The sequence below is a fragment of the Rhamphochromis longiceps genome, linkage group LG4 (assembly GCF_057381845.1).
Source record: "Rhamphochromis longiceps isolate RC_006_pf linkage group LG4, R_longiceps_female_GT1.1, whole genome shotgun sequence".
Classification (NCBI taxonomy): Eukaryota; Metazoa; Chordata; class Actinopteri; order Cichliformes; family Cichlidae; genus Rhamphochromis; species Rhamphochromis longiceps.
The window spans coordinates 16521374-16593462 of NC_140560.1; the positions used below are offsets into that span (position 1 = coordinate 16521374).

At 40.1% G+C, this 72089-nt stretch overlaps 2 protein-coding genes across 2 annotated transcripts; both read right to left on the minus strand.

Annotated features, from left to right (window-relative positions):
* Positions 1-24173: 24173 nt before the first annotated feature.
* On the minus strand, positions 24174-27853 carry nptx1l (neuronal pentraxin 1 like). Its single transcript, XM_085405153.1, has 5 exons — positions 27328-27853; positions 26841-27048; positions 25962-26206; positions 25671-25850; positions 24174-25339 (listed from the first exon to the last, which is right to left on the minus strand). The coding sequence occupies exons 1-5, from the start codon at positions 27769-27771 to the stop codon at positions 25118-25120; spliced, it is 1299 nt and encodes a 432-aa protein (XP_085261279.1). The 5' UTR covers positions 27772-27853; the 3' UTR covers positions 24174-25117.
* A 22036-nt stretch (positions 27854-49889) lies between these two features.
* On the minus strand, positions 49890-52366 carry LOC146671312 (uncharacterized). Its single transcript, XM_085405154.1, has 3 exons — positions 51572-52366; positions 51294-51462; positions 49890-50782 (listed from the first exon to the last, which is right to left on the minus strand). Exons 1-3 carry the CDS (start codon positions 52260-52262, stop codon positions 50683-50685), a joined length of 960 nt encoding a protein of 319 aa, XP_085261280.1. The 5' UTR covers positions 52263-52366; the 3' UTR covers positions 49890-50682.
* Between the last annotated feature and the right edge of the window lie 19723 nt (positions 52367-72089).

A 72089-nucleotide genomic window follows, 5' to 3' on the forward strand; every position in this document is an offset into this window, starting at 1 on the left:
GACTCACACAAAAGCCAACTTTATTAACATTTCTTGACAAAGCCGCTACTAGCTCTGGCTAGGCAGACCTGGAAAAAGGTTACGGCAGGAAAGGGCAAACCTGAGAATGTGAGTTTTATGAAAGGATACTGTCATTTTTTTAAGGTGCTTAAAGGTTTATCAATTACAGTTTTTTACAGTCGCTAACAAGCGCCTACCCATACTTCAGATACTTTTTCTAAACTCTTAACACAGACCCACACCTACAAAACACAATTGGCCAAATGGATAATATCCTTCCCAAAAATACATTTTGTTAAATATATACTAACTCTTCATTTCAAAATAGAACACATCTTTCTCTGCACACACTAACTGTACAAAAACACTATAAATCTGACTCAAAATGAAATTAGTCTGTCAAAGAATAACACTTGTTTTCACTTCACAAGGTACATGCAGTCAATCAAAGTACACCAGGTTTCAAAATACTGGCTATTATTGACATTACAAAAACTGCATAGACTTTTATGTTTCAGTTTCACAGGTATTTGCATGCGAAACATGCAATCCACCATTTTGACACCAGAAATGTCTTGGTTGGTAACTGTATGTCCACATGTACAGTAATGTTCACATTCAAAAGCATTCCAGTAAAAAGCAAACAAGTTTTTGTTTCTTTACTGTTTACCACAGGAGGTACAGTAGAAACACGGTATGATAGGACAGAGAAAGTTTTACAGTATTGCTTACAGTGAACAAAATATCCATGAAACACACAAGAGCATTCTGAACAAAAAAACAACAGCAAAAAGCCAAGATAAAAAGGGGGGGAGGGGGAGGGGGGCTAAAAAAAAGGCAAAAAATTTGCATCTAATCTCTGCGATCTTCAGGGTTAGGCCACATGTTTTCATCAACATCACATCTGATGTCAGCCAAGTCGATGCACCTGGGATAAAACCGCCTGGTATGTCGGATCCACCCTTGGCAATCGTCAACTGTGATGTCCCTGGAGCCAGCATCCATGGCTTCAAGGAGGGACATCTGGTCATGTGGCTGATGGTCATAAACCTTCCACCTCCATGCAGAAAAAAACTCCTCTATGGGGTTGAGGAAAGGTGAATAGGGTGGAAGGAAGAGACTCACCAGTCTTGGGTGGACTTCAAACCATGTTGTTATTGCTTGCGAGTGATGGAAAGCCACATTGTCCCAGGTAATTACAAAGGTCCTCATGTTTTCACCCTCCTGATCCTGCTCTGGAACCAGGCGCTGGTGGAGATCATTGAGAAAGGCAAGCAAGCGCTCTGTATTATAGGGTCCAACCTGACATTTGTGAAGGAGTAATCCTGCATTTGCAATTGCTGCACACATGGTAATGTTTGCCCCTCTCTGTCCTGGCACATCAACTGTGGCCCTTTTTCCAATTACATTTCGTCCACGTCGACGCCTTTTGGCCAGATTGAATCCTGCCTCATCGATGTATATGAATTCATGAGGGGCTTGGTTGGCCTCCAATTCCATAACTCTCTGAAACAAAGTTTATGTAAGTCATGTTAGTACTGTATACCATACTGTACTGTAACCTAGTATTGTGTAGGTTACCTACTTGCAAAGTGCAAAGCTTATAGAACTGGACATTGGATTGAATATACACTGTACCTGGACATATTGTCGTCGTAGCTCCTTGACCCTCTCACTGTTCCTCTCAAAGGGAACAGTGTAGAGCTGCTTCATCCGCACTCTATGTTTGGACAATGTCCGCGAAATGGTTGTGAGGCTGATTCTATCGATATTGTCGAATATCTCATGGTCCGCCACAATTCTGGTTTGAATTTCACGCAGTTTTATTGCATTATTTGCAGTAACCATTTCTACAATGGCAAGCTCCTGATCATTACTGAGGAGCTTTCCTCTTCCCCCAGAGGGTGGAAGACGTTGCATTCTTTAGAAAGACAGACAATTCAACATATGCATTACTGTATGACCATATTGACATGTCAAGTGAGAATAGAAACAATCCATGTAAAATGCAATACTTACCTGTTGGTTTGTTGAAAGGTGCGTATAATGGAGGCAACCGTTGACCGCCTCAAATTGGGCTGCACTCTTTCACCAGCCTCTCTTAGTGAAAGACCATGGTTGATTACATGGTCAATGATAGTGGCATGAATTTCATCACTGACTACTGTTCTTGCAGCCCTTGGAATGCCACCACCACGCATTCTTACACCTCTACCTTGCCCTCTCCTTGGGCCTGCTCTTCTCCCTGGGCCCCTTGCTCTTACTCTTCCTCGACCAGACATTACAGTATTTGTCTTTTTTTTGTTTCCAAAAACATCACTCCTCAAGGTCTTGCCTTATAAACCCCACTGAGTCTAAGCCAGAATGGAAGAAGCTGTGGTTGGCCCAATTTACCCAACATAAATCAGCTGTGTGTCAATTATTCAATTGTTTGTTTATTATCAGCTGATATATATTTTTGATATTGATATTGTTTTTGTACTGATATCATTGCAGAAGCAGAGGTTTTTATACTGTATCTACGGTTTGGAATATTGTTTTTGCTATTGTGGGATGTTGTGTGTTAACATTCGTAGATACTACAAAAACAGTCCATAATTTTGTTGGGAGGTATAGCTTGTCTGTTAAGAAAATGTAAGCATTGTGGAAATGTGTTCACTGACTGCATATTGGGTGAACACGACATGAAATGTAAGAATGGTATGGCCACAACAGACCGATCCTGTGCTAATTGTGTTTAGAGTTTTGCAAATGTGACAACTGTTTGGACAAACGCTTGTTAGCGACTGGAAAAAACTGTAATGGAGGCAACCGTTGACCTCCTCAAATTGGGCTGCACTCTTTCACCAGCCTCTCTTAGTGAAAGACCATGGTTGATTACATGGTCAATGATAGTGGCATGGATTTCATCACTGACTACTGTTCTTGCAGCCCTTGGAATGCCACCACCACGCATTCTTACACCTCTACCTTGCCCTCTCCTTGGGCCTGCTCTTCTCTCTGGGCCCCTTGCTCTTACTCTTCCTCGACCAGACATTACAGTGTTTGTCTTTTTTTTGTTTCCAAAAACATCACTCCTCAAGGTCTTGCCTTATAAACCCCACTGAGTCTAAGCCAGAATGGAAGAAGCTGTGGTTGGCCCAATTTACCCAACATAAATAAGCTGTGTCTCAATTATTCAGTTGTTTGTTTACAGCTGAGATATATTTTTGATATTGATATTGTTTTTGTACTGATATCATTGCAGGGGCAGAGGTTTTTATACTGTATCTATTGTTTTTGCTATTGTGGGATGTTGTGTGTTAACATTCGTAGATACTACAAGAACAGTCCATAGTTTTGTTGGGAGGTATAACTTGTCTGTTAAGAAAATGTAAGCATTGTGGAAATGTGTTCACTGACTGCATATTGGGTGAACACGACATGAAATGTGTGAATGGTATGGCCACAACAGACCGATCCTGTGCTAATTGTGTTTAGAGTTTTGTAAATGTGACAACTGTTTGGACAAACGCTTGTTAGCGACTGTAAAAAACTGTAATGGTGGCAGGTTACTGTATTATTGTGGGCCAAAAGCACCTGTCTCCTTTCATCTAGAGGGAGTTTGTGGCATCTCTCCCAGTTAGGGCTGTAATTGGATGTTTTTTCACCTTTTCTTTCCAGTACACAAACCTTTTCCCTTGGTTTGGCATATTTTCACACAGAGAAAATTCCATATTAATCAAAATTTACCACTATAAGCCACATTCACCTCCATACTGGGCAGATGTGTCTATTTTGGGAACAACTGAAGTTCATACAAAAAGAAGGTGTTGTGTTCTGGAGACGTGGATCACTTGGAAAATTTCCTCCTGATGTTTGTATTTATTGTTAAAGTTTGCATACTCTAAACATGTACGGCACTCTGATGCATTCCAGAATTCAAAATGTACTTGACTACAGGAAAGCCTCGGTGTAGTCCTTGTAGTTGGGTCAGAAGGTTGGATCACATTCTCACTATAAATGAAATGCCCCGGAGTCTTTTGGAACCAGATCTAAACCTCCTCCTCAAAAGGGTCTTGGCATGCTCGTTTTGGTTCACGTCCAAGTGCGATTGTTGTGTTCACTTGTGTATAAATGAATTACACTAAGTAAATAACATTTAGTTATAAAGCCTTTCACAGACATGTGGTCACAAAGCAGGTCACAAGAAATTAGAGTAAAGAAAAAACATTAAATGCAATAAAAATGCAAAGAAGGTTGAGCTACAGAAGAAATTCAATAAACGTAGCAACATGTAACAGCTTTTTATTTTAGAGTCAGCTAAGTGTAATTGGTAGACTGCTCCAAAGCCTTGGTGCCACCGACTGAAAAGCTTTGTCCACCTGGTCTTCTGTCTCACAGGCGGAACAAGCTGCAGATTCTGAGCTTATAATCAAAGACTGAGCAGCAGTGTGCTCGATAAGAAGCTGGGATAAATAGTCTAGAGCCGGGCTGTTAAGTGCTCCTATGCAAGAACAATGATTTTAAAATGAATTGTAAATACCTAGCCACTGTAAAGAGGACAAAACAGAAATGATGTGAGCTGATTTGCTGGATCGTGTTAATAGTTTGGCTGCAGCATTCTGAATCACTTGGAGGCATGAAGGAGGTAATTTATCTAAGCGGGTAAACAAGGCATTAAAATAGTCTAAATGCAATGACACAAATGCATGAATAATTTCTGCTATAGAGGATATAATTCATAATTTACAAATGTTCTTTAAATGAGAAAAACAGAAATGGATTTTATATGCAAGTCAAAACCCAGAGAGAAATCAAATATTGCTCCAAGATTTTGAACATTGGATTTTGTGGTTGAAAAATAATTAGGTAAGAGACTGATGGGTTTTGGAATACAAAGCAGAAGGAGCTATGATCATTGTCTCAAATTTGGTGGCTTTTAAGACAAAATAATTGTTAGGAAGCTGATCCCGAATCTACTGGACAAGGGTGGACAGCTTATCCAGCTGCTGAGGCTTAAAAGATATATACAGCTTAATGTCATCAGCATAGAAATGATAAGAAATGTTAAAGTGCCAAGGGGAACAGCAAACATATGGTTAAATGAACTACACAGCACAGTTGAGACAATATCGAGGCATTATAGATGTTTCTTTCTTTGCTATTATCACTGGTTAATAATAAATTATACATCTGTTATTGTGATAGCTGTTGCCCATTTGTGTAATTATGAGCCTCCATGTCAACTCCAGTTTCATAATGATCTTTTTCATCTTAATACTAGTATAATACTAGTATTTAAAATTATGTGTTTTTACAACAACTGTTATAAGTCACAGTCATTAGAAATTTCTAATTATATTACGTTTTGGTTATTACAGTTTTTTACAGACGCTAGGACACATTTCTCAATACTTAGGTCACTTTTGCAAAACTCTTCACACAATCCTCCTAACTGACCGTCAGCTTGGCAAAGCAGTTCATTTCACATTCAAAATGCACTACAACTACCAAAACACTTCATTCAGGTCTCAAATAACCTCATTCTTCCAGAACACTAGCAAAGGTTGACAGCCGACAAACACACTTTGTCACCCACAAAACAATGACCTAAAAAACACTAACAACATGTAGCATTACACAGTGTTTTCTTGTGTAAAACAAGGACACATCTCTGTTTATAATTTCAATATATGTTACTGGAATGAATCAGACATCATGCAGAATTCGTTAATATTTGTTTATGTATTTTTTTATTTTTTTGCACTAAGTAATCCCAAAATACAAGAATTTGTATACACACCATCCACTGATACACATACAATAGTAATGCTAATCTACTCGGTCTTCTCCATTTGGCCACAGGTTCTCATCCACATCACATCTCATGTCATCTAGGGCAACACACCTAGGAAATAATCGTCTGGCTGCCAGAATTGAAGGAGTTGAAAAATTGAAGGAGTAACACCTGTGTAGATGTTCATCTACAATGAGAATAAGCTGTGGCTGGTTAAACTGCATTTTTAGATTTAAAATATGTTTCAATAAAATATTGTTGTTGAATTTTGCTGTCTTTTCAAGTTTTGCATTGTGTTATTGTTTTGGCCATAAGTTTAACAGTTTTGAAAACAGTATGTAAGCACATGCAAAATGTCCTGTCCGTACAAAGATTTTTGGCAGTTGTTGTGTCTGAGTGAGAAGATAATTCATGAAATTTGAGAGATGTAGTCATTGAATGCATTTTGTGCCAAAACAATGATAACTGATCCTCAGTTTAGCCCACATAGACTTCTGTTGTGCTCACTGTGTGAGGAGTTTTGCAAACGTGACCTAAGTATTGAGAAATGTGTCCTAGCGTCTGTAAAAAACTGTAAGAATTTAATGTTTGCTGAGGTCGTCATGAATTGGGGAGGCCAGAGAGGGTGAACCCTGTGGAGCCTTTTGGAGCACGACCATCTTCTCTTTGGCATTTTCTGTATAGAGGCCTCAAGACCAGATTGTTATCTAGTTTGGGAGATACAAAAGCTCATGGTTACTTTGGGATTGAAGAATGGACAGGGCAGTGGGTATGAAACGAAGCTCTCTGTGAAAGAATAAACCTCAGAATCGGGGTGATCATAGCTCCTGAAACATGTTTGCTCTCTTCCCCGTGATATCAAGTATTTCCATGATAAAAATATTCATCCTCTTATACCTCACTTTTGAAACCTTGGTCTCACCAATTTGTACTATAATTATACTGCTAAGAGGATGCTCTGACCTTGTTAGGGCAGATAATGTGCTAGAGGTTTGGGTGACTTTTAAGGTCGCAGCCTAACACAACAGTTCGCACATTTGGATGCTGAGCTTAATAAACTTCATTCACTTATTTGAATTTGTGTGTGTGTGTGTGTGTGTGTGTGTGTGTGTGTGTGTGTGTGTGTGTGTGTGTGTGTGTGTGTGTGTGTGTGTGGGTGGGTGGTTTGGAGTCATAGAACGGCTTATTTCTGTGTAGTTTCAAGAAAATCACCTCTCATTTATCCTGACTGACTGCAAGTATTTTCCAAGGCTTTGTAAATGTAATGCTGCGATAACCTAGATACCGTGTTTATTTCTTGCTGAGCCCTTTTTGTGACTTATTCACAGTTTGACCGAGGCTATTGTCAGTGGGTTTCCTTTTTCCTTTTTTGTAATGCTTTATGGAATGGAGGCAGTCTGGGTCATCAGAGCAGAGCTATCAGCTTTTTGATGTGACTGGTTGGATTATATCTCTGCTACTAAAGTCCTCAACTGTGTGCCAGAGAAGAGATTTAGATAATTCTAGTTAACATTCCCTTTGAACTCTAAGGTGAAGGTTACACAGAGGACTGCAGCAGTTAAAAGGAAGAGGCTAATAACGGGCTCAGCTAATACAGCTAGCTGCATTTCTTCTTCTTTCATTTATTTATTTAGAGATTTTAGGCTCCTCTTTTCTTAAGCAGAGTTTTTCGGTCCCCTGCACTTTAGCTTAAAAGTTGTAAGTTTCCCATGACTAAAAGAAGCACACAGATTTGTTACTATATCTATCCTCTTTTGATTACACTTATCAGGGTTGTGTTGGCCTGGAGCCTATCCCAGCTACCACAGGAAGAGAGGCGGGGTCCTGGAGATCGCCAGTCTGTCACAGTACTATATGGCTGTAGCAGTAAAGAACACATATCTGTTTTCAAAAAGATGGAGCTGTATATTCTGTGCAGAGCCTCTGTGTACTTATGCAGACTGTTGGTAGCAGTCCTGAATACATCTCAGTCAGTGCAGTCCAAGCACGACTGAGCATCAGGTGCCTCACTGGCCCACAGCTTTGATGTCCTTGCAGCAGGTTTAGAAAACCTTATTTTTCTGTTGTATGTAGGCATTAGGTGGTCAGTGAGCTAGTGCATCTTTTAAAATAGTCAACAGTGATCCAGTATGTTCACCTCTCTGATCAGGTATTTCCTTAATTGTCATTATTTTTCAGTTCATGGGTGATAACTACTACATAATATAATATCTTTGACATCAGACTATTGTCACTGCTGTTGGAAAAAAACAATTGAATGAACATGGTTAAATTCCAGTCAATTTCTGATACCCATTTTAAGTCCTATTACTGTTTTTATTACTATTAATTTGAAAATTTTTAGTAAGTCTAGAGTAAATTCATAAACAAACTACAATAAAAAGTCATTAAGTTTTAATCTGACTCTCCCTGTCACGTTTTCAAGAGAACAGTTTTTGAGCCGACACGATGACAATGTGGGTTGTGGGAAAGCAGCCAGTAAATATGCAGAAGGGCTGGAAGAGGAGGCGTAAAAAGTTGAAGTTGTCACACACAAAAACATACACACACATACACCTACAATGTGCAGGTTGCTCATTAAGTGTGCCATAGGGACTTGGTATGTGAACCTGCCTAGTGCTGCAGTGCCGTGCTGCAGAATAGAGAAAAGATGGGACAGTCATTGCCAGAGGAATGTTTTCTTCCAGGTGAAAGAGATGACTGTACTATTCTAGTCTACTGTCAAAAAAGACTCACATAACTTTCCAGTCTTATTCTCCTCAGTGTGGCAACTATTGTACAAGCAGCAGCGTAGTTAACAAGCTGGAGGTGGCTCTAGTAATTAAATCATCACAGATTTATGTGAAAACATATGCGCTCCAACAAGTGTTCAAACTCTTAAATGAGGCCTTTTATAACATGTAACATTCTGCAACTAAGTTTCACACAAAGTACTGTCTGTACAAAATACCCACAAGCTGTCAAAGAAATCTGTTTTCTTAAACACATGGTGAACATCATTTGAATTATGCTAATGTATCAAAAATGTGTTATTCCAAATGAATATCCAATCCCCCACAGCCTAATGTGCACCTCCTGACAAAATGTAACTGCAGACCACATGAGCTGTGATTGTGGCCATGCAAACATGTGTGAAAATGTAATCTGTAAAGGGCTGCTGTTGTTTTCGGCTTCTTCATAATGTTAATGCAGTAGCCAACATTCTGCCAATGTAGCCATCTTCCATTTCCTCATTTTCACTGCTCTGCCAATCCATGTTTAAACTCATTGCAATCCAAAATTCTCTTGTTTTAGTACAGCAGTAATTTCAATATTGTTTTTGGGGTTTTTTTTTTACATTCATTACCTTGATCCCTAACATAATATTGTCATGACATTGCTTAATTAAAAGAAGCAGCTAAGAAATGATGATGAAAATATCGGATAAAGTGGGCTATACTGCAGTTCATTTACACCTGGATTTGCTTTGTTCAATGAGCCAGTAACCTGTTGTTTGTGTGAGAGTATAAGCCTAAGGTCCTCTCGTTGTCAGCAGTCAGTGTTTTATTATGAACATTAATTGACACGTCAATTTTAAAAAAGCTGCTTAGAACTGGTTGAAAAAATTGCAGTTCCTACATTTTTTGAAATATAATGTACACATATTCTTACAAGATATAACTCTTGAGTAGAAAACAGTAGTTCGCAAAAATAAATGCACTAATATGCATGTAGAATATAAAGAGAACGGACACCCTCTTTCTGTCTGAGAAGGTTCTCAGTCATCCAGGTCATCGTAGAAACCTTGGCTGATTGTGACCCACACCCGTTTTCACACCTTGACTCATGTGATTAGGTAGAGGATCAATAAGAGACCCATGACCCTCTTGGGGACACTCCCATAGAGCTTAAAATCTGCGACTCTCCACCAATTGCTCTTAGAACTGAAGAAGCTTCTTGGATGAGAGGTGAAACGTCTTTAAGGAAACTTAAAGAAGTCCAGACGCTTTTCTTTTTTACACATTTACACAGGTTTTTAACAGGTTAAATTAGGGAAAACACAATCTAACAGGATCAAAACATCACATATGTAATTTATTTAACAAAAAGTAAGCCAACATTCATAAGCAGTGAGTGAAATCTTAGTACACACTTACTGTTTCCATAGGATATAATGGGGTAAGTAGCAGCCGGGTGCTGCCAATCAAATGCGCTTGATTCTTTGATCATCGGCAAGTGTAAGCACCTCTATAAAAGCAGAAATTGTGTTTATTTGCAGGTCAGATGTGGGCTAACACAACGCCAATGAGGCAAGATATCAGCAGTGACCATAGAGAAGCCATTGTTGCTGCCTGTCGGTCTATTAAAGGTTATAAAGCCATTTCCAAGCAATTTGAACTCCATCTTTTTACACTGAGAAAGTTTATTCATAAATGGAAAGCATTAAAATTCAAGCCTTTGATTTATGCAAAGTACTTAGTTTTTCACACGCTGGTCCTACATTTTGGCTTTTTTAATGATCTGAGATGCTGTATTTACCTAAATGTAAAAGGAAGTGAGGACTTTTTTCATTTGTAAGGCAGACTCAGTATTTTTTATTATGTCCTGATTTGTAAAACCTTAGAACTGAACAAGAATGTACTTTATTTTTTTCCACAACTGTAAATTCTATATCAGAAGTGACCCCAAAGTACTAATTGGGTGCCATTATTTGGAGTGATATATCAATATTTTATTTTATTTTATTTTATTTTATTTTATTTTTTTACTTCAACCATGCATCAGTCTTTGTACCATTTTGTGCATTAACTTGATTGTGCCTAATCTTTCCTTGTTAAATGACGTTTCAGTGGGTCAGCGCTATAGGTAAATATTAGCTTCACCTTGTCATATAAAGGCACTTAATTATAATGTATATTATTTCCATTAATTAATATAGTGAAATATATTATTATATAATATTTCTTTTTCTTGTTGGCAGCTTGTGAAAAAGCAGATTGTCTCACTTATAAACAACCCTGCAAATACCGTAAACAGTAATTGTACACAAAGAGAACCAAAACCGCTGATGACCCTTATCATCAGGTCTGATTACTGAAATTGTTGTGCACACGTGTGTCGCAAAGAGGACAACTTAAAAGTCTGTTTTTTAATTTTAATATTTGTTTGTTTATTTTCTTTTCTTTTTTTTTTACTGATGTTCTTAATTAATCTGCGAGTATTTCAGGCACACCCTCAGTAGTGGCTTGTTCATTGCCGTCTGCACCATGCTGAGGCCAGGGGCATATGATGCAGCAGTGAAAAGGATCTCTGTGTTTGCTGTCTGTTTTTGTAAAGTAAAATCTGTAGGAGTGCTGCTTGAAGTTGCACAAAAGCAAGTAGGCAAGAATTTCAAAAAGTGGCATCATGGAGATGTCTGCTTTTCAATTAAATATGCCAAGGCAAGTACAATTCAGATATGTTGCTGGCTTTCATCACAGTGAAAGAGGACTTCTATCATTTAATCTTCGTGTGTTAGATGGATTCTTAGATTTTCTTCTTTATTGGGGTGTTTTTTCACTCACTTCCTCTGGTAGTATTATATCCACCCTGCATCTAATTAGGAGAAGGATTTTTGTTTCTACTGGCCACACCTTTAAGCATATTATTACAATATGTGCTACTGATGTCTTGTGAAACCAAGACCAATCTCCCTACATCAACTTTAAAACTCTTTTTTAAAAATCTGTCAATTCTGCTGTGTGTAATATCCTTGAGACAGTGCGCTCTTACATTTCCACAGGACTGAAGGTTTGTAGTAGAAACACATCTTCCAACCACTCATCGTCATTCATCCTGTAGCCTTTCTGGTCTTTCTCTGTCCTCCAATCTTCTGGCTTTTCTTCAGTCCATTTCTTTACTGATGTTGCTTAGCACTACATTTTTATATTTGCTGATATGTTTGTGTCTCTTTCTGAGTGAGCAGTAGTGCAGGTACATTCAGTATTGTGAAATCAGAATTATTAATGTGCAATGGGGGCACCACTTTTAGCTTAGGCGAAATTAAATGACCAGTTCATTTTCACAGGTTTCAAATACCTAACAATTAATATTTTAACTTTGAGCATAAGGGAGTCAGAGTGCACCAACTTCATTGTGTATAAAACATCTCTTATATGATAAAGTATGTTATAGGTAAGTCAAACCTTTGGACTGTGATGCTGTTAAGTCTCATAGTTGTCTCATAACAGCTTTGAACCCAACAGCACTCAAAAAACAATGGAGGACAGCAGGATGAGACATAACTTATTTTCTACTGCAACAACACAAAAGCCTGGTTGAAAATGGCTACCCTAACAATAGATGGTATGAAAAATGGATGTAGTTGCCATGAAAAGATGAGGGATGTGATACAACCACTAGTTGCTAGGGAAACCTGTTTTCTCCAACAGGTTGGCAGTGGTTCCTGCAGGTTTCTGGCTCTCACTGAGTAAAAATGGGTTGCAAAGGAATTGCTGCACCAAAAACATCTTAGCGATTGCCACTGTTGCCGATATTGTTCGTGTTTATTTGCAAATATGTGCTAAGTGTTAACTGAATTGTAGTACTTGAAAACTCGAAAAACTATAATACAGGTTCGTCTTCAAAGTAAAAGCCTCAGCACTGCAGCCAGCATCTTTCACATGGTGCAAACTTGTGTCGCACTTTTCAGTTTCATTACAGCTCAGAGAGTATTTGCCAGTGTTTGGGAAAACTTTTCTCTAAAACCTTCCCTAGCAACAGGTCACTGGCCGGCCTGAAGGCTTGTGTAACTGACGCTTTAGCAATCATTTTCCCAGCAAATGCCATCAACCTCCAGCAGCCAATCAGGGAATAGTGGTACTATCACTTGGCTAGCTGTTAGAGAGTTCTAGCTTATTGCGACTGGGGTCTTGTTCATTTTTATCTCACACAGTCACTATTATTGTCATACAGCCAAAATAGCGGACAAGTTAGTTGCAATGTTGGGTGAAATGCATTCCAAAGTAACCTGTTACTGCAATCACATACATTTTTTAGTAACAGTAATGAGATATATATATACTCAGTCACAATTATGTCATTACTTGCAGTACAACGGTTCATAAGTTATCTGCACATCTGTCTTTTTCTTAAATGCGCTTATGCTATAATCACCTGATCTGATTTAGCGTGCAGGGAGTAGGAAAAGGGTGTAGCCTTTGTGTGTTTGTCTGTTAGGGTTTTTTTGCATGAAAGAAAGCATTTGATGGTAAAGTGCAAACTGTGTCCAGGATAGAATCAGCCAATTACAATTGAATCAAGGTGATGATCATTTTGAAGACTAGATTTCTATTTTGCATGTTGTTTTTGGTTTTGTGCTCATACATAAACACTAAAAGAAAGATTACATGTGTGTCCTCATTAACATAAAAATGTGTCAGTGTGGGTGACTGTAGCCTCAGTTTTTTATAGTTAATAATCTTGGATTATGGCTAGTTGTTAGATAATAATGTGACTCTCCATTTACTGAAGACTTTCTCTGACAAGTAATTAAGTAATGCCCTGCATTACTTTAATGAAAATTAATGAGTAATGCGTAATAACACTTAAAAAAAACAGCAACACTGTTTCATGGTCACTTGTCCAGGCATGTTTTTGCAGCCATCTTCTGGTGGCCTTTAAAGAGATTGCAGGCTTAAAGGTTTAAAGATTTGCAGGCTCCACATGGGCTTCGCTTTTCAGTCTGAGAATTTACATCTATTTGTTACACTGTCTATGGTGTAATCATCACCTACAAGTATAAACAAGTTTAACTAGTATGAGCGGTTGACATTACAAGCAAGAGCAGCCCCAAAGTTATCACTTAGTCCCAACAGGGAGAATGAAATTATGGATTTTTACACCTGAAAATACTGCATTCAGTGATCCAACTGTGGAAACACCATCTAATGAAGAAAATCATTAGCTGTAATATGCCTAATTTTTGTTTCTTCTTTTTTTGTGGTATTTTTTTATTTTATTTTTTGCATTCAAACTAACCTTTGGTAACCTGGCAACATTATCCCACACAGGTTATGTTGACTTGGCTTAATTAACAACGACATTATTGAGGAAATTCAAAGCTACCCTCTGACCCTTTTTTATCCCAATCCCTGCATCACGCTCGTAGCCTCAATCCTGGTTAATCTTTACCTTTTGCTTCACCTTTGTGTCTTTCCACCCTTTACCCCCACTCTTATCCTAAAGCAGCATTTCTTTAACCTTATGCTTGTCCATTAAAGTTCAATAACTTTATTTTTTCTTCTAGCATCTAGTAGAGAGTACTCTCCAGCTTGCTGAATTATTCATTGTTATTGTATCAGTGGCAATGGTCAAACATCTGTCTAAAATAGTGGGAGCTGTTTCTGATGTGCTAGCAGTTGAGGCTAGTGTAACACAATCAGTGTGCTTTTAAGCTTTCCAGTCGTCCTTGCGTTTTTGTGCTGAGTGTTAAGTCCTTTGAAATATGTTTTTGCAGCGTCACCTTTCAAAGCTTCACTTGTGCATCCTTGAGCAACTCTGTCCAGTCCATCTCTTTGCAAATTGTCATCATGGTGCTTTAGAAAACGATAATAAAGACAAAAAGGCTTATTCATTTCTTTGTACATTATATGGGAGAAAAACATGACCTTCAGATGTTTTAAAGGATAAGCTGATTGAATACTGCAACAGTCAAGTGTAGACTAAAACCAGATTACCTTGACTAGAAAATCCATCTATTCACTACACTCATATGAAAAACTAATGACACCTTTACTGCTTGCACAGGAATTAATAGGGCAAGTAGCAGCTTGCTAATCAAATGCAGCTGATTAACTGATCATCAGCACACTGCTGGTTGCTCATCTGGAGCATTCAGGTGTGCCACAATCTTACCAGGAGTGGACATCCCAGCAAATTCACCCCAATTCACCCTTTACAGAAAACTGGAGGGGGAAAAAAAGGACTAAAATCAGTAACTACATTGAACTTCTTTTGCACAGGACCTGAGCAGCTGGCAGTCATTGAGTCAGCCATGAACTCCTCCGTATAGGAATCAAATGTGAGGCCATCTGTCTGACAGCTAAAACATGGCCCAAACTGGATCATGCAACAGGATAATCACCCCAAGCATAGCAGCAAATCTCCAACAGAATGGCTGAAAAAGAAAACAACCAATGTGCTGCAATGACCCAATCAAAGTCCAGACCTCAGTCTGACTGAAATGCTTTGATGAGACCTTAAAAGAGCTGTGTGTAACCAAACGTCCACAACAGTCAATGAACTAAAGCAATGCTGTGCAGATAAAGATAAATGGTCCAAAATTCCTCCACAATGATGTAAAAGATTTAGTTTTCACAGGACAGCACCGAGTCCTGTGCAAAACTTTTTGTGTGTCACAATGAAACAAAACCACAAAGAAATCATTGTATACACCTTTATAAGGTAAATCAGTATAAGACTGTTACAAGGGTAGCAATATCCTTCATCACTCTGTTAAATGGCAAATGAACTGGTGCTTATGTTTTTGCTTTTCTACTCAATGTGTCATGGTCGCTGTGTGGCAGGCAGGATGAGGACCCAAAATGCAAACTCACGGACTCAGGGGATAAACTCAAAATGCAGCTTTATTGCTGACAGGTGACAAACGAAAGCAGTGATACCAAAGCAATAAAAAACTAAACTACACTGGGAAAAGCTAATTGTAACATATACCAGAAGACACGGGGAGAACCACACACAGCATGAGGGAGAACGTGACGCCGAACAGAGGGAGACGCAGACAGAAATACACAGAGGGTTAACGAGGAAAGTGGGAACACACGGGGAACACAGCTGACACAGATAACCATAACGAGACAGGGCGGGGTGAACATAACACTGACGGGAGACGGGCAGAGTCAAACAGGAAGTACAGAGGTTCAGACAGGAGGAGAGAGAGCACGGGGAAAACACAGACATAACGGGCTGGGGAAACATGGAATAAAACATAAGGAGAGACGAGGGCTCACAGATACACAGAGGGGCACACAGGGGGTAAAAGCCACGAAGGGAAAACACTTAGGGAACAACACAACAGGGCAACTCAGGAAACATGGCCTAAATAGGGAACAAAATACAAACATACAAGAAAACTAAGAATACTGGGCCAACATGGCCCAGGACCATGACACAATGTGAACACTGAAAGTGTTTTCTTACTATAGGCCTAATTCAGTCATTTACACACACATTCATACAGGTGGGGAGTTTTCTGTGTACTTTACAATAACTTGCTCTAGGATACTTTGTCATGCAGGCCGTAGTATTGAACCACTGACCTTGTGATTGGTAGACAAGCCATTTTACCTCCAGAAAAACAGCTGCCCCGACTTATGTTACAGTTAACTTGACTCTCTGCTAACATCATATTTCAGAACTGCATACTGGGTTCTCCCACACCTCGTCACTTGTGAGTTGAACACATAAGAAGAAATACCCCACCTTTCCTTTTCTATAAGATTTTATTTTTCATATAATTTCTGCTTTGCATGCATAACATTTCTCACTTGACAATTATTGTTAATTTTCTTGTGTTTTGGGTAAAAAAAAAAAAAACAATACAAAATCGACTTTGCTGCTTCATGGTGCATCTTAGGAGAGGACACCTGTGTTGCATCTTTCTCTGCTTGCCTTGGTGCTGAGTACTCACAAACAGAGCAGACCTCCTCAGTCCACTCCACAAGCAGTGTGTGGGGGGTGGATGTAAGGCATGGAGGGCTTTGCAGTGGCTGTTTTTTGATTGACCTGATTATGGAAAACAGCCCCTGGCATAACTCCCAGAGGGTGTAGGGACCGTGGCATCTTCGTGAAATATATTCCTGTTGTGCCAGCTTCTGTCATAAGATGCCTGTAGATAAAGCCAAGGCAGACTGCCAAGAGGGAGAGTGTGAGAGACAAAGATAGCTAGAGAGAGAGAGAGAGAGAGAGAGAGAGAGAGAGAGAGAGAGGGAAGAATTGGGAGGGGCATTTTAAATATGGAAAATGAGAGCAGGAGGCCGATTGATGATGAAGAGGAGATGGAATAATGACATATCAGATTTACAGGCAAGATCACTGATGTTACTAACAATATTTATAACAGTGTGTATTTTTTTTCTTTGTACCATAGAGGTTTAATTCAATTTTCAATTCAGTTTTATTTACATAGCACTAGTTCACAACAAGACCCTATAATATTAGAGAGAAAACCTCAACAGTCAGACAATGACCTATGAGCAGCATTTGGTGACAGTGGGAAGGAAGAACTCTGTTATGATGAAGAGACCTTCATCATAACCAGATTCAGTGAGAAACAGCTCTCCACCTTGACTTTCTGTGGGCTGAGAGGAAAAAGAAAAAGAGAAAAAAGGCATGTCAATAATGACATGTAGTAGTAGCATTAGAAACACACGAAAAGTGAAAAGATGTGAGTGAACAAGAAACTCTGCATCAAGGGAAGTCTCAGCAGCCTGAGCCTATAGCCCTCCTGATCCCAAACTACGAGCATGTTCCACTGGAGTGGAGCCTAAAAGCTGAAGGCTCTGTCTTAAACATGTCAACAAAAAAGGGAAAATTGTCAAAGTTTGGCTGTTTTGTGACGTAGATGGACGGTGGACCCAATTGCAGGACTCAGAGACAAAAACGTAAACTCAAAAAGACAGTTTTATTGCTCAACTCTTATGAAGACACAAAATGGACTCAGAAGCACTGGGAAACATTAATACTGTACTCCTGGGTCTGGGTGCACACCACCTGGGTCTGGGTGCAATTCCCCCCTCCAGGGGCAAGGGTACCTAGACCCGGTTTGTAGAGTACGCTTGGGGAGTGTGATTGTGTGTACAGCGTCTCTTTATGTCTGTCTCCACGTTGGTTGAGTGTGGAGTGAGTGCATATGAGAGCATGAGGGTGGGAATGGATGTTTGTGTCTGTGTGTGCCTGTATGTCTGTGTCTATATGTCAGGTTGGGTATCAGACGCCACCTCTCTGGGGACACCTCAGGCCCTCCAAGGTTTGGAGGCCTATCTCCACCCACCACCACTTCCCCTGCCGGTGGCAGACTCCCTCAGGTGTCGGTGTGTTGGTGGTTCTTTGTGTCTGGGGGTGGGCGTCCGGGTACACACCGGCTCACTCCTTGGCGGCCGCTTGTCGGGGCCTGGGGCCTGGGGCTCGCTCGGGCCCCTTTGGAGGTGGGGTGCCCCCGGCCTCTCGGCCTGGGGCTCGGTCACTCAGGCACAGCTGGGGGCCGGCGGAGCTCACGGGCGCGTCACTGCAACTCCCCCTGACTTCTGCTCCGCGGCTGCTGGGCGAGCCCTCATCTGGGACTCTCCTCAGCTCTTACTGGAACAGTGGCGCGGCTGCCCCTCTGTTGGTCTTCCATGGTCTCTTGTGTTCTGGGGGCCTCTGGATGTCTGGAGTTTTGATCTCCTCCATACCCGCTTCACACCCTGGAGGACGGGGCTGTGGCCCCCCCACACTCCCTAGCAGATCATTACATGGAGAAACCTTTGGAATGCAAGCATGCTGATCCACATAGGTATGCACACATGGGTATTCACAGACGCGGACTAAAGCTTTCTTGGCTGCTGCCTCAAAGCACACTGTGCGCTGTCTATCTTGCGTGCTGCACAATATCGTTTATTATTTAGTAAATATTGATATCTATGACTAGCTAGTTTATTGTGATGGTGCTTTGTTTTCTCTATTATTATGTTGCTCTTTGTTGTTTGCTGTCTCCTCTGTTTGTTTGTTTTGTTTGTTTTTTTTTTTTCTCCATACAGGTGACCCAGGAGTTCTTTTTTTTTTTTTCTCTCTCTTCCCCCCCCTTCTCACCATCTCTTCTCCCCTTTGGTTTTCTCTCTTTCTCTCCCCCTCTTTCTCTCATTCATTCCCCCTGTCCTATTTATTAAAAAAAAAAAAAAAAAAAAAATGACAAAGGATGAACTGAAGCTCTGCCATCACGTAATGTCGCATACTGCTGTTTCTGATGTCATTTAGAAAAAGAAAAAAAAAAAAAAAAAAAAAAAAACAGAATGACTTCTCAACAGCCACCTTTCCACTGAGATCATTTTCTTCTGTTATTTTTTTCTTCCATTATATGTATCCAAAAAGAATTCTGTCCAATAAATCAGTATGAGAATTGTTTCCGTCAAGCTTTAGTTTGTAGCATAGTTATCTTAGCATAAGTCAGCTTGACTCAACTGTAGCCCGTGGAATCACCTGAGGAAACGATCATAATACATTTTCCATCAGTGTTTTGTTTTTAGTATGTGCAGCGGGTTGAATCAAAGCTGGGCAGCTAAAGCTTTGATACTTAAGACAATCAAAAATAATTCTCCCTCTCAGATATCTGGCAAACACTTCAAGAAAGCATTAAAGAAACAGTAGTTTGCGTTTGTGTTTGCCCAGAGGAAGGACATTTTTGTATACATTTGGACAGAGACACATTGGTTGATGATGTGAAACGGAATATCCCATGTTGGGAGAAATCAATTATGCATTGAGGGGCACTACCCTGACTGCTGAAGTAGCTGTGAGATTAAAGACAAGTATAGATGGATGTGTGCCTCATGTATATTCTCTCCAAGTAAGCCAAAATCCTCTTTGACTGTATGCTAAACAACTAATGCTCTGCTAACAGCAGCCTTTAAAACACTTGCACAACAACCTGTTATGGATGAAGAGTTTGTCCACTTCACAGACAGTCAGAGCTTTCAGATGTAACTGTGTAACAACGGGATGTTCTTCGTAGCAACTCTGAGATTAAATTTAAAAATTTGAAATTTGGGAGATGACCACCCCGCTTTAAAATAAAAATAGTATCAGCACTTTTGCAGCAAGTGCTACAAAAACTAATTTCTTTACAGGGATGGAAAAAAATAAAAACTCTCAGTATCACAGTTTTCCTATTTGTGTGATGAATCTTTTTTCCATTAAAAATGCATTCCTCTCAGCAGCATTCATCAACAGATTGCCTGTGTCATCAATATTACTTTTTTTCCCCAGCAAAAACAGCTCTTACTCAGCATCAGTGGGCCAGCTAAATTTCTCTCAGGCCCACATTGGGCTTTTGTTTGTTTTTCAGATCTGTCGTCATGAATTTTTCATTAGCCACTTGATGAGACATTTCTTGTGTTTTCCTTAAAGTATAAAGCACAGTGAGCGGTGTTATGGTGTGGGATTTTTTTCCACTGTGCAACTGCTACAGTGGCTTTGTTTTCATTCTGGCAGTAGTCAGAGTAGTTTGAATAAATTCATCAAAACTTAACCCAAATGGACATTTTTCACATAACAGCAAATACACTAATTTAGCAGTTTAAGGATATAAAATGTTTTTGTACCTGATAGAGATGTTTTATTTTATTTTATTCTTTAAGCTTATTATTTATGTTTAATAGCCTGAAATATGTTCATAACTATGTACTAGATTACAGTGACATTTAGTATCGAGACACTCATGGTCCCCAGAGGACAAACTGGAATGACTCTAATCTACTGACTGTCTTCTATGAACCTTTATGTTCAGTACTTTGATTCAAAACTGCTCAAAGAAAAGTGAAATTCTTACTTGGTTTGAATTGTAACCACTTCTCCCTTCAAGATAACCTCCTTCTGCACCTCCAGATCACTTTCAGCACTTCCAGCTTCCACCTCTGCTATTTTTGCTCTACAATTCCACTGAAAGCTCCTTTCTGGTTTCTAAGTCAGCTCATTTCAGTGAGTGATAATCCTTGAAGTGAAAAGGGTTCTTTGTCCAGGATGGATGGTGCAGAGGATAAAAAATATGGAAGCACTGTGGGTGTCATTACTTTTGCTAAAGGTTATACAGTATGTTCTTTAATTACTCCCCAGATAAAGTAATTCATTACACTGCTTGTTACATTACTTTCACGTCCCTCTTTAACGAGGTCTGAAATGCACTGTTACATAATTACTAGTTAACAATATAAAACTGAGCTACATTGCAACATGCCGACACAAACACGTATTCTAACACAAAGCCAGCAACACAAAGCAAAGTTAATAATCACCCAAATTAGACTTTAAAGCAATTGCCACAGTGATTCTACTGTGGAAATACGTACAGGTGGAAATGGAAGCTACATACAAGCCTGACTGCTCATCAAGGTCTCTGTTACTTGTGGGAGGTCAGGCTCTGGCTGCTGAGCTGGGGTCAGCGTACACTCAGCTTTAACGTCAGTCTGGCTTCTTTGCTAGCTTCGCGTTAACAACTTGTCTCCAGATGCTTGCAAAGAACATGCTGTGACTGAGTATAATGCAAGTTTTTTTTATCTGTCCTTGATGCAATTTGCACTTTAATATCTTACTCTTGTTCTTTCCTTATATAAAAACAAAAGTAATGCTTGTTTCTTCACTCCTTAAAAGTTTGCCATCCTTATTGCACACAAACCAAACTCAGGTGTGCAAGAAGAAGACCCATTTGATTCTTTCTATCCACCTGTTGTCCTGATAACTGAAGAACCTTTGCAACACAAGTAACAGCACAATGGTAACCGGAATATAATTACTGAATTTAGTAAAGAAATGTATTACACTACTGCATTACTGAAAAATGTCCTGTGATTACTGTACTTTTGAATTGCATTATGCCTAACATAGCATTTTGGGTAATTTTGAATAAAAAAATTAAGTCTGTTTTTGTAAATCTTTAGCATACTGTAACATTTAAGTAGATTATCTGTGGTATGAAACCTCATGCTAATCAGCTAAAGACTGGAAAAAACACAAGCTGTTAGCCAATGAACGAGTCAGACACACCCACAACCATTAATATTTCTCTACACACCTTAAGTGTATCGTTGCATTTCTGTGCCACTTTTCACTAGATGAAGATCTAAAACTTAGCTTCTATGCTAGGATTTAAATTGTGAACAGAAATGTTCGTTTATAGTGTGTGAGTGAAATGTATGAAATGAAATGAATTTAATAATTTCACAGAACTGAATGAAGTGCACCCAATACCAGAATGTCCTTGTTGTCTACAATGCCATCACCAAATACTGATTTTCTGTTTGTAAAAATATCGCAGCTCTGTCTGCATCTTCACTGTGCAATTATACAACAAGGACACTAACACATAATTCTTCATGAAAAAGTTTAAATCATCAGTCACATGTGATGGATTTACGAAGGCCAAAACATTGAAGTAAGAGGAGCCAGATATGGTGGAAAGTGAATCGCCTTATATCTGACATTTCCTCTGAGCTAATTTGCAGTGGAGTGCATGCAGACGCAAACCAATTAAGGCTCAGGAAAGCTGGGGAGAGGTCAACAGGCTGGCTATTATCTTGCTGTGCCAAATATATACCTGACGATATCTGGGGCAAGATTTGGGTCAAGAAAAAATGACCTGAATCGGACTGATGTGGTCTGTGGATCAACGGGGCCAGGTGGATGTGGGTAAGAGAGTAGGAGTCGATTTCTAACGAAGACTCCAGGGGCCACGCGGCAAGAGTTTATACTGTGTGAATGCCTGTGTGTGTTTCATTATGTGTCTGGATGTACTGTTCCCGTCCTGTGATTGTGAAGAACCTTTAGCTCGTTATTGAAATCCAATCTCATTTATGTCAGAGTAGCTGTCTGCAAAGCCTGTGTACTTGGTACAAGCTAAAGCTGGTCCCTATCTAAAGGATACAGAATAGAAATCAATTTGTGGGACGCATGACCTGACAGCTGTGGGACTAAATGACCTCAGAAACAACACTCTTAGGACTTAATCTCTGAGCAGTGTCAGCTATAATTCGTTTGGAGAGAAACTGTATAGACAGATGCATAACTTCTGCAACAACCTTTACTTGACAGAAACAGTCACGTGTTTGCACTACATGTGCAAGTATGAGCGTGTCTATATGATACTTTCCACAAGTTATTTCCCTTTAGTCTAGACACTGATGTAAGCAGTCAACAGCAGAGGTTTCCTTGAACTTTACAACCTGGAGATTGATTCTTCAATAAAGCAAGATGGTGTTTTTGAAACTTGGAGGAAGTTCACTTTCTCAATGCTCTCTGTTCAATCCTTCAAGTCCAACAAACAGATGATGTTCTTGTCTTTTCAAGTGATGTTTCATAATATATTTGTCCTCATGATATGTAAATGACAGTGAGATTACTGTATAAGGAATATTTATGATGAGAACAGAATACAGTGCCTGACATTATATCTAACGTAGTTTATCTTCAATTCAATCTTGGTTTAAATGGATTTGTACTGGATTTTATGAACACCACACAAAAAAAGAATCATTTAATGATTTAGATTTTTTAAGGTCCCTTACAAATTTTGTGGGAATCAATTGAAAAATCCAAAGCTTTAATCACTGAACCTTTAATAAATCTGCTTTGTTTGTATTGAGTGATGACAGAAGGATACTTTTTAGAGGCGTAACGGGACCTTTTGGGAGGAGAACCGTTTAATTGTAATCTCTGGTTCACTTTTGAAGATGTTTTTGTTATGTTGACAGTTAAGTGTTTTAAATGAAAAATCAATCCTACGTTTAAGCTGGTCAGCTTTTTGCTCTTGCTAGCATTTTATCTTCGTACTGTTAACATGTCTATAAATTTGTAAAAACAAAAAGATTTTGGCCTGAAATTATTTGTTGCAACTATCTGGATAATCCATTAATATTCATAATTTTTTTTTCACCTTTTAAATTATGAGATTTTTTTGCTTAAACTGTAAACTGAGTATATCTGGCCGCCTGATGGGCCAAAATCAAAAACTAAACTTTTGGATTAAGCTTTTCTCTGTATGTTTTAACTCAGTTGGCCAATTGATAACTAAGCAATGAATAAAATAATGTTCAGAGCTATTTATGTTGTGTAATTACCAGCCCTAAAATCTGTTAACAGTTCTATATTTGCAATCTTTTGCACATAGCTAGGAATATAGCTTTAAAACAAAACATTCAGTTCAAAGTTAATGGGCCATTTGCTAAACGTACATGGCACATACACCATATAGGCAACATTTAATGTCTGTCATGTTTATTAAGTTATATATTTTTAGAAGTTGTAGATCTTAAACATGAAAAATGTTATGCTTTTGTTGTTTGGTGCTCATGGCTGCCCCTCCCTGAGCCTGGTTTTGCTGGAGGTTTCTTCCTCTTAAAAGGGAGTTTTTCCTTTCCACTGTCACCAAGTGCTTCCTCGTAGAGGGTCATTAGATTTCTCTGTATTATTTTAGAGTCTATAGAGTCTATAAAGCACCTCGGGGTGACTGTTGTTGTGACTTTGTAGCATATGTAAATAATAGTTAATTGAATGTTTCAAAATTCACTTTTTATGTCTTTTGTGTAAAAATAATTATATATGTACACCTGTATTTGATTCAAGTATCACAATTTATTACAAAAACTAGAACTTTTTTTCATCTGTCAGTGTTGCCATGCTTTAAGCATATAACAATACAGTATAAAACCTCAACCCAAAGGTAGAATAGTAAAAGCAGAGATCATAGATGCTGACGCAGCATTACAGAAGTTAAGACATGCTGTTACTGTACAGGAAACATTACGACTGAAGTACAAGCATCTGTAAAATGTGCCATTGGCATCAGTGATTTGCATTTTACCATAAGCAATCTGACCCTTCCTCAATTTAAAGTGTCACAGGAAATGCCCCCTTGGAAAATAATTTACACGAAAATAAATACAAACACAGAAACGCTCTGCAAATGATCATGGATGTGCTGAGATATTTTTCAACAGCCCAAGGCACTCAGGCTCAAACATTGGCAATAAATATACATCATTCTTCAGACAAATCACGTCAAGCAGGTGTGGTTAGAGAAAGAAGAGTGACAGAGAAACAATGTTGTCTAGTTCGTAACCTCTTGAAGAGCGCAGTCCTTTCAAAAAAACAAAAGTCCACCTGGCCTTTTTTCACAGTGAAAATCGCTGGCAGTCGAGACAGAAAAAAGACATATGAAGGACTCAGTCATTTTGTTGACTAGTGCGACATCTGTTCTCTAAAAACTACATTAACCTCTTACTGTATTTTTGATGCTGGCCTGTCATTTTGGTCTCTGAGGGCGACCTCTGCTCACTAGAATGGCATCACCTGCTCCTCCCGGATGCGCATTCAAGCACCACAGGGTGTCGGAGCGCTCCCCTTTTATTTTTCAGTGGCCCATCCCACGTGAGAATCTGGTAAAATATCTATCAAACTGCCCACAAGTGATGTTTTCAAATATCTATGACAACCCAGACGCTATTCACTGACACAATCTCCTCAGATTGGCTGACCTTTTGAATGAGTTTACCGAGGCCGTGACAACACTGGTTTTAGCAAAAACCACTGAGCTTCTCTTCCCTGCAGTTCAGTTCAGTTGAGCTGGCGACAGGCTTCGAATGTCCACTTCGAGGCACCTCCATAAATATCGAGGCTGGTCTCCATCCATGCAAAAACGTTGCCCACTTGCGCTTTGCTGCTGCATGTCGCTAGATTGTAAATTTCTCCCACGGACAGTTTACGATCCCAGATGTGAAAATTTGCCAGGTCTCCTACAAAAGCTTGCGTGGCATCGAACCCTCCTCCAAGCGTGTCCTGTGGCAAACACAGTTTGATTTAATAAAGGATGATGAGCCTGCTTCGTGAAGAGAAACCACAGTCTCTTTAACTATTTGGATGTTTATTTGCCAATCCAGTGGGATTTTTTGATGAGCTCTAACCTTATCAAATTTAAAGTATTAAATTTTTAAGGCTCAATGAATACAAATTATCCAGCTGCTTACATTTTGTTGTAATACAACATAAAATACTATAATGTATGATTTGTTGTGTGTTACTAAATCATGAGAAATAACATTTTTTTAAAAGGTGCTTCTTTCGACTGGCAGGTGTGGAGCATTAAAACCAGGCTGTGCTTACTGCTTACCTGCTCCTGGCCAAGGATCAGCAGGCCCTGAGATTTGATGGGATGATACGGAGCCAGGTTTTCTCCACTCCCCCTCTTGACACCATCTTGAAAAGCCTCCCAAACACCATCACGAGTTGTCCAAGTCACGCAGATATGATGCCACTTTCCGTCGTTGATGAGAAATGGCAGCTTTGCTACCTTTAAAAAGTTCAAATGCAGGAATTATCAGACCTACAGTGGAAACGAGAATGTCTTACAGTCTAAAAAAAAATCGAGTGTTATTCGATTTTTCCTGCGTTTTTCTCGTACCTTGTCATTTATTAGAATCTCCATTGGATTGTTCCCCCACTCTATGAGAACCAGCTCGTTGGCTTGTCCAGGAACTGCGTAGGAGAAAGGTGTGCCCACTCCCGGGGAGGCGTTGGACTTGAGCCACATGCACACGGTGAGGGCATACATCTCTGGCAAACTCGTTTTCACTTTTGCGTACATGTAGTTGGTCCTCAGTGGGAACGTGAGCTGAAATTTATCCAGCGGCCTGTTTTCTCTCTGACCTGCCGTAGAAGAAACAGGAAAACAGGCTTGAACTCGTTTTAGAGGACGTGTTCTACCCCACACAGATATATCATTCCTAGTGCTCACATCCTGGGAATATTTCCTGGGAATTATACGTTACACAACAAATCCACAATGGTGACGCGCCAGATTTGTTTTAATCTCGCGTGCTAAATCCATCACAGGAGTGGTAACGCTGTTAACGGCCATCTCTTCTTTTCATATTTGCCCGCACCTCATTGACTATATTTAACAGAAATCGCCGTAGACGGTTCTTCCGGAAAAAAGGAAGAAAGAAAAAGAAAAAAGCGAAAGAGAGCGAGTGAGCGGATGTTGTAAATTCTCGTGTGTCTCTTGGAGCAAATGGCGGTGGCAGGTCACTTAGTGCATGTTTGAAATGGTCTAATCTGGCCAGAGTGGGAGTTGAAAACTGCGGGATATACACTGTCCCACCGGCTTTGTGCTCAACATTAAATCGGATATATAATAATGTAGCCCGCTATCCTAGATTGGACCCCCCCCCCCCCTCTTGACTTTCCATTTTTTAAATCAATTTTCTTATGATTGCTTGATCGTTACAGTCCCCAGCCCATATTGCTTACAACTAATCCACCACCAACTCTTTCCACTTACCTTTCTCCAGGTCGGTGATCCTCTGGTGTAGCGATGTGAGTGTGGACTCCACTCTCCCACGCTGCTCTGTCTCATTGCGGAGTCCGGGTTTGCCCTCTTCGATGCCGTTCACTCGGGACAGCACCTGCTTCTCCAAGTCATCGATTTTACTTTGGAGAAGGTCTTTCAGGCTGTTTGCCTGCACCGAGTTGTTGCTTCTGCTGAATTGCTGTCAGGGGGTAAAAAGTGCGCATTTAGGTGAAAAAGGTTCAGATTCCAGATTATATTTTATTTTGGAGGGTCACTGCCGTAAACTTGAACGAGCAATTTAACCTACACAAAGAATGTTTTTATGTTCATCTTATGTTCACACTGCGAATTAATTTTAAGAATCTAGACTTGTTAACCTATTGTTTTATTATAATTTTTGTATGTTTTCCATCTTATTTGTCGCAAAACGAGCTGTACGCAAAAGTGTTTATATTCTCCCCGGAAACTGCAGCCCTACCTCCAGATTCTCTAATCTCTGCTTCAGCGACTGTAAAGTCTGTGATAGTTGCGTCAAAGTGTCCGCGGGGCCTCTGGACACGTCCCCCATCGTATTTTTGGTCCCCGCTTCTTTCCTCCTGCCCCCGGGCCGCGCGTCCCCGAGGTCTGCGCCGCTCTGGCTCTCACACCGAGCCAACTTCGAGGTGAGCTCTCTGATAGTCTCTTTTTGGTTCATGATCGTCTCCTTCTGCTGTAAAACCGTCTCCCGCAGCTGCATAACCGTGGTCTTCAAGTCCTCTCCCGGCACACTGTTCTGCAAGGTGGCCGAGCATATGTCCATATCCTTGGGTACGGACGTGCAAATGAACTGCGTCTGTCCGCCAAAGTCTTGAGACGAGCTCTCCAAGAAGACGCAGGAAAATAGAAAAAGTTTCCAGCAGATTTCTCTCTTTGCGGCCCGCATGTCGCCGTCTGCGCCGGGCTTCACTTTTTATTTATTATCGTCTTTAATTCTGTGCTTTATGAGCCGCAGTGACTTTCGCCAGTGTCCCCCTTGTTGTTGTACTCCGTCTCTGCAAGTGCGGCAGGTTTTTATACAGCGTGCCCGGTTCTGCGCAGAGCCGCTCTCACTGCATCACAACCGGTGGGAAGGGAGGGGGGGTCGCGCTGCCCCCGTTTAAAAGGCTCCGGAATCCGCGTCACATTCAAGAGATGAAACCCATTTCGCTCGCGGACTCCCACGTGTTAAATCTTTCATGGCTTTGGCTGTTTGTCATTTCTCCCCGTGTGATATTAATCTGGAAAACGCTGATTTGTAGATGGTAGTGGTTTGGGAGTTGGGGGTGTTGCTTTGCATGGCGGGGTGCCAGCAGAGCCAGCTGTGTTTTGTTTTGTTTAGGGTACACCTAAAGACTCTCTCTCACACACATGCACACACTCACACACACATGCTGCGGGTGGATGCAGAGATCAGAAAGTTGCAGCAATTTGTGGCTGAGAGAGAGATAATGTGTGTGTGTGTGTGTGTGTGTGTGTGTGTGTGTGTGTGTGTGTGTGTGTGTGTGTGTGTGTGTGTGTGTGTGTGTGTCCCACAGATTCAGCACCGGGGACAGCTCCCACCACTTTACAGTATCAGCAAGAGCAAAGAGAGCGGCTCGTGTACGCGTTTAGTTCGTTTGAACGTGGAGAGCGTGTTTCATGTTTTCGTTTCAGCCTGTTTCTCCCGCTGTCATCTGGATCATACACGTCTATCTCATGGTGATCTGTGAGAATTCAACGTGAAAAGCGCTCTTCCCCCACAAACTCAGAGGCTATCTCTCTCTCTCTCTCTCTCTCTCTCTCTCTCTCTCACTCACACACACACACACACACACACACACACACACACACACACACACACACACACACACACACACTCCTTATTTATCCCCAATGACCCGCTCTTGCAGTCAGTGGTCTGCTCTGCGCAATAATTATCTCAATAATTCAGTTTCTAAAATGATAATCTGTCCCCCAGCAATTTAGCCCATCTATTATTCAGGAAGGGCATTTTCCCTCCCGTTTCTCACTATCTTTTTATTCGGTTGGTGATTAAAATAAAATGAAAATACTGCAATTCAGTTACGAGAACATATTGTCTTTCAAATCAAATTTGATCTTTGGAAGAAAAAAAAAGAACACAGGCAGGAGAGACAGGACTCCACGTGACAGACGGATGTTTGACAGAGGTGGTTAAATAGGTCATGCCATAATTACTCTCATCTATAGTGGGTCTCTGGGTTGTAGTTGCAGGTGCTTCTTTAGGTCAGGAATTAACACTGGATGATTCATTTGCTATATAACTGTGGTGTTAGTTTTATTATTGGATTACAAGCAAGTAGTCAAATAAAAAGTGTCCTGTTAGAATATTCACTGCTGTGCAAAAGTCATGAACCACACTTCATGACTTTATAATTTGGGAAGTAGGTGCAGTGATTTAATGAAACCTGGGCAACAATACACAAGGGAAAAACAGTTTATACAATTCTAATGAGCTTGAAAGTTAACATTTGGTATGACAGTCTTTATGCTTCAGCACAGTCTGAACTCTCTTAGGGAGCTTTCTTGTCATTTCTTTAAGTAGCTCTCCAAGCTTCTTGAAGGACATTCAAAGCTCTTCTTTGGATGTTGACTGCCTTTCTGTTCTGTTCTCTGTCTGTCTGGGTCCCACACTGCTTCAGTAATGTTGTGACCCAGGCTCCTGGGAGGCCAATCCATGGCTGATAATGCAACCGAGTTCAGACCCCTTCCAGATGGTAAAGCATGATGGATAAAAAAATCTGTTGGTACTTTTCTGAATTCACAATTCCATCAGTTTTGACACAGTCCCCCAAACCCCTGGCTCATTTGCAGCCCCAAACCATGCCAGAGCCTCCACCTTTGTTCAAGCTTATTGCTGACAATTTGAACAAAGAATTTCAAACTTGGATTCGTCACTCTAGAAGACATGTTGTCACGGATTTTCGGTCCAGTTCTTGTGTAATTTGGCATAACTCAGCCTTTTCTCCCCGCTTCCCTTCCTTAAGAATGTCTCCTTGACAAGCACTCTTCCACAGAGATCATTTCTGATGAGGCTTCAGCAAACAGTTGATGGATCCACCGATGGTCCAGCTGAATTTTCGTAGGTCCTGCATCAGGTCTTTGCTGGATTTTTCCCTTTTTCTTCAGGACATGACTTTTTGATATTGGTCATCTACCACCTGCTATGGACATTCTTTTTTTCAGGCATATTCTTTATTTGTTTTTCCAGCACTTGTCCAGTTTCCCTTAAATTTTGTCAAAATAAAAACACTGAAAGACTTTCAGGAAGCCTGGAGAACTACCACTCAAGACAATGTCTGACTTCTTCAAAGTGAAATATAAAGAAATTAATTCCAGCTCAAGACTTTTGCACAGTACTTTATGTCTTTCTTTGCCTCACTTTTCACTTGTCACATCACTGTGCTTCTGTGTCATAATATGTGACATAACTGAGCATTATCAGGATTTACGTATGTATTACGTGTGTATTGCTAACTTAATGTCCCCTGAACTTCTTCTCTCTGTGGATTACAGTCTATTTAAGTAATGCAGCAGAGTCTACTTTAAGTGGAATGAAAGGCCAGAGAGGTTTAGCGATTTTACTTTCCGATGTTAATCACTGATAGACGCTCTTTGATATTATGAAAAATAAAGATGAAACCAGTGAAAATGGTTTCTTTTCAGCATTTTAGTTTGGAATGAAAGTTGTTATAAAAGATGTTAAGGTGATGTAACTGTTCGGGTAGAGTTGCAACTGGAAGGCCGCTTATCTGGAGGTTTTCAGGGACGGGATGAACAAAGTTACAGAGGAAAATCCAGGTCAGTGGTCAAAGCCATTATATTTTGTGAGAGACCAAGCAGAATTCATCAAACCTTTTTGTGGAATTTTCTTGCAGCAACACAACTAGAGCATTCACAATACACCAAGCCGAGAATGTGGAAAGCACGGGGCCTATTACAGAGAAATGGTTCTTGGGTGAAATATAAACAGACAAAAACCCCAAAACTTTGATACATGTTGTGCAACATGAAGCCACGCTCTTTGGCCCTCCCAGGGCATCTTTACTGGCAGCGCCAAAGATGTGAGTAAACAACTTTTTGTCTCTTCAATATCAGCCATCTGGTAAATCTGTGCTGGTTATGTAATTACTGACAATGGACCACAATGCTTTTTTTTGCGTGTGTGTTTTTTACTAAGTCTATTCATTATCAGTATCGTCTTCCAATAAAGTGATTTGCCAGAGCTGTAGCTATTGCCGAAATGTGCTAGTTAATGAGCCGAATAGACAAAGAAGTGAAACTGTGTTTTTATTATTTCGATTGACTTTATTCCACATAATCAGGCAGAAAAACCTAGACATCATCTACCCTGTGGGGAAAAGAGAGCAGTGCAAAACGTCCAAAGTCTAGCTCTCATTATAAATTCATTATTCAGGGCTTCCCACATAAACAAGTCTCGGAGCCATATGCTTAAAGTAGAAAAACTTTCTGTAGCTCCTCAGAAACACGCTGCACCTCTTCCCTTCACCTACTACTCCCGCCACTTCTCCTCCCTCCAGTCATGTGAAACCCGAAGAAGACACTTGAAGCAGACTGTTGTTTTGAAGAATTTCCAGTCTCTCAGGTTAACATTTTCCACTGCGTGTCACAAGTTCAGCCTGTAAACATTTCTGTTTTGCTGTGACTGCTGCATCAGCTATTGAATTAGTAATGTACTTAGCTGTGCTGTGCGTGAAATAATATGATGGTTTGGATAAATGTTTATTTGCTGTTCAAGTCGTTGTGCGAGAGGTGACAATCAGTGACTCTGGAGATGCTAATCTCACGCAAGCAGCTGCCAGTCGCTCTTATCACAACCCTGTTCGGTATCACTGCAGCTCTGTCGGGGATGTGCTGCCAGGCCTCTGTCCACCTGTTCTGGTGAACAGCTTCACCTTCTAATAGATTCAGACACAGAGGAAATGCATTCTCCAGCACTGGGGATCAATACTTGTAATTGCACATGCTGTCAATGTGCAATATGGTTTTTCTCCCTGATCTCTTTCCTACGTTCTGCTAAAGTGCTGCGATAATCTTTTTGGTTTTAATTTGTCCACTGACATTGTATAATGCTAGGGGTCTAAGTTCAGTAAACTGTAACATATCATACTACAAAGTGTGTATATAATGGTTTAAATTACTAATTAACATAGCAGAAAAAGTGTGTTTCTTGCAAGTCTTCTTGCAGTAACTCTTATACTGTGGGTAAACCTGTTTATTTTCTCTTTAAATTGTGCCACACATATTTTTATGCCCAAATTTGAGCACACTGTCCCTCTTTGAGAAGTCAGGAATTAATCAAGCATAACATTTATTCGCTAAAAATTTCAAGGATAACAACCATAATTGTATTTTAGCATTAAAACTGTTATTTCGATTAAAGCAACGTCTGCATCTTCATGCACACATAGTTTGACCGTTCTTGATTTAAATAATATTTTTGGAGGCAAAGGTCTTTTGTGTATTTATGTAAGAATATCTTGCCAATACATTTTCTCATTTCTGCTGTGAGTTAGTAATAACAGTAATAAGGTCAAAAAGATCAACCTTGGCATCTATGAGTAAGAACACTGGGAGAATTTAAAATTTCAAGTGTGGAAACTCAACTTCTGCCCTCAAAACTTTAAATTAGAGTTTAAAATAAAACAAAACAGGCTTGTAATGCAGACATCTGCAAAGTTTGATCCAATAAAAATGCAATTCAGTAACACGAGTGGTAGGTGGCTATATCAGCGAACATGCACACTTTTTGCAAACTTTTGTAATAAACACTTCCTGAAGCCAATGCAGGGGGCCCCGGGGCCAGAGGAGGTGTGTATTTTTATCGACACACACATGCTACAGGTATGTGTGTGTGATTATTATACAGATACACACCCATTAATGTAGCAAAGTAACGCTAACATTGCAGAGCTTTATCACCTCGTCACTCCGCTTCATTAAAGCTGAACCCTTGCTGTTTGAATCACACCAATTAGAGAAACATTTGAACACCTAGAGTGGAAAGATATTTACTGTATGCCTGAAGAAGCTGCAGGTTAGCGCATTCTGCTGTTTTCCCATTTTAGCGTGACCACTACTGCCACTGTGTCTGATAATTACTGGAAGGTATTTCATCATTTCCATGAACAAAAGTCTAATTAAGCCGCCTCTTTGTGCAGCAGGCCACAGCCATCCTCACTACTCCAGAGGAGGAAAACACTCTCCATTTTGGGGTCACAGGAACTTTACTTTTTAGGAAAATATCAGACAGCACAAAGTCCAAAAAAAAAAAAGCCCACAGAGTCTAATTAAAGTAACGACATTTTACTTATAACTTCTCATCACTTTTTTTGGTGATGGTGTTGGTGGGATGGGGATTATTTGCCTTATGGTGGGCAGATGGAGTTTTTTCATACTGTATTGCTTTCCTTATGTTTTATTAAAGGTTGTGATTTAATTGTTCGTTCCTTCTGCATGAGCCGAGCAGCCATCTGAAATTGATACAATGCATCATCTGACATCGGGATCATTATCTGCGCAACGTGGCAGTATTCTGCTTCTGCTTCAAGAAGATGAAGAAAATATATTACAGTGTGTGCGTGGAAGTGTTTTTTTTTTCTTTCTCCTTCCGAGTGCTCGGAGTACGCGGTGATTTGATACAGAATGCCGAAAATTACTGTTATGAATTATCAGTATTTCTTTCTTTTTTTTAAAGATTTTACAAGTATAGTCATTCATCATTTAATTCTTCTGATCTCATCTGCTGTCAAATGCATGCAAACTGTGAAGGCGCTGGAATATGAACAGAAAGCTTTATGAGCCGCTGTTGGTGTATGAAAAAAAAGCAAACCGCCTTTTTTCGTAATGCAATCATACCACCACCGAGTGTCTTTGCTGTCATGGGCATGTTTAGATTTTATAGATTATCAGTTATTATGATGACATTATTGGTTTTTCTTCCTCTACACTGACTGTGTGCTTGCATCTGTGTTTCCTGCAGTGTTTTTTGTTTTTCGTCTCCTTCAACCACAGCCAATGAACTGATCAATATTACCAGCTTAAAAAGAATCAGTTATTTTAACATATATTTTTAAGTAAATTGCTTCTTAATCATGCATCAAACTCTGTTTTACAATACTGTGCAGTTCAATTAACCAATATTATGCTCAAACAGTCGGTCCATTTGATTTTCGTGGACATGGAGGCTATACTGAATGTCAAAAGAGGTGCATTAGGTCATCTCTGGCTCTGTTATGATGTCATAGTGATGTTATCAGTGGTTATTTAAGCCTGGGCCTGAGGATTTGGATACTTTGATGAGCAGAGCTGTTTGTGTGCAGCTTAATGACACATATGCATTAGGTTTGTAGTAGTATTTTGCTCTAAGAATTTCCAACCTTTATTTTCTAAACTGTGGGAGGGTAATCCTAGCCATCATAGAAGAGGACATGGAGTACACCCTGGACAGGTTGCTAGTCTATTGCAGGGCTAACACGGAGAGACAGACAGCAATTCGTGTAGACATTCACAGCTACAGCATGGCCACTTTAGTTTCCACAAGGATGCTTTACTTGAAACCTTTAGAGAATTCCTCTTACCCATCAGTTACTCAAAACACTCTCCCTCTTTGTCTTCTCATTGCCATCTCTATTGAATTTGAATATTGTTTTGGGATGAATGCAAGAGGCACAGTATTCCTTCAGGTCCTGAAGGCATTCTACATTATGAATTAGGCATCACACATTCTTACATCCACATCACAAATGGCCTTGTGGAGTGGATTTCAATCTCACCTCGGATCCCTTCAGTGCAGCTGGAGGCTGACTGCAGACTCCACAGACACTATGTTGCTCACCTTTATTGCTTTACATGAAATGCCTGCTGTTCCATTCCTCCATGAGTGTGATCCTTTTACAGCGATGTGAAAAATGATGCCCGCTAAACCGCAACTGTGAATTATTATTATTACTATTAAATACAGCTTAAATCAAAGTGGGAACCCTCTTCAGAGCCACTTTTCTACTTGTACATCATCCGTAACACAACAGGCAGGTTTCTATTTGGCATCCAAAGTGAGGGTTGTAAGAAAAGATTAGGCATAATGCAGAAATTGCATGCAAGTGTGATATAAAGTCATATCACTCACTGGTGCGGTGCACACTTCTCTGCTCAGCTTTAGTCATTATTTACTTGATTTCCACACGAGTCCATATGTTCACGGCACGTTTCTGTGGCACAGACCAGCCAACCGGGCGGGCACAAGCACTGTGTAGGTGGGAGCCTCATGTTTGTGCACCACTCGGCTGTCAAAGAAGCCGTGGAAGCATGAAGCGCTGTCAGGAGATGCAGTCTAATGAAGGGATGTACTCTCGCCGAGCAACACAAAGGGAGAGTGACTGACTTGTTCAAGGCCTCTGTCTGGCACCTTTTCTCTGCAGGAGGGACTGAAGACATCATGCTGGATCATGCCTAGCCAAAAGGAAAAGAAAAGAAAAAAAAGTTAAGGCGACTCAAGGAAAAGTTGTGCTTCTTCATCTTATTAAGATTCAAGCGCGCCCACGCTGTGTTAGTAGAAGGACGATTGATTCCAGCCTGTTAATCAAGAGAAATGACAAATTACAAAAACTTGCAGATTCTGTGAAATTTTGATGCTGTTTCAAATACAGACTAAATGCTGAAAGTAATAATAGGAGTAACAATAATGATAATTATAAACAAGAAGCACTCAGAGACTGCTTTAGCTATTATTTACTTGCACCGATGCAGCTCACTATCTGGGCAGTGTTTACTTTTAATAGAATTGTATTGTATTTTGTATATATTAATTTTGATTTCCTTGTTCTTTTTAAACTTTGTCAAGTTTGTAGTGCAGTAAAAACTAGTGAAAAGTGCTTTTGCTGTTTGCCCATTTTAATATACTTGACACGATTTAGAGCGTAATTATTTTTTTTATTTAGCTCTAATTCATGTTTAGCGTTCACTTAGCAAGAAATATTAAGTGGAAAAAATTTTTTTGACCATAAGTCAATTTTATTTTCCCAAAAATATTAATACAATCATTCAGGAATTCAAATTGTTATGTATTTAAATGGTTATAATCTGTTACTGGCAGTGATGGGAATAAAGGGGTTACAAGTAACCGCGTTACTAACGGTGTTACTTTTTTCAGCAACAACTAATCTAACTAATTACTATTCCTATCGTTACAACGCCGTTACCGTTACTAACAAGAAAATGCGGTCCGTTACTGTTTTTTAACAAACAGACGGTTGAAGCTGTCTTCAGCTTACGCATCTTATATCAGTTGCACGGAAGTAGCTGACTATGTAAGTAATCTGGGCGCTACAGCTTTAAACAGCTGCAATCACTTTCTGGAACAACACCTGGAGCTAAGGGGGCAAAACAATCGCATGAGTGCTGCTGTTTGACTGAAGAAGAATAAAGTAGTCGTGGTGAGACAATCACATGACCACTTCAAGATTACAAAGCAACAAGGTGATAGATACCAGTTTTTAAATTGTGTTGATAGGCCACGTAAAACCACAGTCATGATAAACAATATATACACGGTGTTTTTTCCTGAATAGTTTCCTCACATTTGCTGTCTAAGGACAGCGCAGCAAGCACTCTCTGCTTATGAGCAAAAAATAAAAAAACAAAACAAAAAACAGCCCGTTTGTGTTGGAGGAAAAATGTACCGTGTCAACCAATCAAAAATGATATGGCAACATGACATTTGGTTGTTTAGAGAGAGAGAGAGAACGGGCTGGAGAAAGATAGACAACAGAGAGAGAGAGGGCGAGTTTTGAGATGTGAGAGATTTGTGATATTTAGCGTGTGTGTAGTTAATATGTTGTCTTGTGTAGTTAGTGTGTAGTGTTGTGGATTGTTTTGTGTTGTGTGTCAGAACAATGAGCTGCTGTCTCCAAGTAGAAAACAGGAGTGATACACCTGCTGCTGTCAGACCTGCAGGTATCAGGCTGTGATGTTTTCCTTTATAGTGGACAGAAATATTTGGAGCAGCACAAATAATTTGTGTGGCCTCTTACTGAATGCAGAACAGCTGATTGTTCTGTAAATAGTTTGAAATGGTTATTTAAAAAAGCGTAAAAGGTAAATGGATGCAAAAAACTTTGTTGTTTGCAAAACTTGTGCATAGTATTTAAAAATTGACAATTTATATTTGAATTACATTTATGAAGTATGATTCAATAAACATGTTTGTGGTTGTTACGGTAAAAATATCACTTTTCTATTCGGATTTTATGGGGGTTTTTTGTCTCTTTTTAGATCTATTGTGTTAATACAGTATATCAAAATAAAAACATAATTGTAAAATCAGACACGTGAGGTTGTGCTGAGAAGGATGATACCAAACAAGGCAAAGTAAATCGTTTTTAAAGGTGAAATGTAGAGGAAACATCAAAAGTAGTGAAAAATGGCCGATTATACCCTGGACCCAGTGGGTTAAACATTTTTTTTCAAGTAATGCAATAGTTACTTTTCAAGTAATTCATTACTTTTTGAATCGTGTAACTCAGTTACTTTTTGAAGAAGTAACTAGTAACTATAATTTATTACTTTTTCAAAGTAACTTGCCCAACACCGGTTACTGGGATGTACATAACAAAGTCATCATAAAATTGATTAACTATTTTCAAAAAGTATCCCATGGCAACAGGTTCTACTCCGCCTGACAAGCTTTGATCTTTTTTAATTGTCCCACATAGCATTTTTATCACTTTGACCTTCAGATTACTTTATTGACCTTGAAGGAGAGGTCAAAGGCCAAATGTGATGTGATAATATGATTTTTTAAATCTTTGTATGATACTTTCTACATGTTCACAATACACACCACACTTATAAGAATCACAGCTTTTTCAGTTACAAGGTCTTTTGTCAATTTTCAACAAATTACAATAAATCTTAGGTTGACCTTGGTGGATGTAAGTCAGATCTTAATGGATTGTTACATCCCTACAATTTTTTTTATCAGAAGAGTATATCAATGCTTTATGAAAATAGCTGATTAGTGTAACTGCTAGTCACCTTATGCATTGCTGACTATAACAACATTTGTAGCATGCAGGAAAAAAAAGATATTTTATCATAGTTTAAAATAGAACACAAATTGAATCCAGGACACAGGGGTGAGCGTGTGCAGCTGTTTATTACAGTAATACAGACATTATAATGTAGGACCACTGAAGTTATATATAGTGGTGGCCAGGCAGCTGACAGTACAATACTCTAAAGCACTAAGAAAGTGTTACAGTATGAATCTGTCACTGCAGATTATAGTAAATAAAGAAGAAAAAGCCTAAAGCATGCAAAACAAGCTGCCACTACTTTTCTGTAACTTAACAAGCCCGTTTTATAATTTGCCTGAGTTGGCAAATGTGGAGCACTGCATGATGTAAAACTACCTTTTGCTACATTTTCCTCTAGAAGAATATTCACTGAGCATGTCTGGATACACACAGTGGGTTTAAAAGAAGCTCGACGTGAACATGACTTCTGTTTGTTTACAAGAAGACTCGGGGGACACTTTTAAATACAAGATGAAGACAGAAGTGTTTAGATTGAAGGACACTGTCAGTGAAAGGCCGAAGCCTTATTGTATTATGTATGTGTAGCAGGTGGAGTCGCTACAAAAATAGATCAAACGTGTCCACGCAGGCAGGACCCGAAGAACCGTCGGTCCTCGAGTGAGCAAGAATCTGTATGTCAGAAACTGAAAGCAGACATACTTCAAAGCTTATTCAGTGCCGTGTGATCCCTTGACAGGTCACATCGAGCTTACGCATGTTTGATTATTCTCCAGGCTTCCACCTGTATGTGAAGTCCACCAGACACGACAGGTATGCAGCTGTGCTTGATCCAGGATGCCGTATAGGAACCGGGATATTACTGTGATGTAATGTGGGAGCAGATAAGGCCAGGAAAGTAAAGATGTATTGATTTTTCTGTACATCAAGGTCGCTTCCTCTCTCCATGTATTTCCCTCTTTGGGAGTGTGTTTGTGTGTGTGTGAGAAACTGAAAGCATGGCACATTGCACACACGAAAGCTTTTTTCCTTGACTAAAGAATGTCTGATCTGAGGAAGTCACACTGTTAGTATCTTTGATGTTTTGTACAGTCACAGAGAGCGATTGAGAAATAATGCAAAAATAAAAACAGTTAAGTCACACCTTAATGCTTTTAAATGAAACTGATCAGCAACTTGGTAATAAATGCTGTCCCAAGTCGATGCATTTTTAACCAGTGCTTTGCAGCGTCACAAACATCTTTGCTTTGAAAATGTAGTCCTGTATCAAGCTTGTTCATAAGTGTGTCTACATCTGTGTGTGTGTGTGTGTGTGTGTGTGTGTGTGTGTGTGTGTGTGTGTGTGTGTGTGTGTGTGTGTGTGTCTTTAGTACATAAAAAAAGAGCAGGATCAGTGCCTCCACATGAAGGCTCCCTCCCAGAACCCCTGCCAGAGAGAAGCCAGCATCACATCTGTGTGGAATACTAAAATCGTGTCAGAAAGTGCAGGCAAATATTTCTGTACACCAGCTCTTCTCTACAGGGAATGAAGTTCACATAACTGCAGCAATCTCTATTTTTTCCCCAACTTCTCAGCCTCCTTCCTTAACGCTTTCAGTGTTTTTAGTGATCTCTCTGTTCAGATTTAAATGTGATATTGGACTGTTTTGCTTCAAAGGACGATTTTGTTCTCTTTTATTGCCCCATTTTTTGTCTTTTTAATGCAATGACCACTCCCCACAGACACACACACACACACACTCTGCCAGCCTTCTCTCAGGCGAGAACCAGAGAGCCCCCACTTGCCCAGCAGCATCAATAATACAACTAGAACACCCCCCAACACCACTTGCTTCTAAAAATAGACCCTCTTTTTTCTTTAATATTTAATTTGCCCCCTTCTGTCTTTCTTTCTCTTTCATTTTAGCCTTTTTCTCTATTCATTGTCTCTAAATAGGTGATGAGAAAAGATGTCAACAGATGAGTGTTTGTTTCCACCTTTCTACTTCCTACTTTCCATCAGTGACTCTGTTTTCCTGCTGTCCAGCTGCAGCGCTCTGCAGGACCCATCCTTTTAATTTGTATGTGAGTAAGGGCCAAAACTTTTAAACTAGTGTTTTTGTTTATTAAAACACTGTAGTTTAAAAGCACTAGATAGATAGATAGATAGATAGATAGATAGATAGATAGATAGATAGATAGATAGATAGATAGATAGATAGATAGATAGATAGATAGATAGATAGATAGATAGATAGATAGATAGATAGATAGATAGATAGATAGATAGATAGAAATTAAAGAGTATTAAGTTGTGTGAAAATTAAAGTTTTCACCTGACTCTCTCCACCCTCACTGCTTCCACAGGGATTAAAAAGATAAATAGCAACCTGGTGCTGCTAATCAGATCGAATGCACTTGATTTACTGATCATCAGCAAGTGGGAGAACCTCTACAAAGCAGCATTCACCTTGCATTGTGCTGGTATTGTGCAGTTAACACACACATTAAGGTGTGTGTTAACACAATGCCAAGGAGGAAACGCATTGATAATGATCTGAGAGAAGCAACTGTTGGTGCCCATCAATCTGGGAATGGTTATAACGCCATTTCCAGACAATCTGAAGTTCATCATTCTAAAGGTGAGAAACATTCAAGACATCCCAGCAAACTCACCCCAAGATCAAACCGTGCAATGCTCAGAGCTACATCAAAGTCTACAGACCTCAGTTAGCATGTTAAATGTTAAGGCAAAGTAAATTAGGAAAAGGCTGAACAGCTGTGGCTTGTTTGAAGGGGTCGCCAGGTTTGAGTGTCCCTCTATAAAGCACATTAAATAAAAAAGGCACAAATGTCTTGGCATGAACATTTGCCCACACATCTGGAACAATGTCCTTTGGACAGACGAGATCAAAGTGGGGACATTTGGACACACTTCCATACTTGACCTCATACCAGCTGTTAAGTACGGCGGTGGTGGCGTGATGATGTAGGCTTATTTTGCAGTTGCAGGTGTTGTAATAATAACCCAGTAAGTCCAGACTTCTGAAGCAACACTGTAAAGACAAATGGACCAAAATTCCTCCCCAATCATGTGAGAGAATGCTAAAGATTATTTCAAGTTATGGCGGCTAAATGTGGGTCTAAACTCTTGAATCATGGGGTGTACTTAATTTTTCACAGGACTGCAGATGACTGCAGTGCAAAATAGATTGTTTTCTTCTCTTTAAAAAAAAACTAAACCATTGCTTATGTGGAATAATGCTGCTGCTAAACTTCAGGCGATAATTATTTAGAGCTTGCATTTGATTAGTCAAGCATTTCCTAAGATGATCCTGATACAGCAGCTCCATAAATACACATTATTAGGTGTTTGTGGTTTAATCTCTACCAGCCAAATTTCCTCACAGCACAGTTTTTGTATCCACCAGAACTAATTTTCTAATCTTATCATCCCTGTTTGTAGCTCATTAATATGCTGCTAATTTGATGAATTCTGTACCGGAGATATTAAGGGTTCCACACAAACAGCACTGCAAAATAACATATTACTGAGTAAACAACCGTGAAGGCTTTTGTTGTTAAATGGCAGATGTATGGGAAATCCTTGTATTTAATTGCTATTCCTGGACTCATCATACTTGTGACTGATCTGCTGCTGTGGTTTAAAATGACTGTTAATCATTTTTAGGTTCATTTCTTTCAGGTTTCAGGTTTCCACTCTAAACTCTGTGTATACCATGTCTTATAGCAGGAAAAGTACACGTAGTAACAGGTAATTATGACTTTGATTTCAGTAAACTATCCCAGCAAAGAGAGCAAGAAATGCAATAGTTGTAAAAACTAAATAATAAGGCAGAGGATTTACATTCAGATAAGTTCATCTTTATTTGAATGATCAATAGATTGAACTTAAATATTCCTATATGAAAAAAGGGATTGAATTTTAAAAAAGAAAGAAAGAATATAAATAAAAGGTGTAGCTCTTACTTCTGTTTGTTAAAAAGTACAAGAAAAAGATTCCTTGCTTTCTCAGAGTACTTCTCAAACAAGATGGGGGAATTTCCTACTGTGACTGTCTGTAAGCTTTAATCTGCCATCACAGCGACAGATCCAAGCAGAAGGGAAATGCTCACAGAGAAAATCTTGTATGTTTTCAAACCAAAAGCAATCGTGATTCATGCATTCTCGGTTTCTCCGAGAACAGTTCATTTCCCATTGAACAAATACGGTTTTCATGTGGGAGGCGATTTCAGGGGTGGCTGAGTGCACCTTACCCAACGCTGGGTGCACACGTGCGTTTTCCTGGGCGGCTTTTAGTTTTGTGCCCTGCGCCCGATGCTGCAGTTCTGCCCATGAGACTCCTTTGACCCCGCCTCAGACCAATGGAGGGGAAAGAAGGGAGGAGAGGAACGCTCTGCTGAGAGTTGACTTACTGTTTGTTATGTAAAGTGTCCTGATGGGGCACAAAGGTGCCAGCTGATGGGCAGAGAGTTGCTGATGGTGGTTTCAGCTCTGCTTACACATCAGTGTCTCCTTTTGTAATTTAGATCTCTAATAAGCAGGTTTTTTAAATTAACACCACCTCTGGAAAAACAAATACAGCAGTTGGATGGATGTGAAAAAATGACTTTAATATAGGATACAGGAACTAGTTTCAGCGGCATATTTAACTTCATTTTCTTCTGTTTTTAAAGTTATTATTCTCAACACAGAATAGCCTTTACCTTCAGCGTGTTGACTAATTTAGTAAAATTACAATTTAGCTTTTCACGGTGCTCATTATTCATCTCTTTCTAGTTTCCACTCTGATACATTAACTTCATACGATAGTAAACAATAGATTAATTCTCATTGTTTTAGCCTCATAAATCATTCCAGATTATTGTCTTAAGATGTTGGCAAACACATTTTCACCGGCATCGTCTAATGAGGTGTGCAAATTGGTTCTGGCAGGCAGGATTATAGGCGCATTTGTAGTAGGCCACTGTGTCAGGATAGAGCTTACCTGAGCAACATCTTAATGTGATGGATGAAGATGGACTAAACTCAAATGGTGTTGCTTGCGATGAAACGCTGCACAGAATTCCAAATCAGGTGTCCAGAGAGTAGAATGCACAACATTGCAGCGTAATGCATCATTACTTCAGCGCTGCATCCTCGTTTTTGATATCAAATAAACTTTGATAGCGAGGAAATGTGAGCTTTTCTAGTCAGTCATTCAAAAGTATAAATAACAGTGATGTGAGAGCAGATTCGTGATACCAGGAGGGACTTTTCTAAGGCACTGGATCCAGCAACCTTCTACCTACTTTAAAATCAATCACAGTATAAAGCTCTCTGTTCTCGGAAGACTGAACCTCTCACACAGGCTTTCTTTCTTCTGCTAACCTCAGAGGGATCTGTCTGTTACCAAGTCAAAAGTTTGAAAACTGTTTTCAAATCTAAATCCGTGGGAGAATATATATTGTCTGGCAAAGAACTCCCTCAGATTCTGAGCAAAACTTTCTGAAAGCCCTTGGCGCGGCAACTGAACTGGCATTAATGAACGTGCTCGCCGTGATGCCATCCTCTGCTGTGTCACCAGTGTGAGAGTGAGTGGAGGGGTGCTTCCCCTCCACCTTCTTATTATTATAATGCATCAGTGGCGTCTTTAATGTTTTTGTTGCGACACTCAGATGTAAATAAGTTATTAATGTACAGTGAATGCGTCAGGGCTCGGAGCAAAAACATCCAAGTAGAACAAGTTGAATCAGATGAGGTTTACACAGTTCAGTAAATAGAGAATGTGAACTGCTTGTTTTATTGTCTTAACTCTATGTACGATAGAGACAAGACTCAATAAAACAAAACGTTGCAGCGTAGTACCAGTGGCATGCATACAGTATAACTTTGACTTTGACCTAAAACTATCAAAAGAAGATTGTTATTTCAGTCTGCAATCATGTTTGGTGGCACTGCTTTGGAACATTTATGAGTATTAGCAACATGTCACAATACATGTCACAATGTCAGGTTACTCGTTCTTCACTTTTGATCCATTTTTTAGAAAAAGGACCCATGGTACTCAGAGGAATGACAAATTCTGACGCATTGGTATGTGTCAATAAAGACGTGCTTTATTGACGTCTTTATTGACCATAAGAATAGCTGCAGAGAACAGGCAAAGACCACCTTCCCTGACATCTGATGCAGATCCTTTCATTTAGGTGTCTAAGCAGGGATGAAATATGACAGAAACTGCTCAGTTCAGAAAACATTTTCAAGGGTTCCTCCCACTAGCCTTTCATGGGGTAAAAAGTTAAGGCAGAAGTACCGAGTTTCCTTCTAACCCCAGCAGTTTGTTTTCAAGTACCTGAAAGCTAACTGCAATCCCATCAGCCACAGCTGTACTTAGAGCTTTGTTTTAATGTTACCATAGCAGCATGGCAAAGTTAAACGGGTCGAAGTTATTGTGAGCATGTTAATAAGCTGCTAGTGAGGGCTGACTGAATGATTTTTCTCCCTGAAAGTGTTTATTCACGGTTACTGTAAGATTGTAAAGTCAGTGCAGATGAAGGCATCAGAAAGAAAGTTCAGTCCTGTGGGCAGAGGGATAAGCAAGATATTCCAGGTTTTCTTCTACCCAGAAACACTTTCCAGTTCCTCCTCAGGGAAGGCAGTCTCTGCGAGAGGAAAATATATAATAAGAGATATAGAATCTCTCTTGTGGGTGTACCCCCAGCTCTCTACCCGATTGGGTAAGCCTTCTTATGTCACAGAGGAGCTGTGGTTCTACTCGAAGCTCCTAACCCTTCCTCTGAGGTTGAGCCCAAACACCCTACAGAGGAAACTCGTTTAGGCCACTTGTATTCACAGCCTTTCTCTTTCAATCATTACCCAGATCTCACTACCACAGGTGAGGATGGGAATGTAGATGTACTGGTAAATCAAAAGCTTCTCACTTTGGCCAAGCTCTGTTTTCACAACCACAGTCCAGTACAATCCCCACATTATCACTGATGCTGCCAGTGATGATTCTTGATTATGTTGGGGTATTGAGGAAAATTTCTCAAGGGGCTTCTCAAACTCATGTCATATCATCTGAATCCAACAACAAAAATAACAATAACAAATGTTAAAGTTCAAAGTAAACAAAAGAAATATTGCGATGCTCATGGAAGTTAAATTATTCAATCGAGTGTCTCTCCCGCACAGCTGAGGCTAGACTAGCAGCATTTGGCTATTTAACATTATATTTAATGGTTATTAGCTGCTCCACTCGCCACTGTGCTGCTTTTCTCTGCTTCCTCTTTGTTTCCACTCACTTCATTTTCTTTGTGTTGTTATCATGTTATCAGTAGGTTTATTTAAACAGAATCCAGTCCGGTGGGACCCCGTTAGGTCTCACTACTCTCATTGCAAACTTTGCACATTGCTTATGCTCTGGCTTATAGTTTGTGAGCCTTCGAGGTGCCCCCACTGGCCTAGGGCCCCAAATAGTCCCTATTTCCACTTAGTCGACTAAGAAGTCCCTAATCTTTACCAAAACAATCTCGAAAAGTTGTAAACTAATACCTTCTGCGTGTCCAAATTTTCCAGAAAAGAATGACAAACAAAAGTTAAAAAGTTAAGTAAGAGCAGCCTTTTGGCTCTTGTGTATTGTCATTTGGGATCAGGACAGACACACTTCCACAGTAACTGATGAAGGAAACAGCAAAGCAATGACGATGAAGAGTGGCCATCGACTGCTGAGGCTGGGGAACGAGCCTATGTTCGTGTTAAATGTAATGTTTCACAGATTTGTGAAGCCCAGCTCATGCTAAGTCAGTTTATTTACCATTCTCTTACTCCCTCCTCCCCTGCTCACTTACTCACTCAGCCAGTTTTCTGGGCTTTTTCTCTCATTTTCCCTTTTTTCCAACTTATGTTAAACCACCTTGGGTCAAGTACTGTTCAAGGTTTCGATCTTCCTGCTTGTAGAGCTTTTGCAGATATTTTCCAGTGTCAGCATATTTTTCTGCAGCATTGAGAGCATGGAAACACGTTAGCTTGTTTCCACTAGCATGCTACCTTCCCAGCACACAATATTTTAGGCTTGCTTTGTACCTTTGCTCAAGAAGGCCTTCAATTACATCAGGAATTCAGAGAGACGCTGCCTTGCGGTTCGTACTTACACAAGTGAAGTCTCATCAGTGAAAATCCTTGGATGTCAGTGCTGAGATGAAAGCTAAAAGCCATCTTCTCCCAGCAGAGGCACTGCTGGTATGAATGCTAGTACTAAATCTGAAGGGGAAAAATGGCTGCAGATGCTCTACATGCATATAACAGTACCTCTATATTTACTTTTTAAAAGCCCTGCTCGTCATGCATGCAGGATGGTTTTGGGCCAGGCATCGCAGCATCTTCTTTAAAGTGGCTAGTCCTCACTCCTCAGCATTTCTTGAAAAAAGTGTACTTTGCCAGTTTGAAATACGTGTGCAACCAAAGGATCTTCTACCTTTTCTTAACAAGACCTTCAATTACATCAGGAATTCAGGGAGATGCTGGCTGGTGGTTTTCAGTTACACAAGTGAAGTTTCATCACTGAAATTTCTTGGATGTTTGTGCTTAGATGAATAATAAGCCTCACTGCGAGTAACTTTTCTAAATCCTGATTTTGCGTCCTGAGAATGGGTTTCTTTTAAACTCAGAGCCCATGTGATTCCTGTAAGAGCTCAATATTTTTATTGTATTTGCCTCAGTAAGGCTAATTTAATATCTCAACACCAAATACTGCCTGTTTACACTGGAGACACCTCTCAGGGCTCAGCAGCTGTCAATTCAAACTCAATGTGCCTCACAGGTGCCAGATCCACTCTGCCTCTTGTAAGCCTTGGTGCATCGATCAAAGCAAACTTCCAGCCAGGGATTCAAAATGCAATACTGTGCATTTCTGCAAAGTCAAACTGACCAGGCTTTCAACTTACTGAAGGTTCAATATTTTCTGAGAGCAACACTAACACCAGAAAATAAATGTGATCATGTGGAGTTTTGGTGTTAAAGTACCCCATATGGAAAGATATATATAAATCTTATAAAGTTTGTATCTGTCTTGTGTGAAACTTGTATGAAAAGCATATAAGAGTGAAAACAGATATAAGATCCCTTGAAAAATTATATAATGAAACTTGTATGTTTTGGATACTTACTAAAACAATATATGAAAGTAATGAGAAAGTGGCCACTTTCATGAGTAATCACATATAAGTTTTTACTATTTCTTTTCCATATGGGACAGTATACATACAAACATTATTGTTTATGGGACTGAAACATGAATGTTCTGTTTACTAGTAACATACAAAGCACTGGTCCGTGCATATTTCTGTCTCAGTTTTACCAGGCTTCCAAGAAAACTCAAAGAAATGTTTCCATATCGTTCAAAGCTAGTCCTCTGTGACGTCAAAAGGAGGCGAAAAAAGTTTAGAAAATAAAACAAAAATAAATATTTGTCAATACTTAACACATGGTTGAAGTATGATTGGTACAAAACCTCTTTGGTTAGTTTTCTGGTTCATAGTTTACGCACTATGAGATGTGAAGTGTTATGTATTAGCTCCATGGTGATAATCATAAATACATGGTACACACAATTAACACAGGTAACTATAAAAAAAAAACATCAGCAATGTTAGAACCAAGAGTTCTTTTTTGGTTTTAAAGATTGATGTTTTGTTGACCCGTCCATCCACTATAACACTTTGCATGTAGACTTTGTGTGCTCTGAAAGGTCATCGCATCAAGTTTATCATCCTCTGATAACCTCGGTTTCTGGAGAAATGTGTTATTTAACATATAGCTTCTTTTAAAGCACTAATGACTGATGAGCCACTGGCATCTAAGAGGTAAGATTAGTCTCAGTGCTGACTTCTTAAATATGGACCCCTGTTATGGGCCCATTTCTCATTATGTTGAGTTTTTTGTGTTATTTTGAAATCTGTGTTTGTATTACACGTCATATCAATCATCTTTGGGTCTTTTTTTCTGTTTCCTGCCCTTGTTGATTCAGAAGTCTTAGTACATATGCATTGTTGGGGAGTAACAGAATGCATGTACCGGCGTTACGTATTTAAAATCCACAATATGAGTAACTGTATTTCATTACAGTTACCGTTTAAATAGGTGATAATGAGAATACAGTTACTTTGTTGAAATAAATCGATTACACGATGGTCATTTCCTGTTTCATATGTTAGGCTGTCCCCTCTCTAATTTTGGTAATTAAACAAATTGCTGGAAACCCAAACAAAACACACAATAAGAGGATCTAATGTAAGCGTCATGTTAATGTTGGTGGCGTCAGTTACACAGTGGACCCCAAGCCAGCACAGCAGAACCAGAAGTGCACGGGCAGGAATGCATTTCTTACTTGGAAATTCCAACACCAGCGAAATCTGACCATGCAATGCAAACTCTGTTTGCCACCAAACAAGCTGCTGTCAGCAGAGCAGCAAAACACTTCAACCTCCAACCTAAAGAAATACAGAAAAGACTTTTCTAACTTGCTTTTCATGCACAGCAAACATCTTTGGTGCCAAAGAACTTTGTATATAGACATTTGTAGTTCCAAAGACTGACCAATACAGACTTTGGAGATCCCCTAACCCAGGGGTGGGCAATCCCAGTCCATGAGGGCCGGTGTCCCTGCAGGTTTTAGATTTCACCTTGGGTCAACACACCTGAATCACATGATTAGTTTGTTACCAGGCCTCTGGAGAACTTCAGGACATGTTGAGGAGCTAATTTAGCCATGTAAATCAGCTGCGTTGGTTCAAGGACACATCTAAAACCTGCAGGGACACCGGCCCTCGTGGACTGAGATTGCCCACCCCTGCCCTAACCTGTATCCTTCCTCTTCTACAGCCATAAGGTGGTTGTTTTGACCTCGATTGTAATTGACACTTATAAATAAATGTCACCCTTATCAGTGCATTAGCTGATATTTATTTAAACTAGATTTTCCAAGACTTAAGTTAAACTGTAAGTTTTAACTGTCCTGCAGAAGGGGTTATATTTTGAAATGATAAATAATCCAGAAGAATTTCTGCACAGCTGCTTTAAATGAAGAACTGCCTGTGGTACTATGTTGAGTTGTCCACCCTTAAAAGTTTCGTTTTTAATGACTCATGTTTGCTACAAATACAAGTGCAACAAATAAGCTGGCAAGAATAAGAAAAATGTGTATATGTGGTCCAAAAAAGTTTAATTTAGAAAGAAAAAAGTATCATCAAATATTTTTTTCCTCCCCACTTTCCAGAGCAGGATTTTGGCTCTGTGCTATAGTGACTCATTGTGTATCTGTGTGAGCAGGCATCAGTGTGAGCTATTTAGGGAGGTATGGTCACAGCGCCTGGCCTGCTGTGTCTGTCTGATCTCTGATGGAAGAGCTAGCTCTGGCTGAGTGGTCATGACCCTCCCACATAGTACTGGAGGTTGGGTGGATAGAAATGCAGACTGAATGGCAGGGAGCACAATACCCGCTCTTTAATATCACCGCCTAATGCATTTGCAGTAGAAACACCTGCTGGTGATTGCTTTCATCTCGTGGCCCGAAGAGATCTGGTGTCATTGTCTGTTTGGGTCTGTTTGATGGCGACTATCAGAAAAAGAGAATCTTTTGAATAGCTGCAAAGTTGTAATGCACACCAATCTTTCGCTAATGGCTTCCCAAACATTTCAGAATTTAAAGAGGAGTTTTTTCCTTTTTCCTTCACTGTAAAAAAAAAAAAAAACGTGCTGTTTTTACAGGAAAACCCTGGCAGCTGGGGTTACCAGGGACTTCCTGTAAAAACGCTTTACAGATGCAACTTGTAAATTGATTTACAGTGAATGAATCTCAGATTAAAACTGTTAAATCTACAGGAAAAAGAAGTTAATTTCACATAGATGTGATATATAAATACACTATTTCCTGTATCTTTTACAAGTAATAAATGCTTTTTGTGGATCCATAAACTGCAAAATTAACAGGGAAATATCGTACAAAGAACTAATTTAAAATGGTAGAACTACGGTGAAACTGTGCATATTAAATGGAGCTGCTCTGTAAATTATACATAAAATCTATGCTGAATATTATATGTTTTAATGTAAAATTTTAACCATAACCCAGCAAATTTCTTACTGCTACGCCTACACCCAAACATGCAAAAATACACATGAGAAAACACAAGAGAGGAAAATATCACTTTTGGGAAATTTATTTTGCAGCCACATTAGCAAAATGACAGCAAATGGATCCATTTTTCCAACTAACACAATATGCAAGGCACACAGCAACTACACAATTCAATCAAAATATAGGCTATAAAAGCTGTGGAACATTCCTGCAAAGCAAGAACCATGTTCATGAAACAAGCATTTGTTAGACCCTCCACCAGAAAAAGTTAAATAACCTGTTAAGACTTTAAAACAAAAAACACATATTGTGCCAAAACTGATCATAATCACCGTGCAACGCAACACGCACCCTGCTGTCACCACAACCATGGCCCTGGTCAGAAAACATCAGCAAAACCACGTGGTGAAACAAACCTACACATGTGGTCTAGAAACACTGCAGTAGCAGCATGTTGTTTTTTTTCTTTTCTTATGTAAATAAAGAACATCTTCATGAATTGGCTTCATGCATTCGACCAGTAAAAGGTTCCAGTACACATTGTGGAACAAAATTAACAAAGTAAAACTAACAGTCCACAGAGAGTCAAGATTTAGGCTTAGCGCCACTCGTGGTCGGCGAGATCCTAAATCAGGGTGAGGACTCGAGGGTTCACACTGAGACGACGCTTTGAGTTTTTGTTCTCTACTTTGGTTCCTTTTTCTGGGTTTATGGAGAAGAAACACCTGTAGAATAACAATCATATAAAAGTTTATTAAGCATTTTTATAATTGATCAGTTAAAATACACATACAAAGTAAGTAAAAATTAAGTATATACATATATATACAGTCATGGCCATGACCACGTTCAAGACAAAGTATAACCAAAATGCTGTGGGGAAGTGAACAATGCATGGTCAAAAGTATTGGCACCCTTCACGAGTGTCTTCTGCAGTGATATGTCACACTTTAGCATTGTTAAAATCCAAAGCAAAGGTTATAGGTAGTCAGACGTCAGTTGACGCTTGGTCTAGCCCTGAGTCTCGGCCAGGCTTGGACCCAGATTCAGACTGTTAATGTATTTAAAAAAACCAAACAAACAAAAAAAACAACAACAAAAAACAGAAAAAACAACTGAAACCGGCTCCAAAGCCGACCGAGACTCAGAGCCAGACCTGGACTCGAACCACATCAAAGCCAGACTCCAGATCCCAGAGTCTCAGTTATAAGAAATAACAAAGCCATATTTGTTCACCTCTGAAGAAACTCTAAAGTGGAAGCCAGCTCAGATGGATAATGGATGTTGAAATTGTAGTAGCTCCCGAACATGAGGCACAGTGCAGAAATGAAGGAGGATATGTTTGTGCTGACGAGGTGCCGATCAACACTCAGCATGTATCTTCTTGAGGAATAGCAGGACTGTCCTGTGAAGAAATTATTTAACAGGTTATATCAATAAACACGGCAGTCACATGACATTCTATAAAAAATGCACTTAAAAAAAAGAGAGAGAGAGCTATGAAACAGACTTACCACACATGATAATAGTGGGTGTCAGAGGCACTTGCTCCAGTTGTACCTCATCTGCCAGACATGTATCTTCAACACAGAGAAGCATGGACTCCTCCTTCTCTTCAAAGTAGCTGAGTAGCTGTTTAAGGTAAAAGAGACACATGTTTCTGAGATAAGAATGACTATCCTTCTCTGGCATATCACTGGCTGAACTAGCAGATGCCATGGTTTCATGTGTGTTTTCTGAATATTCTGTACTGTCATTTGGGGGCTGAGGACGAGATTCCTTGTACATGTCATCAATACCATCTGGGGAACAAGCTTTATGCTTCCTACAAATGTGAGAAGTAAATGATGACTTTTTTGTAAACATATGCTTACAACCACTTACTGGACATGACACAGACCTGCCCCCTGCAATATGATCATTTAAGTGAGACACTAGCTCTTTCACTGTTTGAAAATGGCGGGCACATAATGAAACTGCACATTTTAAATCTGCAACAAGAGCTTTAGGAGTAGCTTGAAGTGCAGGTGCATTGTGCACACGATAAAAATGCCCCTTGAAAGCAGAGTACGTGGTGAATGTTTGGCTGCAATTGGCGCCAACACATTTAAAAATACAACAAGGCTCATTCTTATGCACTCTGCAATGTAGTACATAGCCTCTTAATGTGACCAATACCTTTTTACAAAAGACGCAGATGATCATTTTTAGTATTTCTAAAGTTTGCCTGTGCTTTTCAGCTGAACTAGCATGCTAGCGCTAGGTTATGAGCCTTGGTCTAAATATCAACTGGTGCTTTTATCTCGAAAAAACGTCGCCAAGATATTGAACTTACCGTGCAGACTTTCTGACGAACAAACACAGATCCTCAAAAAACACTTGAAATCGTATGTTTGTAATTTGTCCTAACAACGTAGTTGCTGAAAGTTCGATGTTTTCTTCTCCCGTCTTCTCTCTCCTGCTGGCTCGTTAGCTATAGTCGTGAACTAGGCGCTCTTCTCCTCCCGCCCTCACGTCATTATCCAATCAGAGACGAGCTTCAGATGCACATTCAAAATTAGGCGCGCTCAGTGCAACTGTGAGTGGCCTGAAGTAGCTTACAGCTCTGTGGAGATGAGGCACCATAGAGATCCTATGGGAGGCACTGTAAGTTTGTTTAGCCTTTAATAATGAGACATTGCTGACCTAACCCAAAAAAGTATTCTAGTCTAAGTATCACATTGCAATTAAAAGAAACATAAAGAATACAAGCATTATGACAGAAGCATTACTTAGTCGTTAAATAATAATTTCTTATTGGTTACCCTACAATAGGCTGCAAATGATTTAAGAAAAAAACATGATGTAAACAATTTTAATTGTATATTTTTATATAGCCTATAAATGGAGAGGCAACCTCTCAGGTTCACAATGACATCTTCTGTGAAAACATTTTTATTAGTCCAATCCATGACTTTGCATCATTTCATGAATCATGTTAAAAGTAGGCCCAGTACATCCATGCAGTTGTAAAGTGACTTACATATACGTCATGTGTTTTTAAGAAAAACTGACTAAAACTGTGATTTTTACAGTATTTGCATGTCAAATTAACATGATTGTTTGGTTATGAGTATTACGGTGTTTCACTGTTTTTATTCACAGTATTTGTAGTTTTAACCAATAAATTTGATTATAATCACACATTCATGTTGTAAATATAACAGGAACATTCTGTTTAAAGGTTTACAATAATTCACTGTGATCGAAACAGGAAAGTTGTGTTTTGGGGTTTACTATACATTTCTGTAGGGGTTTTACATGGTTTTTATGTCAATTTCACTGCCCTTTTTTACAGTGTTTCTTTGTTTCCCTCTTTTTTTCAGCTCACATTAAATCTTATGGGCAGATTTCACAGCTACAAAGAGTAACTGGGTGGCCAAAGAGACATGCACTGTTCGATGAACTGCTCTCAGTTCTGACTTAACCTGACTTTTTTCCGTCCCCAGAAACTCTTGGCCTGTCTTGACCTATCGATTTGTGTTCTGTGCCTGGTGCTTTGTTTATCTGACCCAAGCTTGGCTGGAATTTATTAGGAAGACTTCACTCTGCTTTCTGCTTTTGTTTCAAATGGTCGTGGCAGTAGGATTTTCTTGTTTCATCTGAAAACTTGTTTCTACTGGAAAAATGAGAAATGTGTGGGAGCTGTTTCGTAGGGTAGGTTATTTCGATTTTGGAAGGTTCATTTACTCAAACACGGAGCCAACTGTTATTGTTCATTCTCCCCATCATCTGTGTGCATTGCCAGGGGCATGTTTACAGCTTAGACTGTGCCCTGTATGATGGAGTTACAGAGTAAAGCTGTGGCTGATGGAGGGTATCAGGTGTTTAACTGTGACCTTTCGTTTCACTGTCTTTAAAGGTTATCTTCTGATTGGAGGGAATGCATTTCTTACTGGATACAATATGACAAATAATGTAGAGCAAAGTGACTTTGAAACATATGCTGTATTTAAATTAAAGGGGGCTCCAGAAAGGACTAAAATGGACGATGGCATATACCCTTCATTATTAAAAGAAACAGTCCTTATGCTGATGTGTCAGTGTCGGGCTTACTATCCTGACATGTCAGTCATATATTATAGAAACTTATAGTTTACCTCCTTATAATTACACTATACTTGAATTAGAATTAGATGTGGAATAGAAGTTTACATTTATGTGCCTTCACTCTGAGGGAAAAACCTCCACCTCCAACACTTTATCAGTCCCAGTTGCTGAAAATAAAAATGATCTGATCCTTAGCAGCTCTTAAAATTAGGTAAATAAACCTCGTGGCATATTGCACCAAGTAATATTTTTGTAAACAAAAACTAAGCCAAAATTTGGAAGTCATCATGTGTGGAAAAACTAAGCACACCCTTACTGCTTCCATACAAATTAAAAGGGTTAGTAGCAACCAGGTGCTACTAATCAAAATCACTTGATTAATTGATCCTCAGCCAGTGTGAGCGACTCTGTGAAAGCAGAAGTTTGGGCAGGTTGCAGGTCTGGAGTGTTCAGGTTTGCCAAAGAGGAAAGAATTGCGCGGTGATTTCAATGAAGCAATTGCCCATCAGACTGGGAATGTTTACAAGGCCATTTCCAAGTAATTTGAAGTTCATCGTTCAACAGTGAGAAAGATTCAACACAGTTGTCAGTCTTCCCAGGAATGGATGTTCCAGCAAATTCACCCCAAGGTCAAACCATGCAATTCTCAGAGAACCTGCCAAAACCCAAGAGCTGCACCTCTGACTCTACAGGGATCAGGTAGCATGTTAAATGTTTAACTACACGACAGGACAATTAGAAAGACTAGCTGTATAGCCTCTCGTCTGTAAAAAAAGATGTGAAGAAGAGTGTGCAACATATCCTCCACAATGATGTGAGCTTATAAAGTCATACAGAAAATGATTAGTCTGTGTTAAATAAATGATTTGGCATAATATGTGATGATGTTTATTTCTGGTTGTATTTACCTGACTTTAAGATCCATTAAGGACCAGATAATCTTGTCCTGATATTAAAAAGCAGACATTGTGCAAATTTAAATATAATATATTAACGTGCATAACTCTGAGACTTCGAGTCCCTTTCTGTCAGTGTGAAGTCATTTCACTACACATTTTAAATCCCTGAAATATCTTAATGTAAGAAAAAAGTGCAAATTCAACAGTGGGTCTCAGTTTTAAAGAAATGCTGCTGTAGTGTAAAGGAGAGAAATCTGCCAGCATGAAAAAATAAATTGCTAAATTACAAAAGAATTGCCAGGAAGCACTCCTTTTGGAGTCTTTGCCAGGCCAATTCTAGCCCATGGGCCTTATGTTTGACACCCCTGATATATAGAGAGAGGAGGTAGATGAAAAGAGACTGGAGGGAAATAAAATTGTCTTGTAATTTCATGCAGGCCTACTTGGAAATAAAAACATAATCTCCAATTGGTTCAGGTGTTGTCGAAGACGCTTCATTACAGCTCAGTTAAAAGCAAAACTTAAATCCTTTATTTTGAGCTGTCTGATCATTCATTTCCAAACACTGCCATCCAGGGGTTTGCTGCCATTGTTCTTGGATGGATCTGCAGTAAATGTTTTCCTGGAACTGCACTCAAAAGAAAATGTGTGGAAGCTCTGATTGAAACAGCTTAGCACAGAGCGGTGCATCCTAGATGCATGTTAATGTGGATATTTAGTAAATCAGCAAAGTGGGTTGGATCTCTTGTCTCCACTCGTACGCTCCCTGAATTTGACACAACAGTTTTTCCTCAGTGCAGGAATTGTGCACTTTGCTTGTAGCAGAAAGCACAAAGGCATTAACCCCAAAACGCTCCTCTGTTGTCAAGCAGCCCATTTACTTTAACTTCCACGCTTTTTTCGGATAACTGGAAGCAGCAGAAACAAACAACGGGAGACGTGTCCAGCTGTTCCTTTCCTGCTGCTGCATACAGTACTGCTCCAGCAGTGGTGTTACTTTAAAAAACATTTTTCTGGAAGCTGCAGAGAGCCTCCAAGAGACTGCGAGCCTTACCACGCAGAGGTTTAAAGGAATAGCCTTGTAGGCAGAGCCTGTCAATACAAACCACAGAGAGCTGATCCAACCTGATGCCGTGAGCGTGGTGAGCAAAATTTGATACAAGCGAATCCATTAAAAATTGACTGAATGTCATCAATAAAAGCGTAGAGGCCCACTGCAGTCCTTGTAACAAGAAGGCAACGAAACTCTCTCCCAGCAAACCTCTAACTACAACACAAGACAAACCCCAAGGCTGAAATCTTTGGCACTTTTTTCTTTTTTTGTTTGGACCGCCTCCTCAGAGTATCTCCTTAATCCAGTTAAAATCATTTCTGTAGCTGAAGCATCTACATTTATATTAGCTCGAGCCATGTGTTTTCACATTCACATGCGCCATCCTTCTGTTTATTCATGAGTTTGTTTCCATCCAGAGAAGGAGATAAACACACATATTTTCCCAAGAGAAGTGGGGAGAGTTATAAAAAAACTGAATTTCTCATGCAAGTTTATAACATCGACACACTGACTGATTGTCGCTGATTGTCTGCATCACCTCCGGGCTGCGTCCATCCAAATTTTGAGGGCCGTGCCGTATTAGTAAGGGGCTCTCCTCATCAACACAGCTGTGTGTGGGTTGTGCACTGTTGATCCTCGGAGACGCAGCCGAAGCGAACATCTCTCCCACCGCCTTTTATCTGCGCTTCACATACAGCTGGAGGCAGAACTAACAGGCGCAAAAACTTCCATCGAGTGATATCATTATTTGAGAACTTCTGAGAAGCCCCCAGTGAATCACAGTGACATCTGACTTGCCATATATTGATAGTGCAGTTTTTGTTAGCTCATCAGATGACAAATTCCATTTAATCCACCCACGGCTCAAATCATCCGTACAGTATTCAGAGCGCGATGGTGTTTACCCAGAGTCACGACGCAAAGACCCGTTTCATTGTGTTCTGGTTGTTTTGTCATTTAGATGAAACGCGATGCAGTTTTACCTCTTCGGCACTTATCAGATGCCGATCTCTCCCTGTCAGCGAGGCGCTTCTTTTAAAATGGCCACCAAACTTGTAGACACAAGACTGGCAGCTTGGTTTTCTAGCCATATTCAAATCTGTTTGCTAGACGTCCACGCAGGGCCTGCAGGAAAGAACGAGCAATTGTTCTCTGAAGCTACGGTCTCCTTCTGAAAAGCAAACTTTAAAATGGGTAAGAATGGCAAGCAGAAACAAAGACTGCTGATTACTTGACACGATTCCAGCAACTTCTCTTCTCAGTCTTGGCTCCAAGAAACAAACGGCAAACAAAAAGCACACAATGGCAAAAAAAAGCCCTGTAGGTTGTTTCATTATGTCACTACATTTTCTTGAGTTCACTTTTTTCTTCCAGCTTGAGCCTAAATGAACCCACCAAATAAAATTCTACCAGCTTGTGTGTTTCTGTTACACAGAGTGCTTCAGTTTCTGTAAGGTTTTTTTTTTTTCAAGTATTGACATGAATTCCCCCCCCGAAAAACCCCCCAAAAACCTCTTAGATGAAATCAAAAGCAGTTTTTGCAGGAACTGTGTGGAAAATATCCACGACTATTGACCCAGTTCTTTGATCTTGAATGTTTATGTAAGATTATATTTTTTAAGTTACTTGAAGACGTTTCACCTCTCATCCGAGAAGCTTCTTCAGTTCTAAGGTCAAATGGTGGGGAGTCCCAGATATAAACCTAGTGGGAGTATCCCCCCACAGAGGGACAAAAGGACCCCCTGATGATCCTCTAATAAGTTTCGGGTGAGTTCATTGTGAAACCTGGCCCCACCTTATCATGCGAATTCCTGAGATCAGATGGCCCAGGATGTGAAACTCTGGCTGATTGGGACCCACACCCAGTTTCACACCTTGGCCCAGGCGATTAGAGGATCATCAGGGGGTCCTTTTGTCCCTCTGTGGGGGGTCACTCCCACTAGGTTGGGACTCTCCACCATTTGACCTCAGAACTGAAGAAGCTTCTCGGATGAGAGGTGAAACGTCTTCAAGTAACGTAAAGAAGTCCAGACGCTTTTCTTTGCAAGCTCCTTTGACTACGATGACCTGGATGACTGAGAACCTTCACAGACATAAGATTATATTGATTTTCTGCTTTTTATGCAGGTCCAGGTCAGTTTTGGTAATTCAGTAATGCATTATCTGTCTACAGTGTTAAAAATAAAAAATAAAAACAATAAAAATTAATAATAAATAACAACAAACAAAAAGGATCTTTTTTTAAAGATGAAAATGTCCAGGTGTTCTACCAGTATTATAATCCATCTTTTTACAGGCGTTCCTTTTTTTATAAATGACCAAATTCACCATGTAATTAACAAATATAGAAAAAAATATCTGAAAATTATTTCGCTTTATCGTTTACTGTAATAAAATGTCCATATTATTGTTAATCAACTGTGTTTAACAAGCGTGTGTGTGCATGCGTGTGTTTGGTATTTATGATGCAGACGTGAGGTTGGAGGACAGGTGATCTGTGACCTTTGCCTCCGCCCAGATACCAGATGCTGGCATCATGTGGCAACAGCCAGCTGGAGGGATCAATGGCCTACATAGCAGCTTGTCAGATGGGAAGGTTTAACACGGGCAGCAATTAACCTGCAAACGTGGCAGAGATCAGAGGTAGCTCTGTTCAGAGAGCATCTACCGGGCTGGGTGGGTGGGTGGGGGTTGTTGTTGGTTCAGTAACCAGCAATCCCAAATTAAATGTCAAGAGTCAGAGCTCACAGACAAGAGGGTCTAGCTGCTGTAGCTTGACTGGACTCATGATTAAAACAAACAAACAAACAAACAGACAAATGTTTACTATTTATAGAAAATGGGGGGGGGGGGGGGGGGGACTGCAATCTCTCACAATCACATCAAACAGCCTCTTAAAACCTTTATTGCTTTAGCCAACCAACAGAAGCTAATGTTTTTTTCACAGGATCTGTTGGAAAATAAATAAATAAAAACCAATAATAGTTTGATCAGTGTGTTTGGCGAGTGTAGCACTAACCTGGGTCTAGATAATGAGGTCTTCTGACTTTGGATGAGCACATGCAGCTATGCAGAGAGACGTTTGGGTAATGATGGTACCTGTTCTCATTTTTTTGTGAGGAGGAATGAGGAGCAAGCATGTTTCCAACCTGCTGTGTCATTAAGGTGCAGGTGGGTGATTAAAAAGGTCAAAAGTGACAGAGGTGGGCTGTCTTGTTACAGCGCTATGGCACAGCTTTATATAAAGCTCTAACTAGGGCAACAGAAGCTGTCAGAGTGTGACAGGACAGGTGTGCAGTTTAGTCATGATGTGTGTCTGTGCTGGTATATAAGCTCTTCTTCATTCTGTGCCCTATTCTAAGTTTCTAAACAGACAAATCAATCAATACTGTCTGCCATAGCTGGCCCACTGCAGGTCTTCATGGTGAGGATGTGGGCGTCGCTGTGAAATGCTCCTTCTCGCCCACTACTGCATGTATCAACTTGACTCATTCTTACCTGTTCATCCTTATATGCACCAGAGCCGAATCACAGGGAAAATCTCGCTGCAGTGAAAGGGATTCAGGAGATCGGACTGAAATCTGCACACACATTCCTCCTCCTCCTCCGCTGCTCTTCCTCATTTTTGTTCTGTGTGCTTGTGTGTTCAGCATATCAACAATCTCACCTCTTCTGTGAAAAAAATACGCTTCTCCCGAGTCATGCGACAGTTTTTGTTCTGCAGTGCATCCCTTCAAATTGATTTTTCAGGAGCGGCGGCCTGCAGGCTGATAATTCAGCGTGACTTGGACAGCTGTATGACCAGACAGAGACTTGATACACGCAAACCTCATGTATTTCTCTCTTTTGGGGGGGGGGGGGGCTGTAGCACTACAGCGCTACAGCTGTCAGCCTCTCCCTTTAGTTATCAATCAATTCCCCGCTAATAAAGAATTTATTTTGTTATTTAAGATACCCCCCACCCCCTCCTTTTTTATTGTAGAGGCAGTGCGTAAATCATTACAGGAGTGAGACTGGGGAGGGAGAGAAAAAAGAAAGGTTAAGGAAAAGTGAGGAAAAAAAATAGAAAAGTGGGTGGATGGGTGAGTGGGGGGGGGGGGGTGACATTCACTTGCAGGAGGGGGAAAAATGCAGAGAATTGATAGGAGAGAAGCTCGCTGTCTCACATGGAGGGAGGTAGAGAAGGTCAAGGGGATGGGGGTCCGCTGCTCTACAAATTACCGCTCAGCTAGTCATTGACGTTTCCTGATAATTTGCAGCCCAGGGGGAGACGGAGATCGTTAGTGATTGTAGTGGATATATATGAGAAGGGAAATTTATTGCTGTGGACTTTTCTTTGGGTTTCAGTGGCAGATCTATAAAGACATTGCTCATGTGACAAAGGGCCAGAGCTTGAGCTCTGGGCTTGTACCTGTTCAAATTAGTGCAAATTTTGGTATCGATCCGATACCAAGTAAATACAGGGCCAGTACTGCCAATACCAGTACAGATACAGATACTTTCAACCTTGGAGGACATCTTAGGTTGGAGGACATCTTAGGTCAACTGAACTCCTCCTCTTGCTGTTTAAATGTCCTGCCAACAAGTTTTTTCAAAAAGGTCTCAAAGACTTTAGAGTCAGACCTGTTACAGATCGTCAACTTTTCTTTAATATCAGGTGTGTTTCCAGAATCACTAAAAACTGCTGTAATAAAACCTATACTGAAAAAGGACAATCTTGACAAGACACAAATGAACAACTACAGGCCGATCTCAAATCTCCCATTTTTAAGTAAGATCATTGAAAAAGCAGTTTCTCAACAGCTCAATTACTTCTTAAAACAGAATAACTGCTATGATGCCTTCCAGTCAGGTTTTAGACAGAACCACAGCACTGAAACCGCTCTGACTATAGTGTTTAATGACATATGTCTGAATACAGACAGTGGAAAAATGTCAGTCCTAGTTTTACTGGATCTCAGTGCAGCATTTGATACAGTTGACCACAACATATTACTCAAACGACTGGAGAACTGGGCAGGACTTTCAGGAACTGTACTAAACTGGTTCAAAACATACTTAGAAAACAGGAAATACTTTGTATCAATAGGTAACTTCACATCTGAGCAGACAAGTATCACATGTGGAGTTCCCCAAGGTTCAATCTTGGGACCCCTTCTGTTTAACATTTACATGCTCCCACTGGCACAGATTATAAAGAACAACAAAATAAACTATCATAGCTATGCAGATGACACACAAATATATATCACAATGTCACCAGGAGCCCGAGGCCCTGTACAGGCTCTTGGTAAATGCATTGAGGAAATTAATGACTGGTTGTGCCACAATTTTCTCCAGCTAAACAAAAACAAAACTGAGGTAATAGTCTTTGGCGCCAAAGAAAAACGATTACAGGTCACCAGAGAACTTCAATCTATACACCTAAAAACCACAAACCAGGCGAGAAATTTGGGTGTAGTGATGGATGCAGACCTAAACTTAGAAAAACACATTAAGACAATAACAAAGTCAGCTTACTATCACCTCAAGAATATTTCAAGGATAAAAGATCTGATGTCTCAACAGGACCTGGAAAAACTAGTCCATGCATTCATCTTTAGTAGGCTTGATTACTGTAACAGCATCTTTACAGGTCTACCTAAAAAAAAAATCAGTCAAACAACTACAGCTCATTCAGAACTCTGCTGCTCGAGTCCTCACTAAGACCAAAAAAGTGGACCACATCAGTCCAGCTCTGAGGTCTTTACACTGGCTGCCTGTCCGTCAGAGGATAGACTTTAAAGTTCTGATGCTGGTCTATAAAGCTCTGAATGGTTTAGGACCAAAATACATCAGTGACCTCCTGACCCAGTATGAACCTTCCAGATCCCTCAGGTCATCTGGATCCGGTCTTTTATCAGTTCCCAGAGTCAGAACCAGACACGGAGAAGCTGCATTCAGCTTTTATGCTCCTTATATCTGGAACAAACTCCCAGAAAGCCTCAGATCAGCTGAAACACTCAGTTTATTTAAATCCAGGTTGAAGACTCACCTGTTCTCAGCTGCATTTGAATAAAGCACCAAATCCACACTTTAAGCTTAAATTTCAAAACTAACATTTTAACTACTGATTTTATCTATTGTTCTGATTTTATCTGTTTTGATTTTATATACTGTTTTGTTTGTTTGTTAATTTGTTTGTTTGTTTGCTTGTTTTAATCAATTTTAAATCATGCTTTTTATTTGTTTTTGTTTCTAATGTCTCTGTAAAGCACTTTGAATCACCTTGTTGTTGAATTGTGCTATACAAATAAACTTGCCTTGCCTTGCCTTGCCTATAAAGGCAGCTTATGTGAGGGATTTATGCGATGAAGCGTCATCAGTTTGCAAATTCTGGACACAATTTCATGACCATTAAAATTTTACTTACCACAAAAATTAGTTAACAAATCAAAGATCCTTTTCATGTATTTTGAAAGTGAGTTTTGGGGGCAGTTTGGTTAATTTGTGTTGTTTAAAGGTGCTTTAGGGTATAGATAAAATAGATGTGACCATCAACACAAAAATGTTCAGACATTTTTCATAGTGCACATGTGGAAGTGAATTTTTTTTATTTCCAAAATTAAATAATATATTCAACACAATTCATTGGGCTACACACTGAACTTAGAAGATAGAAACAAAGTATCAATGGCACCACTCTCGAATCAATACGATATTAAGTATTATTACTAGCAGCACTAAAATATCTCTGGATACAGTATAAATGTATAGTGGCAGTGAATGAGCTTGTTTGTTGTTGTTTAGTACTATATATAACATTTTTCATACAGATATGCAGTACATCCAATAATTAACGCTCCAGTTGTTTGCACACATGATAAAACGTTGGCCATAACGGATTATGTATAATTAGGAAGATTGCCGAAAGCACCCTTATATCATTAGACAACATAAAACTAATAACTTCCAATATGGAAGACTGCAACACACATTAAGCCTGATGTGGCAACTGGGTGTGGTTTACACTCAGCAGCAGGAGCAGAGGTGGAGCAGAATGATTAAGTTCAGCAGTGGTGGGACGGGTGATTGTCTCAGGTGATTCGAATTCACTAATCAGCCTCTCTTATATGCAGTAGGATGCTGGGACCTTGAGGCTATCGCATACAAAAGCTACATCAGTCGCAGCCACACCAGGCTGTGCAACAAGCCAATAGGAATCCAGAGTTGGTGTATGTCTCAGAACAGCATGAAATATCAAAATGACTGAAATGTTGCTGTTTGTTACTTGGTATCTCTTGGTGTCAACAGTAATTGAGTGTTAAGTGCTTGTGTTGCCACTGTCTCCATAGTAAAATGTTGTTTGATACTGTCTGTGATACTGTCATCTAGGATGCAAGCAGCGTTGCTGCAGCAACAGAAGGGCTTGGGGTCAAATCTGCTCTATTTGGATGTGTAAGAGATGTATGTGAGTGAGAATACCTTAATGGTCTGTAATCCTGATGAAAATGAATTACAAGTGTGTCTCACACTGGCAGTTCTGTTTGCCTGACAACGCATCGCTTCAGAAAAATACAAAAATGTAGTAATATGAAGTATTTGCACTGAAACCCATAAAATCATATCACCTCAATGTCTGGATCTTTGATAGAGTTTCACAGGCTTAGAACAGAAAGTAGAAAAAGCCTGTTATGTGAATCACCGTGACTCACTTCTGCTTCTTGTAAACATGAAAAAGATGTCATCCTTCCTTATTTACCCTTCATTATTTATCATTTAGCATTAATGATGCCCTCACGGATGTAGAAGTTTCCCACGCCAACCACCACATTCTTACTTTTTGTCAGTGTGCTGATAACACTGGTCTAAACCCAAAATGCTTCTGCAATAAATCCAGTGAAGCTTTACCAGTTTTAGGTACATTTTTGGATGAACTGAAAATGATGCATGTTAATTTTTTTTTCTAATTTTTATCATTTGCTACTTGCTACAGTTCAAAGGAAAAAGGGTTTCTAAGTTTCTATATGAAGCTAAAAATGACTGAAGTACATTTTAAACCCAAAACTTGGGGTTCGGTGCTATTTTAAGATGGTCACTCTTCCTAAACTATTCGTTGAGTTTTGATTAAACTTCTCAAAGCAAGAAATTTGCAATGCTGCAAAGTAAAGTTATGTTTTTAAAAGCATTTTTTAATCTCCCAGATGTAATAATTAATCTTCTTGCTGATGAAAGCACTTTAGCTTGCAACTGTGAAACGCATGTAACTTTTGCATTCCCTCTGTTGGTGCACTGCATTGTTAAATAATTAAATAACTTTGGTTTTGGAAATATCCATTAAAAAGCCAAGTGATGAAACCAACTCTGGGTAGTTGCTGAAAATGATGTTTCTCCATGTCATTGCCTGTATACAGATTTCTCTGGATTCATTGAATAATTTTACGATACAAATCCAACAGTTTTAAACTGAACGAAGTTCAACCTGTTAAATCATTTGCCAACAGTCTTGCATGGAGAATCTATTCACTCAACTTTTTTTATTTTTATGTAATTCAAGGTTGATCCATCAAAGAAGGTTGAGTTATGCAAAATTACATAAGAACTGGACTGAAAATCTTCATGATTATGAATCCAAGTTTGAAATATTTTGTGTTGAAATCATCATCAGGATGTATGATGGATGTCCAGTAAAACATGGTGGTGGCTCGGTCATGGAGCTTGTCAAAATTGATGAACGTTTCTGTTTGTCCAATCAGATGTTGTTCTATCATGCATTATCATCTGGAAAGAATCTAACTGGCTACACTCCCAATCATGGGTTGGCCTGGACCTCAACATTATTGAAGCTGTGTGGGATCATCTTGACAGAGGAAAAAAAAACAAAGGCAGCAAACATCCAAAGAGAGATTTCAGCATCCTTCAGGAAGCCTGGAGAACTATTTCTAAAGACTACTTAAAGAAATTACAAGAAAACGTGCCTAAGAGAATAAAGAAAGGCCATACCTAATTTAACAAACAAGCTTGTTTGCACCTATTTCTCAATTTCTTAGAGATGAGAGGTTTCTCGACACTTTTTGCACAGTGCTCTATTTTTCAAAGAAGAATATTTGACTGAATTGCTTTCACTTTCAATCTACGTTTTATAAAACCTCCACAGATTTTTGGGAGAGGCTTTAGAAATGTGTCCTTGAAACGAGTACTAATAATTCTGCTGCACATCTTTATTTTTCTAGCTTCAAACTGAGTTGTGTGTTTCATCCTTAAGTTTAATAAAACAAGTGATAAATGCACTTTGACAAAAATGCTTTTATGTGTCTAAATCTGGAATAATTCGGTGTATAAAGTGTATGTAACATGTATAACAAATAGGACAGACCAATGCCGTAGGTGGAACAGGCAGATTTTTTTTTAATATACATAGATATAAAGAGACAATCAATAATAATGTGGCCAAAATATCAGTGTACTTACATTCATCACTGATTTTGTCTCTGCATTTTACTGGAATTTAAATTGTCACTCAAAAAACATCCATCTAATATGGGTGGTTGTCAGATATGTTGCAGGAGGTATAACGTATGATACATTCCTTTTTTTTAGATCTGTCTGTTACGATGCACATAAAGAAGTAGAATTTTATGAATGCAGGTTGTCCAAGAGAAGCTGTCTGACAATGCAGTGTCAGCCCCATTTTTAAACCAGGTCGTGTCTCCACACTCCTCTCTGTGACAACCTGCCTTTCCCTCCACCTTCAAGTGTGAACTGTTTGGAACGGCTATGAAAAGTCTTCACTTTGCAGACGTGGTCAGACTCTGCTTTGCAAACTAGCGTATTTAAAGCGTATAGCTCCACCTTTAGTTATATTTGACCAGTTTTCAGACGTTTGTCTCAGAGGTTTGAGGTGGAAGTTTATGTTTTCACCTCGCTCACCTTTGCTTATCAGAAGCGCTGGTAACAGTCGCTCAGGGCATCGGTGAAGGTCAGGTTTTTTTTACAGGAAGTCAGCAACACAGTCCAGGGAGTGATGGAGTGTCCATCTGCTCAACTTTATCGAATACGTTGACAAGTGATTCATTCTTTGCCTTCTAAGCATTTTTTTTCCTAAAATGACAGATGCCTCCAGTCCTCTACAAAGAGATGAATGTCAGGTGGTATCTAGGTCAACTAGTCGCAGTGCATGTTATAAGTAACGCGCACGCGCGTGTGTGTGTGTGTGTGTGTGTGTGTGTGTGTGTGTAATTACATATACATGAGGGATTGAGAATCACTGCCTGTTCATACAGATTTATGCTCATGTCACCGACAGCTCTGTTATTCATCACACAGTTTGTGTTTTAAGTTGCGTGTGTGTGTGTGTGTGGGGGGGGGGTAGACTCAGCAGCAGGAACACACAAGTTAAAGTACTCCTGCATACACATCACAGCCCAGCCACACACACATGCACACACATCTAGGGATCCATGCATGCTCACACATACACACACAGAAGTACACCCTGAGCACAGGTAGACGCAGTTGAGCTGACTGTAGCACGTTGGCACTGGTCGTCCCCCCCCCCCCGGGTGCTCTCCTGCTCCGTCACCTCGGGCCTGACTCAGCCCCAGCGCTCTCTCCTTAGCACACCTGGACCCAGCTCACGAAACCGTATAATCTTAATTCGCATCTCCCAGAGAGAGATGTAATTATTTCACATCACTGTGTTAGCCTCCCCTGGAAAATTCGTTTTGCAGTATCACAGATACCTGCAGATCTCGAGTAGATTGCAGATTTTTAATAGCTGGAACTCTGCTGCTGACACTCGCTGGAACAGAATTAATGTGCGGCTCTGCAGTGTGTGTGCCTGTGTGTGTGAGTGTGCATGTCTGTGTGAGGGTTTTGTTTGTTTGTTATGGTGGTGGCGGTGTTACGGCATGTTTTTGGCGCGGCCTTGTACCATTCTCCTCACTGGCAGGCTGACATGCTCCTGGAGCAGATGGTACCGACTGAGAACATGAACACTGCCATGTCCTTGGAAGGGACAGGAACTCTCTCTTCCCCCTCAGTTCCCCTGATTCCATTTTTGACTCCCCGCCCCCCTCGTACTTATTGTTTTCCTCTCTCTTATTTTTTTCCCCACCTTTTCTGTTTACGCCAGTATGCAACTGTTTCCAAAAAAAGAAAATAATCTGACACTTTACTGCAGTAAATATGCTAATAGAAAATCTCATGTGTCCTATGCTTTGTTTGGAGTTTGTTTGTTTCAGTGTCCTGCTGCTAAGCCGCTAACCTTTGCCCGCTGACCACTGAGAGAAGCTGTAAGCGTGGCTTAGCCTTCATTAAGCCTGTCTTGTCTGTCAAAGCCGATTACCACTGCTTGAAGTTAACCCACAGCTGGACATGTGACCTAACCAGCGTCCACCTTTCTCCAAGTCCTCTCCAGATGTCGCAGTGCAGGTTTGTCCTTTTGCTTTCTGCCACAGTTAGGATACATTTACTGGCTTTGACTGGCTGTCAGCTGTGCCATTATCCTGGTGCATAGCTATCCCCCGTCTTCTTTTGTCCACTGTGTCATGTCCAGTGTTGGGAAGGTTACTTTTAAAATGTATTCCATTACAGAATACAGAATACATGCCCCAAAATGTATTCTGTAACGTATTCCGTTACGTTACTCAATGACAGTAACGTATTCTGAATACTTTGGATTACTTAATATATTATCATGCTTTTTACAACAACGTGAATGTACTATTGCTGTGTGATTTATTACTGTTACTGAAGGTCCGCGACTCCGAACTGTAGTAAAGGGACCTCTGACTAATACGGCGGGGTCCCTGTCGGCTCGTAGCCGAAAACTAGCTTTACTTTGTTGTGTGGGTCAACAATTCTTGCGAGAGACAGAGAGAGGCGTTGAAAGGCTGCTCCAACGGAACTTATTGTTTTCGGAGGAAAACACGAACACGGTGTACAGTCGAGTCCTAATAGCTTACTTACAACTGGGCTCGTCAGGCACTCTTCTTGGCTGCAGTGGTTATTATTATATTTACATGCTTCCAGCTCCCGTTTTTCCTCGATGACAACTCGTACCTTTCCACTCCCCTTTTTTCTGCCTCCTCGCGCTCACAGACCCATAACGTGTATGGCAGTCCATTCTCCCTGCAGCACGGACTACACTGCCCATGATGCTACATTCTTTAGAGCTATGCTTGTAGCATTCTGCCTGTTAGCTTAGCACAACAACAACAACAACGAAAAGGCGCTCTCTCACCCAGGAAACACACAGTCGCAGAGAGAGAGAGCGTCGCCCTGTAACCATGGCAACCGTAACGCTGCCGCCTGGAACAACAGAACGTAGCTGTCAAACAAAACCCAAACAGTCCTGACCCGCGACAATATGAAACAGGAAAGTACCGCAGTGTAATCCATTTATTTCAACAAAGTAACTGTATTCTGAATACCACCTGTTTAAACGGTAACTGTAACGGAATACAGTTACTCATATTTTGTATTTTAAATACGTAACGGCGGTACATGTATTCCGTTACTCCCCAACACTGGTCATGTCACCAATTGCCCGTCTTCTCTTTTCACTGTCTATAAACCTGCAAACTAGATTTCCGTTTTTCCATCAACAGTAGCTCAATGAGTTTCTCAAACTGCCAACTGTTTGTTATTTCTGCTGTTTGCATGTACCTGTCAGTTGGGTCCACTATCTGCATCTTGTCAGCCAACGTGTCGCCACCTAAATAGTTTGTTTTGTCTTCCTGTCTGGCATTTTTAACAGGGGGGTGATTGACTCAGCTCTCGGCGGGGACGCCATCCGTACACCACTTTTGCATGACACGACGCATTTCTGTCTGTTTCACAGCATGATATTTTTAACATGCTGCTCTCTGTCGCAGCGTTTTCCATTTTTTATCGTGCCAAGGTGATAGCGCCCATCAGTCATGAGTTCATACTGAGTTTTTATTACCTTACAGAGCTCAGTGCCTTTATTTATCTTTGGAAACCACGGATGCATTTACTCTGAGAATGCAGAGTTGAATATGAACGAACAGAACTTGCTGGGGTTAAACTCTGATGCATGTTTGCTTTGACCGTCTGTGTTTGAGTCCATGCTAGAGTGTGTGTGTGTGTGTGTGTGTGTGTGTGTGTGTGTGTGTGTGTGTGTGTGTGTGTGTGTGTGTGAGTGCAAATAGTGTTAGCAGACATAAAAGGGATGAGCTACAGAGGTCATCAGATGGAGAGATTATCACTCTAGACACAACTTCTGACTCGGATAACCCAGATCCTGATGGTAGTTCATCGTGGAAACTGAGACCAAATGCATGAGGGTCGGCATAAAATATGCATCCTGCAACCCATCTTTGTACCAGTGTTCTGCATATGTAATGTTTTATTTTAATCATTTTAACCACTGTAAATCTGAGCACAAGTGAAAAAAACCACAGTGAGCCATAAATCTTGTGTTTGTAATAATTAATATTTTGTCTGCTCTGTCAGTTAATGTATTCGTCAGAGGAAAGGACTGTAAAAAATAAATAAATAAAAGGCCATCAGTATCAGCATCATCAGGTGTATCATCTTAGAGAAGTTCAACAATCCATCACTACGTGCAATGCAACAACTGTTTGTGGGATTGTTATGTCACATGTGCTTACATTAGTTATTGGCAGTGATGTCATATCAAAGACTTCATGAAAATTATGGATATGTTAGCTGCCAGAAAATCACAGATAGGAGCTGCCGTCTTCTGACTGTGCTGAAGTCACAATACAGCTGGAAATGATGCCATGGTCCTCAGCCAGAAAAGGGTGGAGTGCCCACTCCAAGTCAGGTTCGAGTTGCTGCCCCAAGTGGAGGAGTTTAAGTATCTTGGGGTCTTGTTCAAGAGTGAGGAGAAAAAGGAGCAGGAGATTGACAGACGGTCAGTGGTGATGAGGACGCTGCACCGTCCATCATGGTGAAAAGAGAGCTGAGCATAAAAGCGAAGCTCTCAATTTACCGGTCGATCTATGTTCCTACCCTCACCTATGGTAACGAGCTTTGGGTAGTGGCCAAAAGACCGAGACTGCGGATACAAGCGGTGAAAATTAGCTTTCTCTTAAGGGTGGCTGTCCTCTCCCTTGGGGATCTGGGAGGGGCTCAGAGTAGAGCCACTATGCCTCCACATCGAGAGGAGCAGTTGAGGTGGTTCAGCCATCTGACAAGGATGCTTCCTGGGTGCATTCTGGGTGAGGTGCTCTGGGCATCCCGCTGGGAACACCTTGGTGTTCCCCTGGACAAGCTGGAGGAGGTGGCTAAGGAGAAGCAGGTCAAGGGTTCTCTGCTTAAGCTACTGCCCCTGCGACCTGACCCTGGATAAGCTGAAGAAAATGGATGGATGGATGGATGTTGTAATAGGATCTCCATATCAGCTTGGAAAGTGATGGTATGTAAGTTGTGTGCAACACATCAGTTCTTCTTCTTGCTTCTCACCACAGCACTTCATTTGTCTCTATCTCATCTCATCCTACTCTGTCACACCAACCCTCTGCATGTCCTTCTTCACTACCTCTATGAACCTCCTCTGTTGTCTTCCTCTTCTCCTCCTGTCTGGCAGCTCCATATTCAGCATCTTTTGTCCAATATATCCTCTATCCTTCCACTGCACATGTCCAAACCATCTCAACCTTAACTCTCTAACTTGGTCATCTAACTGCTCAGCCTGAGCCATCCAGGCTGTGTCCGTATCACTTTTCAACAAAGGGTACCTGTGATGCACCAGCCTACTCCTTCATGTGTTTTCTGACTTGCAGATTATAGATCCAGCAGCATTATTAAGGGAGAACAAGACATTTGCAAAACATGACTTCAAACCAGAAGATGAGAGTTTGAGTTCTGTCTCAACTTTCTCAGACTAAAACTTCACTTTTGGTTTTTATTTTTCTGTTTGGGACACCCTTTGGGTTAAAATACAACCTTTTATAAGCGTTATAAACTTGTCCACCTTTTCCTGTTACCACAGTAACAGAGGAAATGGTACCAGCCGAGCCATCTGCCCACGGCCTCATGGTGTCTTTCTGATTGTTGAGGATCTTCTATTGAATTGGGACAAACCTTCATATTGAAACTGAAGCTAAAATTGGTGCTCAGTGGATTTTACACATCCTGACCAAAAGTCTGTATCTTACAACTCAGGAGATTGAGCTCAGGGATCAGAAATCATCTATTTTAGATGCAGTGAAAGCAAAGATTACACATTACAAGTTTACAATTGTGCCTTTATAGATGAGTTTTATGTGGTATTATGTACATAAACCCTCTCAAAGGGAGAAATTGGTCATTGAAAACAAATAAATGATCACATTATTATTAATGACTGAGTCGTTCATCTTATTTGTTACTCCTGTTGCTCTATTGATCTGTACACATCACTTACGCAGTACACCTGGCCTGAGAGATCTCAGTTTTGCTCTGTTTTCTCTTTATTGATCTTCACATCAGAAATTTTTACCAGCAACCTGGTTTGCAAATTCTTCATATGGTTTTATTAGCCTTCATTTATTGCATCACACAATTTAAAAATGTTTATAAGACTTCTTCTCTTCATGATTTTTTTTGCTGCTGCTTGTCTTCCACTCCTTTCCATAACTTAAAGTTTAGTAGGAGCCACTGTCAGGATATCCAAGAGGGGAATTATCGGAAAGGGGACATTTCAGATTGTGTGTTAAAACATAGGAAATCTCTACTCTTTACCACTTACTTTCCCATTATGCACTTTGATTTAGCACTGGTGGCATAGTGCAACCATTTTTCATCCAACCAGTGGTGGATGCCAACCAGATGCTGCCACGTTTAAACAACGTGTAGTCGATACTGTAATTCATTGTTTGCACCCTGACTTTACAGTCGAGTGTGTGCAGCCTTTGATTCAGGTACAGCTCAGGATTCTCATCAATTACAGCTCCTTGATTAGTGTAGAGTGTGCACAAGCTCTGCTCTTTGAAAGCATAATGATACGGTCCTCCCTTTCCCACCCATACTTTACACACT

Bases quoted from the DNA above. Each gene is read 5' to 3' on its own strand.
- LOC146671312 (XM_085405154.1), bottom strand. From the start codon at position 52,262: ATGATCATCTGCGTCTTTTGTAAAAAGGTATTGGTCACATTAAGAGGC. The intron at 51,463-51,571 runs GTAAGTCTGTTT...ATTTCTTCACAG, and splicing joins ACCCACTATTATCATGTGTG to GACAGTCCTGCTATTCCTCA. The intron at 50,783-51,293 runs GTGAACAAATAT...GTTATTCTACAG, and splicing joins ACTTTAGAGTTTCTTCAGAG to GTGTTTCTTCTCCATAAACC.
- nptx1l (XM_085405153.1), bottom strand. From the start codon at position 27,771: ATGCGGGCCGCAAAGAGAGAAATCTGCTGGAAACTTTTTCTATTTTCC. The intron at 27,049-27,327 runs GTAGGGCTGCAG...ACCCCCTGACAG, and splicing joins AGAGATTAGAGAATCTGGAG to CAATTCAGCAGAAGCAACAA. The intron at 25,340-25,670 runs GTAAGCAGTAAG...TGTTTGCCACAG, and splicing joins TGATCCTTGGCCAGGAGCAG to GACACGCTTGGAGGAGGGTT.